The 72,089-nt window shown below is 41.6% G+C and overlaps 1 protein-coding gene across 3 annotated transcripts; it reads left to right on the forward strand.

The window, feature by feature from the left end:
* Positions 1-18,609: 18,609 nt before the first annotated feature.
* IYD (iodotyrosine deiodinase) lies at positions 18,610-54,773 on the forward strand. Of its 3 annotated transcripts, XM_054493054.1 has the most exons (6): positions 18,610-18,811; positions 38,130-38,321; positions 41,123-41,282; positions 42,876-43,032; positions 44,249-44,360; positions 46,853-46,935. In XM_054493054.1, the coding sequence occupies exons 1-6, from the start codon at positions 18,634-18,636 to the stop codon at positions 46,933-46,935; spliced, it is 882 nt and encodes a 293-aa protein (XP_054349029.1). In that variant the 5' UTR covers positions 18,610-18,633. The 3 variants fall into 3 exon arrangements, with proteins under 3 accessions (XP_054349029.1, XP_054349028.1, XP_054349030.1); XM_054493053.1 differs by lacking the exon at positions 44,249-44,360 and having other exon boundaries at positions 46,853-54,773; XM_054493055.1 differs by lacking the exons at positions 44,249-44,360; positions 46,853-46,935 and adding an exon at positions 44,188-44,244.
* Positions 54,774-72,089: the final 17,316 nt, after the last annotated feature.

Here is a 72,089-nt window from a genome sequence, read left to right on the forward strand (position 1 = left end):
TCTTGACCTCGTGATCCGCCTGCTTTGGCCTCCCAGAGTGCTGGGATTACAGGCGTGAGCTACTGCACCCAGCCACAGCCTACTCTTAGTTCCTTCTTCAGTCATCTTTTCCTGGTCTTGGTTACATAATGCAACTTGTACACGCCAGTGTGCCTTCCCAATCAAGACCAGTGTCTTTCAAACTTTTGTTACTAAGATCTACAATAAGAAGTTTGCTTTTATTTTATTACTATTTTTTTGAGATGGAGTCTCCCTCTGTTGCCCAGGCTGGAGTGCAGTGGTTGATCTTGGCTCACTGCAACCTCCATCTCCAGGTTCAAGGGATTCTTCTTCCTCAGCCTCCCGAGTAGCTGGGACTACAGGCGCACCACCAAGCCTGGCTCATTTTTTTACTTTTAGTAGAGATGAAGTTTCGCCATGTTGGCCAGGCTGGTCTCGAACTCCTGACCTCAGGTGATCCACTCGCCTCAGCCTCCCAAAGTGCTGGGATTACAGGTGTGAACCACTGTGCCCGACCAAGAAGTTTGCTTTTAATCCTGAAGCAGTGCACATACCCAAAAATATTTTTCACTACCTTAAGAATCATGAAATAGTTTTTACCGTTACAGAATGCCATGCACTCAATTTTCTTTTATATTCTGGTCCAGCCTATGCTATTGCATTAATAAATATTTAAGGCCATAAATCATTGAATTTGATTTCCCTACCCATGACTGGGCTGCAGCTTGCCTTCTGAGAAACAGTGACCTAGATGTAGGAAGGAATTTCTTGAACAATCTTCCTGCCTCTACTCTTCTCTCTAATTTATTTGTCTCGGTAGCAAGAATGATCTTTTGCAAACCTAAATTAGATCAGGTCTCTCCAGTACTTAAACCCTTCAGAGTCTTTCATTCACTTAGCATAAAACCCAAACTCTTTATCATAGCCCACAAGCTCCGATCTAGAAAGGCCCTTTTCCAACTTTGTTTTCTACTACACTCAACCTGAACCACCCCACTCCAGCCTCAGCAGCCTTCTCTGTTCTGCCAATGCCTGCTAATCTTGACCATCGACTCTGATGCTTTTTGCCATTCAGTTGTCAGTCCCAAAGTTGTCTCCTCAGAGAGGCCTTCCCTGATCACCCTAGCCATGTCATATCACTGTTTATCAATTTACCCCTTTTCTGTTCCTCTTAGTACTTACTAGCTCCTGAAAGTATTTATTGATTTGCTTGTTTGCTTTCCAGCTGTCCCACTAGGATATAAGCTCCACAGGAGGGGACTATCCTAGACTCTGAGGGGAAGATTATCAACTGCACAGGACTTTATCAGGGAGAATTCTTGGGGTCAACACTGCAGGAGGGGGACGGAGAAGCAGGACTGGGCAGAGGGAGACATTGGGCTGGGATGTCATCACCACAGATGCCACAGCTCAGCCTACAGGGAGTTCTGAAGACGGGATCACCCTTCAGAACTGTCTAGATTTAGCTAGAGAGCCAGGCCTTTGGATCTCTTGGCAACCAATAATTGGATGTAGAAAGAGGGAGTGATGCTGAGCAAGACCCAGTGTATCTTCAACTAGGTAAGACCTAGCGGGGATGACAGCTGGACTAGTGAGTGGTGGCAGCACTTCCTGGCTGGAGATGGAGACCCAATCACACCATCAGCCATGAGTTCCAAACCAGCCTTTTCACAACCATCACCCCAGCAAGGCGGACAGTACCAGTGCTCAGTAGTTGCCTCTGTTTTGGTGTCTGTTGTTCTCCTGAAACTGCCTTTGCAAAGATTATGACAGTGAGATAATCTAGCGTGGCTGAGTCCACCTTACTTCTAGCCTCACAGGCTGGCTGTCCTCATTCATTCCTGGGTGTGGGCCAAGCTAACCTTGGGAAGCATTTAATTTATAGTTTAACTTTGAAGCAAGCCTGATAATAGTCCCTCCCTAAAACTGACACCTTCCTTCTTCAGGGGCTCAAACCCTGACTAATGAAAGGCCACAAGATTAGGATTATGAGAGGGGCCTGCATTCTGCTAGAATGTAGGCATAGTTTCTGTAATCTCTTACTGCTCAGGAGTCATATGGCCAGAGGACACAGAATTTGTGACTTCCTTAATTGCTCTTGGAGATAATATCACTATTGTAGAACCTAAGATTGGTCTTTTGAGATGTTTTTAAAACTTTTGCATTCTGGCAACTCACCAACCCCATCCAGACCCATGACTCATGTCTCAGCCAGTCCTGTGACCCCACCAAGAGGCAGACTCAGCATGTGAGGACCATTTCCCACACCCATATGATTTTACCCCCAACTCATCAGCAGCACCCGTTTCCTAGCATCCTGCCTGCCTGCCAAATTATTCATAAAAACCCTAGCTTCCGAGTGCCTGGGAAGGATGTTGTGGGTAATAAACTCTATCTTCCGCGTGGCTAAACTCATGTTAATTTAACTTTCTTTACTGCAACACTGCCATCTCAGTGAATCGCTTTTCTCGGTGCAGTGGGTAGGAAGAACCTGTTGGGCAATTACACTCTGTCCTCCCCTCTCCCTTCAGCTTCCTACTTAGGTCCCCATTACCAACCTCGAAGTCACTCTGCTCAGATAACTTGATTCTCTCCTGATGTCCACATCTTCCCTTGAATGGCATCCCTTTCCGCTACTGCTCGCCAACTTCTAAAATCAAGATCAGACTCTCCCACCACCTTCTTTGGGCCACATTCTAGGATTCCTTGCCCCTTACCCAAAGGCCAATAGCTCTTCATTCTCAACAGCCACAGGAGGCCCTCGACCACCCAGTTCCTTGTGCTGCCAGAAGGTGTTGTTGTTGCTCTAAGGGCAAAAGTTGTATAGAGCATTTTGATAAAAGTCCAAGTGGCTACTTGAGATTTGCTTTCATTAACATCTCATTGCCTATGATGTTCAGTAATGATACTGTGCTTTGGTAATATGATGATGACAATTTTGATGATAGAGCCATATTTTCACAGTCTGTCCATGCTGGGCAGGTCTCTTCTGACATTTGTAATACTGAAGTAAAATGAATAACAGGAATGGCCAAGAAGGGGCTGGACTCTTATTTTATAGGCAAGCAACATCACTATTGGCCCAGCACTACTTTTGAGTTTTTTGGGGGGAAGGTGGTAATAAAGATATAAAAGATATAAAAGAACTAAGAAAAATGGGCCTTGTTTTTAAGAAATGTGCAATCTGGTTGATAACTCTTTCTTTTTATATATAATAATAACATTGCTTTCATAAAACTTGTTCTATGCACTTTACATATATTAATTCAGTTACATCTTATGGGCTGGGTACTGTTATTATTCCATTTTACAGAGGAGAAAACTGAGGCACAAAGGAGTTAAGTAACCTGCTTAAGTTCACACCACTGGCACGTGGCAAATTCAGGACTGAAACACAGGCAGCTTGACCCAGAGCTTGCACTAAATTACATGATATTATGTTTCTTCACTAATGATTCTAGACCCTTGAACACCAGTAAGGGAGTTTTAATATATTAAATAATATATATTTTTAACTTTTAAAATTTATAGAAATATTATATATTGATTGTTGAAACTATGAAAAGTGTCGAACAATATAAATAGGAAAATTGAAAATCAAGTATGACTCAGAGATCACCAGTATTAATATTTTGATACATGCCCTAAGTTGTTCTATGCACATTTCTAATACTCATATAGTCCTTTAAAATTTAATATTGTGTTATAGGTTTTATATAAAATTTTGAAATGTAAAGTTTTATAGCTAATGTTATTTTCAATTTACTTATATAGTTTCCCATTTATTTCTTCGTATTATTAAATATTTCACAAAACAGAATTTTGCTTTTTAATAGTACATCACAATTTATTTAATCACCTTTCTGGTATTGCTGTTTATTGTTGTTTTCAATTTTGTGCTATTATAAGTAGTGCTGAAATGAGCACTTTTATGCAAAAAGCTTCTTTTGCATTTCAGACTCTTTCTTTGAGGTTTATTTCTAAATTATTTTGTTTAAAATTACCTTTCAAATGGTACTTAATGAATATTGGCAATTTTCTTTTCACAAAAGCTGTATCAATTTACATACCCCAGATGTGTATGAAATGAGAAAGACTACTTTATCTCACTCTTGCCAAACTTGACTATTATATTTTAATATAATTCCATGAGTCTAGCTGAGTTGGTATACTGATTAGAATAATTTAACATGGTATTCTGTTGTTAATTTACATTTCTTTACTGTTGAGTTTGAACATTTTTTTTCATTAAAAAATTTTGTTTAAGTTTTTTAAGAATAGTAGAAACATGGTCTCACTATGTTACCCAGGCTGGTCTCAAACTCCTGGGCTCAAGCAATCCTCCCACCTCAGCCTCTCTGAGAGCTGAGATGTGCTACAGCTGCACCTCTTTTGACAAAGACTCTTACTGACAAAGACTCTCTGCTTGACCACACTCGAGTCAGCTCCTCGGGGCCCCCTTTTCAAATAAGTCCTGACCTTGGACTCTGCCCTTGGCCTACTTAGTCCAGTTTTAGCAAGAATCCTGCTGGGTCAGTTTATCTAAGATTCCCCCTACCCTCAATATCTGACCAAATTCCTCAAACTTCACTCTTGGTTTCTGACCATCTTTGATATCTGATCAAATTCCTCTTCCCTACCCTTGATGTCTTATCACCCTGGCCTGCTTTCAGCAGTAATCCCCCTAGCCTTGAGGTATCCTCTTAGTAATTTTCCATCTACTGACCCCTTGCTTGGCTATAAATCTGCACTTGTCCTTGTTGTATTTGGAGTTGAGCCCAATATCTCTCTCCTCTACAGCAAAACCGCCATTGCAATAGTTCCTTGTGTGAGACAAAGTAGCAAACCTAAGAAATCTTGTTTGTTCATTTCTGCTTGCTCACATAATTTCACAAAACCCCTGCCTCTGTGATGATGTGCAGCTTTGAAGACAAAACAAGATAGAGCACACGGCCTCCCACATCTCTTCCCTGACTCACTGTATTCCTTCAAAGATAAATAACCCTAATCCTTGCCTCTTCCTACATAGGAGATAAAGTCTGACAGCGTTAGCGATTGTACCTCTGTAATCTATAACCAGGTATGCTCTTACACCCAGATTTTGATGTAATTCTGTGATAACGTGACTTCTGAGCAAGTCTGATGTGCTTTTGCACACTCTGACACCCTGCCATCTCTATATAAGCAGTGGGTTGAAACACTGTTCTGGGCAGTCTAACAGAAATGCTCCTGGGCTATTGGCCTCAGTTTCTGTCCTCAAGACTTCTGAATAAAACTACTTTAATTCTTTAAAACCTTGATTTTTTTGTTTGTTTAGGTGACACTTGAATAGTCTTCCTTACCATCCAACAAATTTCAGGATGAATTTTTCTGTAACGTTGTAGACTACTGCAGGAGGGCTGCAGATTGATGAACAATTTGGAAGCCTGCTTGGTATTACTTTGTAAGGACGAGTGTTTGCCTACCCTATGACCACACTCTCCCACCTAGGACACTCTTCCCAAGGGGTACCAGGACCACTGCAGCCACCATGTGGGGCAGGAAGTTGTGCACTGTGCAACTTCAGGAAGGTGCCTTTTACATCACAGGTGTCTAGCTGGTATGAGCATGGTGGTGATGCAGGATTTTTCTTGGCCCCTTTGCCGGACTCACAGAAGGGGTGCGCATCTACTCAGCCCACTGCGCTCAGCCCCTTGTGGGCGGGAGCATGTGAGCTAGTGAGTGCAGGATCCAGCCCATGGCTCTGGGCACTGACACAGGAGCAAACTCCGTGCAGGGCTCGTGGCCAGACCAGCTGTGTCGCCTTGAGGGGAATGCAGCAGCAACCAGGTGAGGGTGCCTGCAACCCTGAGGCCCGAGAGGGGGCGTTACAGTGCTCCTTTAATTCTGCCGTCCACAGACAGCAGCATGTTAGTAGATCAATTGGCCCCTTGTATGATTGCATGGGGCAGCTGCCCTCCACCAGTGAGGGCAAAGGGCCAGTAGGACAGCCTTTCTGGGCACTCGCATTTGGTGTGTCCCGAGCTCTTGTCCAGCACCCAAGAAGAATGTGGTCACACAGATAATTGAAGGATGGTGAAGGCAGAGAATTTTACTGAGTGATGAAAACAACTCTTAATGGAGAGGGGAGCTAGAGAGGGGACAGGAAGAGTAGATCATCTTCCCCAAAGTCAGGTTGTCTCTTCCCTGAAGTCAGGTCATCTCCTCCTCTACTGACTGAGTCTGGGGTCTTTATAGCCACAGGATGGGGAGTGTGTGCTGGTTGGTTTGTGAGTATGCAAAAAAGGTTAAAGCAAAGACACTACTCAAAGGTGCACACAACAGCATAGGAAACCAATTAGGAAAGGGTAGGTATATGCGAAATAGGTGAAGTGTGGGGGTCAGTCAGAGGAAGGCATGCCAAACAGGAAGACAAGCTCTCAATCTGGTCCGAGGATTTAACTTGTAGCTTGGCTTTCAGGCTTTAGATTGTCTTTGTTTGGAGCTGGGGTTTCACCAGGGACCCACCCCCCTCTGCCTAGGCATTTGGCTGCCTCCCATCTTTCTCAGGGGCCTGTCTTGGAGACATACCAAGACTGTTCATGTATGTTGCTTAACCCCTCTGATATGGTTTGGATGTGTGTCCCCTCCATATCTCATGTTGAAATGTGATCCCCAGTGTTAGAGGTGGGGCTTAGCGGGAGGTATTGGATCATGGAGACAGATCCCTCATGAATGGCTTAGCACCATCGCCTTGGTGATGAGTGAGTTCTTGCTCAGTTAGTTCACATGAGATCTGGCTGTTTATGAGTCTGGGATTTCGTCCTTCTTTCTCTTGCTCCTGCTCTCGCCACATGATACAGTGGCTCCCTGTCGCCTTCTGCCATGATTGTAAGCTTCCTGAGGCCCTCACCAGAAGCTAAGCAGATGTTGGTGCCATGCTTCTCGTACAGCCTGCAGAACCGTGAGACAATTAAACCTCTTTCATAAATTACCTAGTCTCAGATCTTTCTTTATAGCAACACAAGAACAGCCTAATACACTCTTCAGGCCTCGATTTCTTTAATAAAATAAGGACAGTAAGAGTGCCCGCTGCGGGGCTTGAATGGGATTGTTACCAACTTTCCCTCTGCTCCTAAGAGTTCAGATGTAGACTCAGAAGTTAGACGGATCAACCCAAATCACTAGTTTCATTACTGAGAAAACTCAATTGAAGAATGCAGGTGGATTTGGGGGTAGAATCGGGCTTTCTACTTCTTCCTCCTCACAACTACCACTGTCTTTTTCCATCTCTCTCACCCCTCAATCCCACAACCAATTCTGCTCCAGTAGGCTTACTCCTGGGAGGAACAAATGATTCGTGCATCTGGATGGGCCTCACGGAAATAGAGATGGCAGAGGGATGAGAGTCCTGCAGGAGTCCTCTGTGAAGCAGTGAGCAAGGGGAGGTTGAGAGAGAGGCCTGGGAGCCAGTGGACAACTCTTTCTTTCTAGGTGGGAATGTAAGGAGTGAGGGAGGAAATGCTTCTTGACATCTACCTTGTAGATCTGAAGTGAGTATTAAGTGCTGTCAAGTGAGTGTCACAGTGCCTGACAGAGGAAATGCTTATGAAAACACGAGTTATGATTTTATAATTATCATTACAGTTGGCTAAGCAAAGCCAGCCAGTGTCTCCCTCAGTTGACTTTGCAAATCTCTGTTCTAATCCACTCCAAAATGATTTAAAATTAAGATACAGGCCATCTGATTTTTTAAAATGTTCAGTTCTTATAGTGCATTTCATTATAATAGTGGGTCTATTATATACTTCATTCTTAATTTTTTGACCAGAATTTCAAGAACAAAAATGCTAGAGTGAGATTTTTTCCCTTTCTTTCTTTCCTTCTTTCCTTCTTTTGTATGTTGATTTCTGATTTTAATAAAATTGCCTCTTGTGTTTTATCAGTAACAATGCTGATTGAGTTTAAGATAGATTTTTAAAATTACTGGCTTCTAAAGAAGTTTCTAAAAATCAGAGTGGATGTTAAATATCAGATAACTTCTGGAAATCTTTGGATATTATTATATAATTTAAAAATTTGACCAAGAGTTGTGATTTATACAGATTGAACATCTCTACTGAAATGCCTCTTACCAGAAATGTTCTGGAATTTTTATTTTTGGGGGGTTTGAAAGATTTGTGTTATAGATGAGCACCCTAATTTGAAAGTCTAAACTCTGACATTCTCCAGTGAGCATTCCCTTTGAGTGCCGTGTTGGGTCAAAAAGTTTCAGATTTTGGAGCATTTTGAATTTTGGATTTTCAAATTGGGGATTCTCAACCTGTAACAGGTCTCTTCTTATTTAATTATCCTGTATCCTTTGGGTAAATCTCATTTGACTATGGAAGATATATTTTAAACATGCTAATAAATTTAAATGGCCAATTCTTTTTGTAAAATTTATGAGTAGGATTCATAAATGAGACTAATTTTATTTTCTGGTCTGCTATCTTTGTTAACATTTTAAAATAAGATTATACTAATTTTGCTCAATAAATTGGGAAGCTTTTCATGGTTATATATACTCTGAAACTTTTTATTTAGCCTGAGTAATATCTGTTCTTTGAATCTTTAAAAAGTTTACCATCTGAGCTGGGATACTTTTTTTTGATAATGTTTGTAATTTTTTAAACCATAGTCACTGATTTTTGGTTGGTTTTGGAACTTTGTTTGAGGGAAATTACTCCAGATTATCTGGGTGGCCCCAGTGTAATCAGGAGAGAGCCCTGCCTCTTAGTTGACACCTCGATTTTGGACTTCCAGCCTCCAGAACTGTGAGAGAATAATACATTTCTGTAGTTTTAAACTATTTGGACTCTGATACTTTGTTACAGCAACCCTGGGAAACTAATATAATCAGGCATTTCCTTAAATGCCAAGAAACAAGTGCCTTTATTGAGAGACACCCCGTAGTCTCAGCTACTTGGGAGGCTGAAGTGGGAGGACTGCTTGAGCCCAGGTTTGAGACTGCTGAGCTATGCTTGCACCACTGTACTCCAGCCCGGGTGACAGAATGAGACTCTATCTCTCTCTTAAACTATCTTGTTTTGTAAAAATTAAGTCTCCATAAGAAGCGAATATACTATTGATAATTATTACATAATATTGCTCTGGAACATGACATTTTCCTATTAAAACCATTTGTGACTAATATCACTACAGAGTTTCTATCCTCTTTTCTTGAATGCATGTCATGTTGTTTGTGGTTAAACTTTTTCATATAAAGGCATTGATTTCAAAAAATCATATAATATGGTGGTTGGAGAATTACTATAATTTTTATTTTGTAGGCTCCTACCCAAGACCCAAGCAGCATGTTCAGATATTGTTTGGGTAAGAAAAAGAAACACTTAGAAAACCCCTCAACCTCAAAATTAATGCTTTGATTGGAACAGAGACAGACTCACTTGATGAATTACGTTCCAGAATCAACTTCAACTTTCTGAGACCTATATTTTCTTTTGAGCTTTTATTTCCTGAGAGCTCTTTCTATGAAGAGCTTCTCCCCAAACCCATCATGGCTCCACTTAAATGCTCATCAGGTTGAATAGTACATGAAGCTGGGGAAATCCGAAACCCTTTCCGCAGGGAAAGTAAGGAGTAAGGCAAAGGACGGGAATACGTGATTTGCTTGGAGAAGGTGGGATATAACCTTTAATTCCCACTCCATAGTCCTCCATATCGGGACCACGTCACTTCCACCACCACCAATTTTTTTTTTTTAATTTTATTTTAAGTTCTGGGATACATGTGCAGAACGTGCAGTTCTGTTACATAGGTATACATGTGCCCTGATAGTTTGCTCCACCTATCAACCCATCATCTAGGTTTTAAGCCCCACATGCATTAGGTATTTGTCCTAATGCTCTCCCTCCCCTTGTCCCCCACCCACCGACTGGCCGCAGTGTGTGATGTTCCCCTCCCTGGGTCCATGTGTTCTCATTGGTCAACTCCCACTTATGAGTGAGAACATGCGGTGTTTGGTTTTCTGTTCCTGTGTTATTTTTCTGAGAATGATGGTTTCCACCTTCATCCATGTCCCTGCAAAGGACATGAACTAATTCTTTTTCGTGGCGGCATAGTATTCCATGGCATCACCGCCAAATTTTATGCAAACAGTTCCTCTTCCCAGTGCCATGGTTTTCTTTCCAAATAAGACCCCTGCTAGCTTTCATTTGAACTGCTGCAATGGTTCTTTGACTCACCTTCCTGCCACAGCTTTTATTGGCCTCTGATTTTGTGACCAGATTATTTTGCCTTAAAATAGTTTTAAAAACATCACTTCCATTCTTTACTGAAGCTTTGAATATCTATTTACTGGGAGTTTATTATGTGCAAGACACTGTACATATTTCTCTTGTTTTAAACCATAAGGGTTAAAATACTCTGTCCCAGCAGCTCCAGCAAACTAATGCAATCAGGCATCTTCTTAAATGCCAAGCAGCCAATGCCTTTGTCAAGAGCCATCTTGTTTGCCAAAAATGATGTCCCAGTAATTTATTCTTTGAGGAAAAATGAGTGAGAAATAATTACTAGCTCTGATGATTATTTTTTTAATTTGCAGAAAAGCAAAATGGTGCTTTATTAAGACACCATGTAAGAACAATTTTCAATAATTGTTTTATCTTTAGAATAATTTGCTTTTCTGGATGATATAGGGGCTTGGGTTTGGAGAATCTGAATTTGGAATAAAGTAGGGCATGTGAGAAAGAGCCTTTCCTATAGCCCAGTGGCTCTCAAACTTTAGCCAGCATCAGAATCACTGGAGGGCGGTTGGAACACAGATTACAGGGTCATGGTCCTAGAGTTTCTGATTCAGTAAGCCTGGAGTGAGGCCTGGGAACCTGCATTTTATCAAGTTCCCAGGTGCTGCCAATGCTCTAATCCAGGACCACACTCTGAGGACTCCGGCTCTGACTCACTCACTGCGCCTGGGCTGCGGTAGGTAGTTCTTCACTTGCTTTTCTTTTCAGAGCAGTGGAGTTTCTCATAGGATGCCTCATCCTGAGAATTCATTGGGGTAATGTAGATAAAGGATTAATACAGTGCTGGCACATAGTAGGTAATACATGATATTTGTCAGCATCATAAACCCTCTGAGCAATTAGCTATATGATAAATACCCTTGGTGGGTTGATGTTAGTGAGCGTAAGGCCAATTAAGTTTTAAAGCATTTGTGAATTCCTTAAGTTTTTCCAGCTTCACGTTGGAACAGAGATAAGATCATGGAGTGCAACACAGGCACATCCTATTTCAAGTCTTCAACTTGAACTTGCTAAATGAGCAGTTGATTTAAATGCTTGACACCAGTTTGCTTGTGTGAATGGATAGAACAGTTAACTCACTCAATGCCCCAAGAATTCTCTTTTGTGGGAAGTTTTTCAAACACATTTGGCTTCTTTGGTGAATACACATGTAGGATATTCGAAAAGCAAAACGGAAAATGAACACGGGGATCATTAGATTTAACGTCAGCGTCGAGAGTTAAAAAATAACCTGTGTGTCTTGGGGAAATGTGTCTTCTAGAATAGTACTATTCAAAATGTGGTCTGCAGATGGGCTTCTGAATGTGACTTTTGGTTACCAGTCCCCAAATGAGATAAGAAACATGTACTAGAATGTAAATTCAGGGACACCAACCACATCTCTACACACACTGTTTAGTTCCACTGGCCTTTTTGTAGGGGAGAGGGGACAAGGCTTTCCTGAGGAAGGAAGCTGCATTGATGACATTCTAGCACAAGCTCCTTTCTGGACCGGAACCTTGAGCAGCACTGTCCCAGAAGACAATGAGTTCAAGACTACATAAAAGCTTTGACTCCTCCGTGGGTCCTGTCCCCTCTTAGCCTAAATCAGGGACTCTGTGTGTGTGCGATTCTATTGTCAGCCCACAGTTTAACAAACAAAGAGAGGCTCTCTAAAAAAAATAATTTTTACTTAAGGATTAGGAAATTGCAAGGTAATACGCATGCCATAATAAACTATGTTCGTATTCAGGGAGGTAAGGGAAAATCATTTCTTTCTTTTATTGTTAGTATTTTTAATTTTTAATTTTAATTTTATTATTATTTTCCCTTACCTCCCCAAATATGAACATAGCTTATTAGTGGCACGCATATTTTATTTTGATATAAAATAACTATCTCAAAATTTTGAGATAATTATCCTTGGCTACAAGGACCAATAATAAGAATGACGCCAATTCGAGATTGGATAGGTGGTTGCTGGGCAGATGTCTTCCCAGAAGTATTTTTTGTGTGTGTTAGGTTGTGATGACCTTTGTGTGAGATTACGGTTTTTGCAATCTTTTGGGAGAGTTCTGATGCCTGCTACAACATGGATGAACCTTGAGGACATTATGGTAAGTGAAATAAGCTGGTGACAAAAGGACCAATGCTGTGTAGTTTCACATGGTATGAGGTGCCTAGAGTCATCAAATTCACAGACACAGAAAGCAGTCTGGAGGTTACCTGGGGCTGGGGGAGGGTGAATGGGGCTATTTATTTAATGGGTCTCGAGTTTCTGTTGGCCTCGTGAAGAAGGTTTGGAAATACTGGTGATGGTTGCACAACATTGTGAATGTAACTGTAATGCCACCAACTGTACCCTTACAAGTGGTTAAGATGATCAGTTTTATGCTATATATAGTTTACCACAATAAAAAATACAAAAAGTGCATGTTAATATATACATCTACTAGGAACCCCCCAAAATTTTCAAAATATTTTTTAAAAAAATTTAAGTGCATGCTAGTTGAAAAAAAAATCGAATTATATATATATATATGTATATGCATATATGTATATATATGTATGTGTGTGTATATATACATATATGTATATATATACACATATATATAAATGGCAAAAGTGAGAGAGGCCTGAGATAGGCAACAACCCTCCTCCCCTTCCCCTAGTCTCCAAAAATGCAAGGGAAAAAAAATCCCAAGAGACTTGGAAACTACTCCCAAGGGGCATGGAGATTGGTTGATGATGGACCAGCCAGAAGGGCCCTGTGATCTGGGTTTGGAGGTGGTGGGAGGCAGACTATGTCTGGGTGTAGGTGCAGCCTGCACACTGCCTGTTGCCTAAGACCACCAGGACTAGACCCTTCCGTGGGACCCACCAAGATGGGACCACACCAAGACCTGCTTCTCTCTCTATCTCAGTACCAGGACACTCTGTGAGCACCCAGGGAAGTGGAAGGGCAAGAGAGAGAATGCTATTTGTCTCTGTACTAAAATAGAAGGGGTAAAATGGTCATTTATTTATTTGTTTATTTGTTACTTATTTGAGACAGTGTCTTAGTTCATTCTCACACTGCTATAAAGATACTACCTGAGACTGGGTAATTTATGGGGGTAAGTGCAATACTTTCAAACCATCAGATCTCACGAGAGCTCACTCACTATGATGAGAACAGCCTGGGGAAACCGCCCCCATGATCCAGTCACCTCCCACCACGTCCCTCCCTGACACATGAGGATTACAATTCGAGATAAGATTTGGGTGAGCGCACAGAGCCAAACCATATCAGACAGGATCTTGCTCTGTCACTCAGGCTGGAGTGCAGTGGTGCCATCATAGCTCACTGAAGCCTCAAACACTTGAGCTCCAGTGATCCCCACTTAGCTTCCCGAGTAGCTATGGGCCACCATGCATGACTAATTTTTTAATTTTTTTTTTTTTTTTTGGTAGAGATGAGGTCTTGCTATGTTGACAGGCTGGTCTCAAACTCCTGGCCTCAAGTGATCCTCCTGCCTCAGCCTCCCAAATTACTGGGATTACAGGCATGAGGCCCCGTCCCCAGCCAAAATTGTCTTGATAGCAAAATTAAATTTTCTGTCATCAGTGGAGATGAAATGATTAAACCAGACAACCAATCTGAAGTGAGTAATGAAACACGACCAGTGTGAAAGTGTCTCATACCATCTTCCAACGCATCCATCCTCAGCACTCACTCCCTTTTCCTCACTTGATGAGGAAAATGTGTTGCGAAAACAAGTTGACCAGGACGCTTTAGAGCTACTCAGAGTAGAGAGATAGTTGGGCCTTCCACAAGTCAGCAGTGTGGCAGCTCACTATGCCCCCAACCACTGCTCTGCTTCAAAAGTAAAACCAAATGGAAACCCTGATATTAGCAGAGGCCTTTCCCATCAAGCTTGGTGGGGACCGTGAGGCATTTGCTGTCTTGACTTGACCGTGAAAGAGAGGCCTGGCCATGGAGATGGGGTTGGATATGGAGAACTGGGGGTCTAGCTCAGGTGAGCATTGTGGGAATCCACATCAAGAAGGAGACAGGGATGGCATCGTGGAAATCCAAGAGCGAGAGTCCTGGGAAGGAAGCACTTCACTGGCCCTGCAGGTGCTTTGGAATATAAAGCAGTGTGGACACCAGAGCTCTGGGGCTGTGTGCCTCCCCTCCTGGCATCACCGTGACCTGCCCTGCCCCTCTCCACTACCTGTTCCTGCCACTCTTTGCTCCCTGGTAGCAGCTGCCAATTCTTTTCCTCTATGCTATATGCATCCTTAAACCTATTTTCTGTATTTCTCCTAAGCTAAGCTGGAGCCACGTGATGCCAAGTACCTGTACCTCTTGCATCTGTGCAAGAAACCTGCACCTCCCCCTTTCCATTCTCCAACGAGGCCGGTGTGGCACTGACGAGCTCTGGCCAAGGACTCTGGCTTGCTATGAAGAAGTGAACAACGGGGGAGCCATTTCAGGGGGGGATACACACAGGGGCTATTTCTGCCCATTTATCTGACACTGACCCTAGGCCTATTTGTACTTCATTTTCTTCATTTGAAAAAATGAGGATACTAATGGGATCTATTGCACAGGGTTGTTGTGAGGCACATATGAAATAATATGTATAAGTGCTAAGAAGAGAACCTGGTACCACATGGTGTGTGCTCGATGTGTCCCCAGTTCTTAACCTGTCCCTGTTCCCTCCCCACATTCCATTTAGGGTGAAGAAAAAATTTACCAGCATGACCTACAGAGACCTGCTTCATCTGGCATTTTGCTACCTTTCTGGCTCCCTGCATCCCCTGTTTATGCCCTCCTGAAACGCTCAGCTCATGTCAGTCCTCTCCACAAGTACCTGTTCCTTCCAAGGCATAGGCCTTTGCCCACACCTGGAACAGGAATTAAAAGAAATTTAAAAATGTGTAAGCAAAAGCTCAGTTGTATGTAAGAAAAACCAATTCCCCCTGAGGAAGAGAAAGAGCTGAAGTCCTTTAAAAATTGACTGCCTGTTTTTCTGAGGCTAGTGAGCCTTATCTCCCCGTTTCCCAGGCATTGTGAAGACGTTTCTCTAGCTGTGCAGCTGCAAGGTCACTAGACAGATAATCTCAAGTCCTAAAACATGTTGTTCCTTGAAAAGTAAGAAATAATGTAATGCATGTCTTAATTGAATAACTGTCTTGGTTTCTCGCTTCCATAATACGCCTCCCCCTGCACAAATCTTCCCCCACCCCACAAAATGCTTAAAAGGTAGCATGACTCTTTGTTCGGGGCTCAGTCCTTTGGATGTTAATCTGACTGGGTCAGTGCACTTAAATAATTAAATAATTCCTCCTCAACCCTTCAGTCTCTCTGATGCCTTAATTATCCTGCTGCACAGCATGACCTCTGCCTGGAAGGCTCTCTCCTCCCCCATGACTGATTCCCACTCACAGCTCCAACCTCAACTCAGTCATTCCTTCCTCTGGGAAGCCTGTGATTTCACCAACTCGGCCCAGTCCCACTCCAGTCAGCTCCCTAGCAGCTCTTAGGGAAGTTGGAATGCGGCATTAGTATGTGAGATTCGATCCGCGTGTCTCTCTGGGGCTCCGGGCTCCATGAGGCACTTGCAGCCCCTACTGCCCTCCGTTCTATGTCTGGCCCCAAATGCAATGCCTTTTGCATGGATCCCAAAAAATATATGTTGAATGAATGAGTGAATGAATGAATGAAGGAATGCATGATCATTTTGCTTTTCTTCTCTATCTTGAACCAAGCAATTGAGAGCAAGAATCTTTTATTTCCCATTGCAAGTCACCAAATATGATAGAAAGCTGCCTTCTGGCATGGTTGTCCTTATGTTTCTGCTCCTCCGGGGCTCTCAGTGGCTTCAGAATCCCCTACAGACTCATTCTGCTGGGCACATGGTCTGAAACCCAAGAGACTCAGGCAATACTCTAATTAGCCAGCCAGCTGCTGCACGCCACAGCTGTTAGCATTCCCTTCTGAGACAGGGGTGCCTCCCACACTTCACCCACCAGTGCACTATAACCAATTCCCACCACCCCATTTTTCCTGGGCTTAATCCTGTTCCTGACACTGATGTGAATTGTGCTTTTGTAGTTACAGGCACAGAGGATCTTTCTGATTCTTCGAAGGTAAGGAGACACATGGTCTGAAACTGAGGCAGGCCTGGGACCTCCTAGGAGCAGAGGCAGTTGCCACCTGTGGCCCCTCACCTTGTCTTTCCCCTGGGCTGTGAGGCATTGCTGCCTCACAGGCCTTGCTTCTCTCTGCACATTTGTCCTACTCTTCTCTTGTTATGGAGTGGTTTCTTTATTCTGGGTTTTTAGTGGGATGTAAAGAGAAGCTGGGCCCCAACACAGGCTCTGCCATTTTCAGCTGCCTGTGTGGGGTTGGATCACATTGACTGGACATGTCCCCTCTGACACCCTTTCAGCAGGCACAGGAAGGGCACTTTCCTGTACAAAAGCTGTCAGCATGGCAGGCAGCACCACCAAATTCAGTGGTCTGTGGAGGCCAATGCTTCCATAATAAACTTTGTTTATTATCTTTTACAGAGTTCTCTGGAGTTCGAGAACCAGTATGACATACATTTTAAAAAACAACTGTCTATCACAAAAAGGAGTACAATATATGATACAATAAAACCATCAAAATGACTATGGAAATAAATAACATATATTCAATTTTTTAAATAGATAACATGTTTACAACAGCTCAAAATTTTGAAATCATGGAATAGTATTCAGTAGAAATTCTCTCACTCTTGTCCCCCATCTATCCAGTTTCCACACACCCTCCAAAACAAGTAACCACTGTTTTTTCACTGTCTATTTTGAAATAATATAGACTCACAAGAAATTGCAAAATTAATAAAGAGAATTCCTGATATAACCACTCTTTAAAGTTTAGAGTGTACTCTTCCAGGAAATACATATATAAGCTTGTATAAATGTATCATATTTTCCACTCTGTTTTATTCAAATGGCATCATGTTATACATACGTTTGCACCTTGATGCTGAAGACTGAATATGTCTTGGCAAAATTCATATGTTGGAGCTCTAAGCTCCAGTACAATGGTATTTGGAGGTTGGGCCTTTGGGAGGTGAACAGGTGATGAGAGTGGAGCCCTCGTGAATGAGATTAGTGGCCTTATAAGAAAAAAGATGATAGAGATGATCTGTTTCCACCATCCACCGTGTGAGGTTACAGCAAGAAGGTACCTGTTGGCAAACCAGGAGGGGAGCCCTCACCAGGAGCTGATTTGCCAGCACCTTAATTATGGACTTCTCAACCTCCAGAACAATGATAAATAAATTTCTTTCTTTCTTTCTTTTCTTTTTCTTTTTTTTTTTTTTTTTAGAGGGACTTTTACTCTTGTCGCCCAGGCTGGAGTGCAATGGCACAATTTCGGCTCACTGCAACCTCCACCTCCTGGGTGGAGCTATTTTCCTGCCTCAGCCTCCTGAGTAGCTGTGTTTGCAGGCATGTGCCACCAGGCCCAACTAATTTTTGTATTTTCAGTAGAGATGGGGTTTCATCATGTTGGCCAGGCTGGTCTCGAACTCCTGACCTCAAGTGATCTGCCCCCCTTAGCCTCCCAAAGTGCCAGGATTATAGGCATGAGCCATCACACCTGGCTGAGAAATAAATTTATATTGTTTAAGCCACCCGGTCCATAGTATTTTTTTTATTTCAGCCATAACTGACTAAGGCACTTTCTAAAACAGACAGACAAACTAACATATAAAAAGCCCTACTGAAGTAATTACATAAATAATCAAGTTGTCACTTTAATTTTTTGTGTCACTTTTCCTGGATCAAAGTTTTTCTCTGGTGCAAAACATGATATTCTCTTTACTCCATATATTGGCTCAGGTATCATAAAAAAAAAAATCAAAACCCTAGGTCTGTTTTCACAAACATGCCATTTAAAATGCATGGTGCCAAACCTCTTTCCTGAACATTTTCTTCCAGCAGATCTGAGTTGGTGTGTGGAAATCTATTTTAAAAACAAAACAAAACAAAACAAGTTCTTCAGGTGATCTAGCTAGATCTAGCACATGCAAGTTCTTACTCAGATTCTGGCAATTGTTGTCTAAGAATATATCGACAGAATACATGCTTTTAAAAAGTTAATGGACTGGTGTATAACCAAAGCCACAACACCCCACACATGTGACTGTGATCTTTGCTCCTATGCAAAGTCCTCATAGAGTTGAAGAGTTCTGCACTTTGTTCCTTCCCTGGCACACCTGTGTCTGCATTCCTTCCATCTCCCGGCATTCTCCACTCCTGTCTCTCTGTGTGTTTAAAAACCGGTGTGGGAAGTGTGCATGCCTGTGACACCAGACTCCAGACCATGTATTTCCTGACTCCCATCTTGGTAGCCATTCTCTGCATTTTGGTTGTGTGGATCTTTAAAAATGCTGACAGAAGCATGGAGAAAAAGAAGGGGGAGGCTAGAACCAGGGCCGAGGCTCGCCCCTGGGTGGATGAAGACTTAAAAGATAGCAGTGACCTGCACCAAGCAGAAGAAGGTAAAGACACCAGCTATGCTGCTTAGCTTCACTGTCGTGTTGTGTTGATGATGAGCGTGAGTCAATGGCAGGGCTTATGGAGAGGAAGAAACACACACAGGCCAGCTTCAACATCAACCTCTATTGTGCTAATGAATCAGTGCCTGGCACAGACAGGTCATCTCTCTCCAGTGATGAGCTTGTCACCTGCTAGGACCAACCCTTTTTTATTTTGGATGCTCAGTGAAAAAGCTGTTGAGAGGCTGAAGTTTTCCCTGGCTCCAATTCTGTTCTGCTTGTTAAAATCTTTTTGCAGGAATTCATCCCAGGCTGGCAGTGGGCAGGGACTAAGTGGCCAGGTTTTGATCAGGAATTTTGAAATCTACCAAGTGGCATCACCTAGGAGGCTGCTACCTTTCCCTGTGCCAGGCCCTGGAAGCAAAAGGCTGGGATGGCCTCTGTCCTCAACAAACTGAATGTCCAATTCAGCTGCCAAGATGATACACGAGAATCAGAGAGAGTAACAAAGAGACAGACCCAGTGGAACTGATTCTAAGGTGTTTAGAGCAGGCCTGGGAGTTTGACGGTGCAGTCAGGGAAAGGACAAACTGGGCTGGGAGGATGAATAGGGTACGAATAGCAAGTGCTGGGAGGCCTGTCAGGCAACAAGGGGCAAAAGGAGCAGAATCACCGGGAGGCCTGGGGCAGGGGTAAGAGAGGAGTGGAGAATTGAGGGCGGAGGGAGGAGAGAAGAATGGAAGTAGAGAATTGAGGGCGGGAAGGTTATGGCCACCTTGAGAAGAAAAGGTGATGAAGGAGGCAGATAGGAAGGGAGAGACTGTGGAGGAGGCTTGAGCCATCTGTGTTTGAGAAGCTTTGTCTGGGATGGGTTCGATTTGGAAGAGGTTCTGTGATCTTCAGCTGGGCTAATGATGCCCCCATCCCCAAACAGAGGCCACCTGGACATGTGAGTGTGTGTGAGTGTGTGTGTGAGAGTGTGTGAGTGTTTATGAATGTGTGTGTGTGCGCGTGTGTGTGTGTGCATGTGCGTGTGAGTGTGCGTGTGAGTGTTCATTAATGTGCATGTGTGAGTGTGTTTGCACAAGTGTGTGTATCTGTGAGTGTGCATGTGAGTGTGTGAGTGTGCATGTGTGTGTGCGTGCATGAGTGTGTGTGAGCATGCATGAGTGTATGTGTGCACACGTGCATGAGTGTGTTTGTGAGAGTGTGTGTGCGTGAGTGTGTGTCCTAATCTCAGGACCGGGTCACAGGGTATCCAGCTGGCTCTCAGTGCTAAGAGCCTGTAGTGCTGACTGTACCGCGCAAGAGTCTAGCCTCTCAGCAGGGCTGCCCCTTGCTCTCCTACATTGAAAGCTCTTCACTCAGAACGTCAATTCTACCCAGTGGAGAAGCACTTCCCTTAATCCAGGGAACATCTGCAGTGAAGCTGGGTAAGGGTTTGTGCTGGTAAGGATGGCCTGGATGGTGGGGGCAGGTGGGAATGCAGTGGAAGGGGTGGATCAGAGTAAAGTTAATGGAAGAGCAACAGGGTTTGCTAGTAAATTGGATATTGGGAAAAGGAGGGAGAGAGGGAGAGTTGGAGACTGGAAGCTATCATAAGTGGGTGAGGGAATGAGGATCCAGCTTAAAGGGGAAGATGTTGAGTTCCATCGAGGACATGTTTGATTTCAGACGACAGTGACACACCTGAGCAGAAAAGGGAGAGAGCAGTCTAGGTTAGGGGCCCAGGTCACAGATACTGACTGGAGAGTTGCCAGTATGGGGAAGATACTTGGAACCTGGAGAAATAATGAATCCACAAAGTGGGCATTGCTAGAGAGAAGACTGAGGATAGAACTTGGGGGACACATGCGGTTAAGAGGAACTGTGGAAGAAAAATGTACTAGAGAAAGGGAGGAGCTGTGGGAAAGGGGGCTCTGGGATCATAACAGTAACAAGCCCTTATATATTAATAGCTCTTAGTGTATGCAATCACAGCCACATATTACGTGTAGTAAATCATTTCATCTTCATGACAGTACAATGAGGTAGGCACTATTAGAATCCCCATATTACAGATAAGGAAATTGAGGCCCCAATAGGGTAAGCTCAGGAAGGTGATTGCAGAGACAGGACCCAAGCCAGCTGTTTGCTGGGCTGCCTCTCCCCTGGGAGAATGACCTAGAATGGAGGAGGCAGGAGGTAGCCAGCAGGGACCAACATTCTCTGAGAGATCAGAAAGAGTGTGTATCAAGGAAAGGCCACTGGATTTGAAGACCCAAGAGGTTTGAGGACACAGGAGAGCTCGGGCAGGCTGTTGAGGGTCAGGTCCTGGGGCTGGGCCTGGAGGCTGGGAACATAGAGCAGAACTGGAGGGTCTTTCTCTGGCTCTCTGCCTTATCACTTACTTTTGCAAAATGCTTTGCCTCTTCATTCTCTGTTCCCTTCCATCCTTGTCCTTCTCTTATCTTTATACAGAGGAATGAATGGGACAGCCTTAGTGTCCTCCTTAGCAACTGGGACAAAGTCTTCCCTGAGTGTGGTGTCCACAGATCTCTTGTATGGGGATTCTAATAGTGCCTACGTCGTTGTATTGTCATGAAGATGAAATGATTTACTCCACATCTCTTATGTTGTTTACATAAGTGGTGCATGCTAAGGTCATACAGGTGACCAGTGAGAACCAATGCTTAAACTCAGGCTTCTCAGCCCCCCGAGTCCCTGCTCTCAGTCACAGGGTGGGTGGACATGATCTATGTGGGGATATTACTCTAGGTCCAGAAGGGATTGAGCAGGAACCAACTGGAGAAGAGAACGGACTCCTTTACTGAAGACACATGGAGATGGTGTTGTTGACTGCAAACAGATACCAGATTGAAACCATTTTTAATATTAACAAGGCACTGAATGGTAAAATAAGTATTGTAGGCCATTCTAGCATGAGTTAAGGAAAATATGGGTACCCATCCAACCTCCTGCAGCTCTGATTCACAAAGAATTCCTACCGCATGTTCACAGGTCAGAGAATCGGCGTGTGTGTGTGTGTGGGTGGGGTGGGGGGTGGTGAGGGGTCATTGTGTGACCATGCTTATTAGACATGTGTGTGTGTGGGTGAGGTGGGGGGTGGTGAGGGAACATTGTGTGTCCATGCTTATTAGACATGTGTGTGTGTGGGTGAAGTGGGGGGTGGTGAGGGAACATTGTGTGTCCATGCTTATTAGACGTGTGTGTGTGTGTGTGTGGGTGGGGTGGGGTTGGTGAGGGAACATTGTGTGTCCATGCTTATTAGACATGTGTGTGTGTGGGTGAGGTGGGGGGTGGTGAGGGAACATTGTGTGTCCATGCTTATTAGACATGTGTGTGTGTGGGTGAGGTGGGGGGTGGTGAGGGAACATTGTGTGTCCATGCTTATTAGACACGTGTGTGTGTGTGGGTGGGGTGGGGGTGGTGAGGGAACATTGTGTGTCCATGCTTATTAGACATGTGTGTGTGTGGGTGAGGTGGGGGGTGGTGAGGGAACATTGTGTGACCATGCTTGTTAGACAGGTGTGTGTGTGGGGGTGGGGTGGGGGTAGTGCGGCAACATTGTGTGACCATGCTTATTAGATGTAGGGTACAGTCTCCCTTTGCAAACCAGCCAAGATTGGTGTCCTGTTAATACCTTGTTTGTCTACATTTAGGGTCCAAGAAAGAGGAGCTGCTGAAGTTTATCTCAAAGAAATAAGTCTCAGATTGTCCCAATAAAGTGAACTGAAAATCCTACCCACAAATCCTCTAGTTAGGCTCAGATTCATAGAAGTCCATAGAAATGGGAAAAGAAGAAAAAGATAGGAAACACATCTCATCAAGATGAATCTGTTTTAATGTTAGTGGGGGATTCTTCTGCACTTAGCTTCATTGGCCATCCAAAAGCTATTATTCTAACTGAAGTCACTAACTGAATAATAAGTGACCCAACTTGTCTAGTCTTTTCAAAGAAAGGCCTGAGTTAAAATTTTTTATCCAGTGTGAGTAACATCTGAGAACAAAAATGTTCCTATAAACTTGAGAAACAGATTGTTATGTGCCCATAATAACAAGTAGCTTTCAGAACTGGTTCCAAGCCTGAGCAGTGAATCAATGACAACTCATTTCAGAATAAACTTGGCAAGCTAACCAATCAGTGTCAGCCTCGTGCTTCTGAAAGCCAGCCAACCAGGGGTGGATTTACTCCAGGGCCAGCTCCTCTGAGTGTCAGAGTCTCAACCAAATGACACTGATCCTACAAATGATGTGTGCCACTTGCAGCTCTGAAAGTCCACCAGTGCCTGAACTTCATGCTTCCCAACCAAGTAGCGAGTCTCTGGGGATTAGCAAGAGCCAATTGTTAAATATTTAGGAGTTCTTTGTTAAATCATTAGTGGCTTGAAGTCAGGCCATGGTGTGATTATTTACATCACGGATACTGGCAAGTGCTATGAATCAGTGCTTTCTCCCTTCCACCCCACAAAGAGTTGGCTTACCAGCACACCACTGCCAAAAATTCTATATTAAGTCAGCATTCTACTCTGCTCAGAGAGTCGAGCTTGATCAACATAGTTGTCTTTTACTATGGGAAGCAATGCAATCAGCTTTGTCTTAGACACACCCAGACATTAATACTTTCACATGGCTAATTTAAGAGGTTGGTTTGCTAGACTCCTGTGAGACCTTAAGCTTTTAGAACAAGAGACAGGCAAGTTTAGATGAGAGAAGAGTAGGAAAGGAAAAGGACTTGAATGAAGACATTGTTCTTGAGATCAAGTCTCGGTGGGTTCCTACTAGGGGAAAGTTAGGGTCAGCACAGGACACTGGGGTACCAAAAGAGATAAAGGGTCTCAGAAGACAAATCCTGTCTTCACTCCACTGCTTTGGAGAGGAGGATAAAAATACCTTTTCCTCTACCTAATCTAGGTTCATGGCTGAGGCCCCTATAACAAAAGACAGAATAACAGAAAAGTATACATGTTTATTTAGCATAAGTTTCATGTGACACAGGAGCCTTCATAGGGAAACGAAGACCCAAAGGAACAGTTAAACCTGTGTGTTTTCATGCTAGGTTTGGTGAAAAGTGAACAGTCGTGGAGACATACAAGAGGACAGAGGGGCTGTGGTCTAACATGGTCTAATGGCAATAAACTGGGGAAGATTAGTGTATTAGTCTGTTTTCACACTGCTGATAAAGACATACCTGAGACTCGGTAATTTATAAAGAAAAAGATTTAATGGACTCACAGTTCCATGTGGCTAGAGATGCCTCACAATCATGGTAGAAGGTGAAAGGCATAGCCTACATGGTGGCAGGCAAAGAGGGAATGAGAATCAAGTGAAAGAGGCTTCCCCTTATAAAACCATCAGATCTCCTCAGACTTATTAACTACCACAAGAACAGTACAGGGGAAACTGCCCCCGGATTCAATTATCTCCCACTAGGTCCCTCCCACAACACATGGGAATTATGGGAGCTACAATTCAAGATGAGATTTGGGTGGGGACACAGCCAAACCATATCACTTTGCAATATCTATTTGTTCAGATTCTTCTCTGTGTCCCTAACGTCCTCAGAGATGAGAATGCTCCTTTCCTCTGGGTGGACACCCCTTACATGGGTGCCATATGACCTGCCTCAGGGGAGGGTCAGAAAATTCTTCCTAGGTTTTATGACCTGCTTCTGGAAAGAAGGGCAGTGGAAGGTCAGAAAGCCCTTTTTGCTCTGAAGTTGGCATGCCTTGGGGTAATATGTTCTGAACCCCATTGGCTTTAGGATAGCACTGCCCTATTCAAGGTTTCTCTGTCTGGGCACCCTTCAGCCTTCCCAATCCCTACCCACCTCAGTGCTACTAATGAAATAATCCATCTATGCAGCAGCCAGGTATCACCTTAATAGTTCTGTTGCTCGATGCACCCAGCAAGTCAATACATTGAGACACCAGGTCGCAACAGAGGAAGAGGTTTAATCATAAGGCTACTGAATGAGGAGGCAGGAGGAAACCTTAAATCCATTTCCCTGAGGAGTTTGGAGCTAGGATTTTTTTAGGGTTTTGGAGTGGGCCAAAGTGTGGAGGTCATTGATTGGTCAGAGCGCAGGGTGAAGTCATGGGACAGGGAGATGAAGAAACTGTATTCTCATGCTGATTCCACTGCGTCATGGGAGTCTTCAAACTGGTTGGCATCAGCTATTTCACTGGAATTCGGATCTGAAAGACATTTTAAGTAATTTTTAAATAAAAGCCTTATGATCCTGATGGAGAGATCCTATCTATCTCAAACAAAAGCCTTGTGATTCTAATGTCAGAAATTCTATGTATAGGAACAGCGGGGATGCAAATAGTCAGTATCTACTAGTGCTATGAGACTTTCAGAACAAGGAAGTGGGTCAAAGCAGCCTGATGAATGCTTGATTATAACTGTACTTCTGTCCATAATTCTTGTTAGCTCTATGAGGATGGCCTCACAGGAAGTGGGATGACTGAGAGGCCCAGGTAGGGAGCACAGCAATGGTGAAGCAGCTGGGAAAGAGGCATTGTCGGGGCAGGTGCTGAGCCCTGAAGTGGCTCCCATCCTCACCTTCGAAATCTGCATCACCCTCCTCCTTCGTAACATTACTCCTCAAGGCTCCCAAAATTGCAAGAAGGGAACAAAGATGACATGACACAAATTGTCCTTGGTTTCTTAATTAGAAGATAGTGGCCCATTTGCAAAGACTGTGCAGTAGAACTGTAAAAACACTAAAGCAATGTATTTGGAGATGCAACCAGAAAAACACCTCCATGCTAAATGTGAAAAGACAGAAGTGACCTAGAATTACTTGGCTGGCTAAACCTAATTATGGCACAATTAACGGATTCCTTGGCATTAAAGCGATTGTAGGGACCAACGGATTGATTGCTAGAAAACTGATAGTGTGTATTACCACTCCCCCTTCACATCTACTTCCTTATAACTAAAAGTATACGGTTTGGGCCAAAACTGCTCCTGCTAGTGAAATATGAAAAGAAGTTTCTCCTCTGCCCTCTGAAGTTTCACTGAAAACGAACTGACAAGAGACAGATTAATAGAAGGAAAGGCACACAAATTTATTTAACATGTATAAGCACTGGGGAATCCCCAATAACCCAGTGGGGTCCAGATGCTTATATATCCTTCTTCATAGGGGATGAAGGGATGGTGGGAGTGTGTAGGAGTAAATGATTTTCAGGCAAAATGAATGGGTCCAAAGAGCGATGCCTTCGGATGAAGTTCCTTGAGCTTATGAGAGGTAGTGGGAAGGTGAGGGGTGGAACTTCACTGTGAACAAAAGTCTTCTCATTATGCAGGTAAAGTTCCCCAGGTTGTCTCTGTCTGCCTGGATTCCTAGGCAGGGGATCTTAAGACAATTACATTTCTTCATCTTCTTTTCTTTTCTTAATAGATAGGATATTGCTTTGTTGCCCAGGCTGGAGTGCAGTGGCTTGATCATAGCTCACTGAAGCCTCAAACTCCTGGACTCAAGCTATCCTCCCACCTCAGCCTCTTGAGTAGCTAGGACTACAGGCACACACCAACGTGCCTAATTTTTAGACTTTTTGTAAAGACAGGGTCTCTCTACGTTGCCCAGGCTGGTCTCGAACTCCTGGGCTCAAGCAATCCTCCCACCTCAGCCTCCCAAAGTGCTGGGATTACAGGCATGAGCCACTGGGCCTGTCCCAGTTACATTTCTTTTGGAAAGAGATGTTCTTAGTCAGACAGGGAAATTCCATAGTCTCTCTCAGTGCTTCAGGAAAAAGGATCAGAGAGACCAGAGACCAGGAAGGTCAGAGGGAGACCTGGAGGTGCTTCTTCAGTTCACTAGGTCAAGTGCCAAGTGTCAGTATTTTAGGATATTGTTTCCAGAGCCCCAGTGCAATGACACAAGGCAAGTTACTGTTGGTATCAATAGCAGGCCCCAAGTGTGGCAGCACAAGATTTACATTCAAAAAGCAGGCCATAATAGTACACATTTGCTTTGCACTTTGTGGACCTTAGAGCTTGAATAATCCCTAGTGGCTTGACTGCTCTAGAGTGAAGGTAGGGAAACAAAGGAGTTTACACAGCCTGCTCTCTTGCCTCTGGGTGAGGGCCACATTCCTCGGGAGCAGTCAGGAGTTCGGGGGAAGGGGAAAAGTGGAAGCTCATTGTGCTCCTAGCCTGGCCCTGCTAGTCTCATTCCCCAGCCATAGTATAGACCTTTTGCCCTGTGAAAGGCTCCAGGAATGGCCGCCTGGCTGTGCACTGCTCCGAGAGTGCACTCAGGACAGTCCCATCAGGAGGTGATGAGGATCATTTGTTTGACCATTCCCTGGTCAGGGATAATGGCTAGCACTGATAATGAGGCAACAGTTTGCTTCCTTCTGCTAATTGGGAGAGTCTGCCTTGGACTCTAGAAGCTGCAGAAACTGCCAAGTCATGCATTTAGACTGCTTTTAGTTTTTACAAGTGCTGAATGGGTCTTAAGAGTTAGTAACTTACCTTTCAAAGAGTTAAGGAAGCATTTAATGCATTTGCTTATATACCACTTATTAACCACAGAGACTGCCAGACTTTATCTTAAGCGGTATCAAAAGTATCATTGGTGTTGAAAGTCTTTATTCACACCTTGATAAAGTTCAGGGTTGTCACTGTGACGTTGATGACATTGGCATTTCATTCAGGACTGATTGTTAGAAAGTCGATAGATGTTTATTACCGCTCCCCCATCACACCTACTTTCTTCTAAATAGGCCCAAACTGTCCCTGCTAGAGAAATATAAAAAGAAGTTTCCTCACTAAGAGCTATAAGCCAACAGTAGCGCCTGCTAACATTGTTATTGGTGTTCCTCAGAAGGTGAATTCTCTACCTGAATTCTACCTGGAGAATGGCCGAGTCCCTCAGGGCGGGTCTTTGACCTTCTTCCACTCTTCCTTTCATTCTTCCTGGTCATGCTTATCACTTCCGGAGGGCTCCAAATGGGATCTCACCTTCAAAGCTCACACATTTCCTTTTGTACTTGACACCTGCACTTGAATGGCTTGCAGCATCTGGAATCAGGCAGACTGTTGACCCCTGTTCCTCCTTCTTGTCCACCCCTAATAGTTCATCTCTTAGTCCTCCTAGCTCAGTGGATTGTTCCACCATCCAACCAGGCACTAAAGCCAGAAACCTGGCATTGATTCCTGGTTCCTCCCTCTCTCTCCCAGCCACTCTCAACCACCCACATTAGCCAGTCTTTCGATTTCTATTTCTAAGGTGTTTCGAGAATCTGCACACCCCTGTCATTCTTTCTGCTTCTCCAAGGGTCCAAGCCATCATCGTCCCCCAGTCAGGCTATGTCTACAGCGTCTGTATGGTTCTGCGTTTTTCACATTGTCTCCTCAATACATTTGAATCCCCAGCCTCTTTCTTATTGCTCAAGTTTCACCTTACATGCCATCCCCTTGGGAATCACTTTGTGTCCTCCCTCTTTGTATCATCCCTTCTTATTCTCTGTCACTTCATAGAGAATTAATTGTCCTCATAGGAGTGATTACAGTTTGTAATTCTATGCATACGTACATTTGCTGCTTTGGTTAAATATATAAGGAGTAAGGTTATTATTCCAAAGAGGAAAACAGTTACCTTCAATCCTTTCCCTAAAATTTTATTAATTGGAGAAGATTAAAATTCATATCATAGAGGAAAAGAGTGAAAATTAAACACCACACCTAGAGCCCAGGCAAACTTTGTCATAAACCATTGTTTGTTCTCAGGTCCCATTCAATTCCCAAAGGGAATTATTGACTATCCATCATCTGATCATTGGGTCCAGTCATTCCCCCTGAAATTCATTACTCCTACACCTCCCATCTCCTCTTCCTCTATAAAGAAGGGTGTATAAGCATTTGGACACCGTTGGGTTATTGAGTGATCACTCTCTTGCTATTGCCCCGTGCTATGCATGCTAGAATAATTTTGTATGGCTTTTTCTCCTATTAATCTGTCTTTTGTGAATTTGTTTTCAGTGAACCTTCAGAGAGTGAAGGAGGAAGCTTTCCCTCTTCACCCCTATAGTATGAAAGTCACATCTATCTTGTTCACTAATATATATATCAAAGGCTCAATAAAAGCCTTGTTGAATGAATTGTATATTTCCATCTTCCAGGAAGATTTTGAGAGCTTTACTAAATGTAATTTGCATTATACATAGTATTTGGTGTTTTGCAAATTACAATTATAACCCGAAAACTTGTTTTTTCCCAACTAATCATACCCACCAGAGATTTTTATTCCACTGTACCACCTTTCTTTCCCTAAAACACCACAACTACCACTAGCACTACCACAAAAACAACCACCGCAAAATCATTGCTATTGGCATTTCCTGAGCAGATGTCTAAAAAAAGAAAGTTGTTTAGTTCCACTAATATAAAACAGATCAACTTTAGGACTTGCATTGCTTCTTCATGCTTTGTTCTTTTAGCTAATGTGTAATACTTACATAACCCAGGGGTCAGCTGAGCTCATCCTATTTAGAAAAAATAAATAAACTAAAAATAAAATTTAAAAAAGGGCTGAATCCTCAATCCTACATGCTTTAAGGAGGCCAATTCCCTCTCAAGGATTTGAGAATCCCCACAGAACCTGTGTCCATGGAGCCACCTCTGGCTCTGAGGTTCATGCCCCATGGACCCCTGATTTCCTTTATGTGTTTTCTTCTTCCACCTCACACCAATTTATCTGTGGAAATCAACTTTTGTTTCTGTTTGTTTCTTTGGTCTCTCACTTCCCAACTCCTCACACAGCATGTTAGCATTTGGGGCAGCCCTTCTTCCTTCTAAAGGTCTTTTGAGCCACTGTCGTAGGCCTCCCTTTGGGCTCCCCTTCCCAAACTCTGTTCCCCTCACTTGATCATGCTCAGCTCCTCTCCCCCAAAGACTCATGCCTATGCTCTGAAAAAGAGTGGTCCATGGAATCCAGGGACATGGCAGCACAGGAAAATTGTCAGAGGTTTACAATTTTACACTGTCTTCTTCCCTCATCAGCCTGGTGAGGGGACGTGAGCAACAGGAGGTTTATTTTCCACAAATGATGCTACTTTGCTCAGAAGGCAAAAATACCTATGGCCAGTTTTGTTTACACTTTTAAGTTCTCACTCATTGTTTTAAACTCTAAATCTTTCTTGAAAGTATTGATATTTTAAACACGAAACAGGAATTTTAAAATATTGGTTTTGCTATTGTACTTACAGAAATGGTAACATGGCAAGAAATTCATCTCTAAGGATCTAAGTTTCCGCTGTATCTAGATTTTACCTACTTTTGCTGAACGTGAACTTTCTCTGCATTGAGAAAATGTCAAGTATCTTTTCTCCTTTTTTAGAAGTTTTGTTTAAAAGTTCTGGACAGTTGACCTATTCCTGATTCTTCTGGTAATTAATCTCTATGGCCTTCTTCTCATTGAAAAAACTTAATTGTGAAATGTACTCACTGAAGAAGTGTGTAAAACACAGATGAACAGCTTAACAAATAAGTATTAAGCAAAACCTTATACAATTATCACTTAGGTTAAGAAATATACACATCCAACATTTCATAAACACCCATATGTCCTTCCCCAGTCACAGCCTCTTCTATTTCCAACGGAAGTAACTTCTATTTTGAATTTTATGAAAATTATTTCTTTGCTTTTCTTCTTAGTTGCATCACTCTTACACAACTAAACATTCCTAAACATTAAAATTATACTGTTTATATTCTTTTGACTTGCTGTTTTATATTTGTAAGAGTCAAATATAATGCCAAGCAGGTTAGGCATGTAACTGAGGCTCATTCATTTTCACTGTTGTATAGTATTCTGTTATATGACTATATCACAATTTATTCTACTGTTGATGAACATTTGGTCTATTTCTAGTTTAGGACTATTATAAACTATTTCTGTAAACATTGTAATACTAGTCTTGTACATATGTGCATGGATTTTTCTGGTGCGTGCATGGAATTGCAGAGTCATGATGTGAAGGGCCTGATGATGTACCACGCAGATCCCCCCTTGAGGAAGGGCTTGCTGTCTCTATTGCTGGGAGTACTGTCGGCCTCTTGCAGGGATGGCCTCTGCTGTAGATAGCTATCTCTCCCGCGATCCCACCCCTCCCAGGATGGCCCACATCTAATGACTGATTGCAGTGGTCGTATAAAGGTCCAGCCATTATGGCCTAATCTGAGACAACTCTGATGGGCAATTTTAGTTTCAAAATAGCCCTTGCTGTGGTTGAGGTCGTCTCTCAGCTTGCATTGCAGCTTGGCTTCTTCTGCCCAATCTTGTTTCTTTCCTCTCTCTTCCATAGGTTTTGATCCCAAAGATACTTCCTATAAACATTCCACACATGACTCAGTCTCAGAGTCAGCTTCTTGGAGAACCTAAGTAGAGACATGTAGGGTATACCTCTATCCAATTTTACTAGACAATACTGAGTTTTAAAATCTCAGATTGCTATTTTTCAATAATTTTGGAAAAATTTCAGCCATTGCCTTTTCAGATATTGACTCTGGCCCATTTCCTCTCTCTCTTCTCCTTTCAGGACTCCAATTAAATGGTTAGACCTTCTCACTGTATCCTCTTATGTCTTTTACACTCTCACCTATGTTTTCTGTCTCTCTCTTTCTATGCTACATTTTGGATAGGTAAGAAGAAACTATCTTCCTATTGATTTCATTTCCTCTTCAGCTGTGCCTACATTGATGTGAATGATTGTTTAATTGAATGTTTAATTTAGTTTGTTTTCATTTTTGTTTCTAGAGGATATTTTTAGTTCTTTTTTTCAAATTTGCTGTCACTTTTTTCTGCCAAAGTCGTGTGTCTTGTATTTCTTTGGACATAGTGAGCATAGTTGTTTCATGATCCGTGGCTGATAACTCCAGTATCATAAGTCATTGTTGATCTGTTTCTGATGCCCATTGTTTTTTAATGGTTGTTATTCATAACTTTGTGTTTTCCTAAATACATTGTTATTTTTCATTGTTTGCTAGTCATTCTTTTGGAAAAGTACTTATAAAAACTTTGTGAGGTCTAGGATATTGGTACTTATTTCCAGGGAAAATTCACTTTTGTGCTTACACGGTGTGACACTAATACTCCGGGATGACTTTTACCTAAGGTTAAATCCTGTGGTTCCCTGGATCACTCAGATGATATTGTCTTAGGCTGCAAGCACATATCAGGGCTGGTTTATTTAAAATTCCCCCTTACTATGAGACTGTAGACCTTCAGGGTCCCAGCTTAAAGTGTAGGGGCTGTCAAGTCTCCCTGGGTAGACCTGGGATTTTGGCTTTTGTCATCATCCTTTACCTCAGATCAACCTCACAGCTGTTTCTTGGTAACTGGAAAATATATAATACTCTGGGCATTTGAATGCTGGTCTACCTCTGTGGTACTAACCTTCAGCTAGATTTTGACTGTCATTTCCTATAGTAACAGATGAGCATTCCAATGCATACAAGAAAATGTTTTAAAATATATTTTACAAAGGATTTCAGTTTGTTTTGTTTTTCTAGCTTACAGCGTTCATAAAAATTCTCTAATTAACCACTACTAAAAATTGAAATCCTTTAATAGATGCCACAACCACAAACTGCAACAACTATAACCACAGCTGCATCAGCTAATCAATGAGATCAAAATGGATTTATGGTTGGGTGCAGTGGCTCATGCCTGTAATCCCAGCACTTTGGGAGGCTGAGGTGGGAGGATTGCTTAAGCCCAGGAGTTTGAGGCCCATGCAACATAGTGAGACCAAGTCTCTAAAAAAAAAAAAAAAAAATTAATATTAAAAAAAACCCTCTTCCCCCCGCCCCAAAAAAAAACCCTTGAAGTGGATTCGTATCTACTAAAAGAAAAAAGTAACAAGTTATTTTATTCCATCACACAGCTCAAGGCATGGGATACACATCATATCAAGCACATATAATTGGGTTTTAGGGAGGTTGTCAATGAGGAAGATATAAAACAACATTATATTCAGTTTCCTAAAGACACAGTTTAGGTAGTACAATAATGATTCAGGTAGGACACAAACACATGCACACACATACATTTCAATGGTTTAAAAGATCTTAAATTTGTTATTTTAGGAAAGTGAGTGCTGAGCATTTTCAGCAATATCGCAGCAGACTGATGATCTGTTCTTATCTAAGTAGGAGTTGCTTTCTGTGTGTTACGGCTTCTCTGCACCCATTCCCATCAGGCTGAAAAATATTAGGGCAGGTTTGTTAAAGACTGAATTATTGTGTAAAAGAACCATCTACTCACTAGATTCCAACAATATTTTCAGTGTTTACTCCATGGGCAGCCTTCTCAGTGAAGCTTTCTTTATGCGATTCAAATTTCACTGAAAAAATTCCAACTCATAGCAATTCATTCTGATTTGATATACTGAGTTTTACTTTCTGTACTGGCCTCATTTTGGTATATTTGCCTCCTACGTTCTAGGAATTGATAAAACTCAGCAACAACCGGAAGCCCAAGACCAGCCTAAGACAAGCAAGGAATATCTATTATTATTATTTTTTTTGCCATCCAAACATTTTCCCCTCAATAATTTTAACTGTTTGAAGACAGCATCTTAGAATTTTTTTCTGTTGAACTCTTTGTAGTTCAGAACTATGTCTTTTCATGAGCTTAAGTGAAATGAAGAAATGGTATTCAGAAAAGCTGTGAAATTTTGGATATATAACGAACAATTTTGAGAATATTGGAATGTAGTATCTGGGAATTTGACAATACAGTCTTCAGAACCCTTGTTTGTAGAGACTATCTTGAACTTCACAATGTTATTTATTGGAAAATCTTCTTCTACAAAAACATAACTGGGTCTGCCCTTGCTGAAGCTTTTAGTGCACTAGACACATCATCCTTCTTATCTTCTGCCATATCTGTGGGCTCATTTTCTTTCTCCTCAGTTTTATCATTTTTAGCTTCAGTGATTGACCCTTCTGTTGCATCTTCATCTTCTCTAAGATCTTGAACTACTGATAATGAGCTTGCAGAACTTTCTGAACAGGAGGGTAATGGGGAAAACAGAAGAAGTGGCAGAAGCAGGCAGACATAATGAGAAATTTTATGTAATTAAATGTAACAGTTCTTTTCTTATGTTTAATTTTTTTGTGTCTTGTTTAAGAAATCCTTCTCCACTCCAAGGTCGTGAAGACATTCTCTTACATTCTCTTCTAAAAGCTTTAAAAATTAATCTTTCATATTTAGAATTGTGGTGAGAACAATCCTATTTGTTCTCAATCTCTGATGGAAGGGTTTCAAAGATTCATCATTACCATAGCTGGATGTGGTGGGGTTTTTCCCCCCATAGTTAGACTATCAGATTAAGAAAGTTCCTTTCTCCAAATTTACCAAGAGATAAATGTCAAGTTTTATTAAACACCTTTTCTGCATTGTAATGATTTTTGTGGTTTACGTTCTTCAGCTTTTTAATGTGACAAAAAAAAGATTGTTTTTCTAATGTTAAATTAACCTCGTATTCCTGGGACAATTCCAACTTGGCCAAGATGTATTTTTTTTATAAATTGCCGAATTCTGTTATTAATATTTTGTTTAGGATTTTTGTACCATGTTTGTAAGGAAGTTGAGCCTGTAGTTTTTTGTTCTCTTAATGCCCTACTTATGTTTGGTATCAAGGTTGTGGTCATTCCATAAAATGAGTTGGAGGGTGTTTACTCTTTTTCTATTGTATCTGGACCTAGAGTTGCTTTCTCTTTTAGGAAAATCTTTGCTTACTAATTCAGCTTATTGAATAGTCAGCAGACTTTTCAGTTTTTCTATTTTGAAGTTAGTTTTGGCAGGTTATATTTTTAAGAAATTTGTCTATTTTATATAAATTTTCTAACATATTGGTATAATAAATATTCTCATACTATTCGTTAAATGACGGTAACATCTGTAGTGATGCCTCGTTTTTCATTCCTGATTTTGTTACTTGTACTTTCTCTTTTTCTTGATCAATCTTGCCAGAGGATTGCCAATTTAATCAGTTTCTGCAGAGAACTAGCTTTGGTTTTGATGTTTCTCCCTATTGGATGTTTGTTGTTGTTTTCCTTAATATGTCATATTTAATATTTACTTTTTCTACTATCTTTAGTTTTATTTGGTTATTTTTTCTAACTTCTTGAAATTGATTTTTAATTCATTAATTTTTAGAGTTTGTTCCTATCTAATGTATGTATGTAAGGCTTGGAATCTCCCTCTAAATATAATATGTTAATGTTATTGCATAGACTTTTCAATATGTAATAATTTCATATTTTAATTTTGAAATATTTTCTAATTTTCATTAAGGTATTTTGTTTGTTTTTTTTAGTTATCTTTTTGTTACTAGTTTAATTGCATTACAGTCAGAGATCATTATCTATTGGGCCATTAAAATATGTTGAGAGTTATTTTTTGGTCCAATAAGTCTGCTTAAAAAAAATGTGTTCTGTAGTTGTTTGGTGCAGTGTCCTATGTAAGCCTATTTGGTTATCTTTGTCAATTACCTTGTGAAAATCTTCTGTATCCTTACTGATTTTTTTCTTCTGCTTATTCTATCATTACCAAGAGAGATGCATTAAGATCTTTCACTGTGTTGTGGATTTTTACATTTCTTCTTAAAAGTCTGTCTTGAGGTCATGTAATATAATTGCATACATATTTAAAATTATGTTTTCCCAGTAAATTAAATTGTATTATTATAAACTGACCCTTTTTATTATCAATAATGCTTTTGGCCTTAATTTTTTTTTCAACTAGTGTAGTTATGTGATACATGGTATGACTTTCAATGTTTCTATATGCTTATGTTTTAGGTGTATCACTTATAAACAACATACTTGGACTTAAAATAATCATTGGCCTTTATCAGGAACATTTAGTTCATTTCTATTCAATGCAACTATTCTTGCCATGGTTAGAAATTCAGTTATTTCTGTGTTCTTCCCGAGGTAACTTTTTTTCTCTCTAGTTGCTTTCAATATTTTTATATTTTATTGGAAAAACTATAGTTTTTAAAAATAACTCTTTGAATTTACTAGGCCTCAGAGTAAAAATGTGCCATTTACATAGCTTACCTGTAGGCAAGCAGCCTGAAATAACTTGTAGTTTTGCATCTAACGCAGCCCCTGATTTACTTTTATTGTTGTCAGGATCAATTATGAAACTGAAGTTTGGCACCTTCTTTATAATCACATTTTTCCCATTGTAGCAGCTGTGTTTAATGTCATTAAAAATAGTCAAGTGCAATGGTGTACACCTGTACTCCCAGCTACTCAGGAGGCTGAAGCTGGAGGATCCCTTGAGGCCAGCAGTTTGAGTCCAGCCTGGGCAACATAGCAAGACCCCATTTCTAATTTTAAAAGAAGAGAAAGGAAAAAGTTCTTGTAAAAAAAAATAAATAAATAAAAGAATTTACCAGCCCTCTTGAATCTGTAGATCTGGTACTTTTCATGAGTTCTGCAAAAATCTCAGATGCTATCTTTTCAAATATTGCCTCCACCAGATACTCTTTGAATCAAATGATCAAATGTATATTAGACATTCTCACTCTTCACTCTGCTCTATTTTTTCTTGCCCTTTCCTCTATATTTTCTATCTTTTTGTCTCTCCTTGCCCCATTCTAAATGTTTTCTTCTGACTTATCTCCCAGTTCATTAATTTTTCTGTAGCTAGTCTAACCTGCTAGTCAACCATCCTTTTAAGTTCTTAATTCTATTATTTTTCAATTCCAGAAGTTCTCTATTTTTTCAGATTGTTTACATTAGCTTTTATTCTATGTTTTTCTGTTGTTTTTATTTTTTCTTCTTTTTAATTTTTTTCCTTTTATTCTTTCCTGTACCCTACAGATTTATATAAGCTTGTCTTTTTTCTCTAAATACAGTAATCATAGTATTAGAGAATTAGAGCATTAATCTGGGTCTGATAATTCCAATATTTGGAGTCTTTGGGCATCTGACTTTTTTTTTTTTCTTAAATTGATTCTGCTGTTCTTGTCCAAGATGTTTTCTTCTTTATGTGCCTGATTGCATTTGGTGGGTTGCTGATGATTATATTTAAAATTATTTGTATATTGGCATTTGCTTCTGCTAGACAACTGGGGTACTTTCAGGCAAGACAAGTTTATTCCAAGTTCAAGTTTGAGGTAAGACTCATCAAACTGATATAAACCGTTGAGGAATAATTTATTTATGACTGATACTTACCCTAAGGATGTAGTTTTGGGGTCCTAGCTTATTAGACTTCACATTCCGTGTGGGCCTGGGCTTTGATATCTGTCACCCTTAATCCCTGAAGGTATAAAAATGGAATTCAAATGTGTAGGGATTGGCAAATACAGTAGGGAAAAAAATGTACCTTCTGCACTTATTTACCTGTGTGAGTTCATATTTTCTCTTCACTTTGGCCTGCAAATTTCTTGCTACGTTGCAGGCTCAATGATTTTTAAAAAAGACTTTGAAAAATACTTATTTAGAGATCTGAGTGGTTTTCAGCTGATGGGAGATTGTTTCAAATAACCTAGTCCATCATTAACAGAAATTTGAATTCCTCATCTTTTTTTGGTAAAATTTTTCTTTTTCTTGATTTATAATTAGTCTGGAGTTTTTGCTTCTTTCTCTTTCTTTCTTTCTTCCCTTCCTTCCTTCCTTCCTTCCTTCCTTCCTTCCACCTTCTTTTTTTTTTGACGGAGTCTCACTCTGTTACCCAGGCTGGAGTACAGTGGTGCAGTCTCGACTCACTGCAACCTCTGCCTCCCAGGTTCAAGCGATTCTCATGCCTCAGCCTCCCAAGTAGTTAGGATTACAGGTGTGCACTACAACACCTGGCTAATTTTTGCATTTTTAGTAGAGATGGGGTTTCACCATGTTGACCAGGCTGGTCTTGAACTCCCAACCTCAAGTGATCCTCCCGCCTTGGCCTCCCAAAGTGCTGGGATTACAGGCATAAGCCACCATGCCTGGACTTTTCTTCCTTTTTTAAAAAAGAGATTGGGTCTCTCTTCGTTGCCCAGGCTAGAGTGCAGTGGTGTGATGATAGCTCACCACAGCCTTGAACTCCTGGGCTCAAGTGATCCTCTCACCTCAGTCTCCAGAGCAGCTGGGAATACACGTGTGGGCCATTGCACCCAGCTGGAGTTTTAAGGATAGTCAAGATCAATGGTAAGGATTCTGTAAATCTATTCTTTTTTTATTTTATAGTATTTTTTTGAGTTCATAACTTTACACATTTGAGCACTTTATCTTCTTCTCTCCAGTGGTCACCTTATGACCAAGAGATCATTTAGTTTGTTACCTTTCTTGTTCTTATTTGCAGATGCTGATGAATGGCAAGAATCAGAAGAAAACGTTGAACACATCCCCTTCTCTCATACCCACTATCCTGAGAAGGAAATGGTTAAGAGGTCTCGGGAATTTTATGAGCTTCTCAATAAGAGACGGTCAGTCAGGTTCATAAGTAATGAGCAAGTCCCAATGGAAGTCATTGATAATGTCATCAGAACAGCAGGTTTGTAATTGCAGATGGCGTCTTTGGAAATGTTAGTCACCTTACCGGTGTGACTCCAACAATGGAAAAATGTCAAAGTTTAAACATAGCAAATAAAGCCTAGAGTGATATGTTTATCTATAAAGTCTTACCCAAATGCTGAGTGACTGCCAGAAACACGATGACTTCTACTTTCCACATTTTGACTATTACAAGCTTCTTGGAAGCAGATGTGACAATAGTTCGAAACTTCTGAAATTATTCAGCTCATGATCTTTTAATTAAAAACCAAGATTTCTGATCACATCATTATATTAATATATTGGAGGAGATACAGCTTCTTTCTTTCCCCCCCACTTAAAACACACCAGACATACACACACTCACATACTCACAGTTATATTTGTTTTTTTTTGGAAGCAAATTTCTTATATTACACACCGTGATGCTGTAGTACAGTATTCTCATTAACTAACAAAGTTTACTTATGTAAGTTTGCAAAGTAAACCAAAGCAAGAAAAAACCCATTTTTAATGTAAATTAATATTTCCACTGAGGAAAAAAAAATGAGAGCTACAGAAAATGGGGAGGAGAAATAAGAGAAATCTCCCTACTTGAGAATCTCCTGTGATTGGAGTCTTATTCTTACATAAACCATATTTAAGTTTATTTGCAAAAATTATCACATGCCCATTATTAATCTATTGTCCAATGTGAAAGGAAGCAAGAATAAAATACTTTACTTCAGTTAGGAATACAAATACATTAGATTGTTGAGTCCTTAGCCTAACTAACAGCAGTTACTAAATTTAGCCTTTATCTGTATCTGTATTTGTATATGTGTATGTACACATATGCTGTTAAGGTAAATTTGACACAACTAAAAACATTAGGGAAAAAATTTATTTCTTATGTTTAGAGACATAAATATTTAGTAAACAAATAAAATGGGTACAAAGTTAACTGGAATCACTCTGTGCAGAAATTTGGGCCTCATGTTTAGCTTTTGACTTGCATTTCCCAAGCCAGCTGTGACTTTTAGTGTTGGGAGTGGTGTGTGGCAAGCAAGAACCCCACCAAGAGTCTGCAGCCCTTCCTCCCTCCATAGGTGGAGCTTATTCCATTAAACTATCCAATGGGAAGGAAGGAACAGTTGCTTCTGAAATATCCCACCCGTGAGTCACGGTGGTCACCCATTGGGAACAGTGGACCATCTCTAGGGCTGAGGGACGACACCCAGATCAGAAGCTGGCTCCTATTCTCACCGGAATCCCACAGGAATTGAGGCTCCTTGGACAAAGGTGGTGCACTGTGAAGCTTTGCCCTGGGACACTAGAACTGATCAAGGTGTGGGCTGAGAGTTCCCGAAGTCCCCCCCGGGAGTAGAATGACACATGGCCGTGCGTATTGAGTACCCATGTCTAAGAGTTCTCCAACTGGGCCTGGCGTGGTGGTTCACACCTGTAATCTCAGCACCTTGGGAGGCCGAGGCAAGCAGATCACGAGGTCAAGAGATCAAAACCATCCTGGCCAAAATGGTGAAACCCTGTCTCTACTAAAAATACAAAAATTAGCTGGATGTGGTGGTGGGTGCCTGTAGTCCCAGCTACTCGGGAGGCTGAGGCAGGAGAATCGCTTGAACCCGGGAGGCAGAAGTTGCACTGAGCCGAGATTGTGACACTGCACTCCAGCCTGGTGACAGAGTGAGACACCATCAAAAAAAAAAGAATTCCCCAACTGTTGTGTGTCCCCAAGGACAAACCTCACAGTGCCACACTCATAGCTTTGATACAGGGACCAAACACTGTATAGCTAAGTTGCCATTTGAAAAGTGTTTTTAAAACCATCTTACCATGTACATTTTGCCTTCTTCAATAACCTTCACAACTTCATTCTTTTTCAAGAATACCAAAACAAATGACAGTCTAGAGAATTTTGGCTGTCAAAATTTCCCCTGAGTTTCTTTCCTTAGTAGGCATGGTGCAGTTACTTGGAGACATTTTCTCCCACGTAATTAGAGAAGCAGAGGTGTGTTCCCACAACCCTGAAACTACACAGCTTGATCATTGATCAGTTGGCCTGACGCTGAACAAAACAAACTTGGCAGCAGCATGACAGGGTTCACTGCCAGGCATTTGTTTTTCAGATTATCTAACTTCATTTTGAGCAAGTATGAATTATTTTTATTTTTATTTTTTTTTGAGACAGAGTTTCATTCTTGTCACCCAGGCTGGAGTGCAGTGGCACCATCTTAGCTCACTGCAACCTCCGCCTGCAAGGTTCAAACGATTCTCCTGTCTCAGCCTCCCAAGAAGCTGGGATTACAGGTGCCCACCACCACACCTGGCTAATTTTTCTATTTTTAGTAGAGACAGGGTTTCACCATGTTGGCCAGGCTGGTTTTGAACTCCTGACCTCAGGTGATCCACCCACCTCCGCCTCCCAAAGTGCTGGGATTACAGGCATGGGCCACTGCCCCTGGTCAAGTATGAATTACTACATTTATCCTTAAAAAAAAATGTTTTTTTAAGAGACAGGATGTCACTCTGTTGCCAGGCTAGAGTGCAGTGGTGCAATCATGGCTCACTGCCTCCCGAACTCAAGCAAGCCTCCCACCTCTACCTCCCAAGCAGCTGGGACTACAGGCACACACCAGCACACCCTGCTAGTTTAAAAAAAAAAAAAAAATCTGCAAAATTTTGTTTGATCCTCCAGCTCCAGCTTCCCAAAGTGCTTGGACTACAGGGATGAGCCTCTCCTTAATTAGCAGTCTCACACTTTCCTGCAGTTTTAATTTCTGATTTTAATGGAATGGGTGACAGGAACAGCCCCAAGTGGGGCTCATACAGAGCCCTGGACCTTCGTGGTTGTGAAGGACCCAGACGTGAAGCACAAGATTCGAAAGATCATTGAGGAGGAAGAGGAGATCAACTACATGAAAAGGATGGGACATCGCTGGGTCACAGACCTCAAGAAACTGAGGTACAAACAGTGGTGGAACTAGGGATGTTTGCCTTGGCCTCTTAAAATAAAATCACCACCACCACCATGTCCTGGCTTTGTTGTAAGCGTGAACAAGCTTGATTCTATTCTGCCTCTTGGAGGAATTACGGAAGTTAAGTCAGGGCTCACTCCTGTATTGCCATGTGACCGTTTGGTAAATAGGCTCTGACACAATTATTTGCTTAGTAAATAACTGAGGAATTACTTCACTTTTCACTCATCTGGAACATAAAATGGTGAAATTCTTCTCAAGATCTTGCATGAAGCAAATTACATTTTGCTAAAGTGATCAGGTATTCCAAATGATTTTACTAAGCAGGTTTTAGTTTTAGGACAGGTTTAACACAAGTGTAGTTATCTGTGAGGCCTCAGTAACTTTTTGGCTGCCTCAACTCCAGGAAAGAAGTGGAGGGGAATTCAGTGTAAGTAGTTTCTCTGTGGTCCCTCAACAAATGCAGCCCTCGGGGTCTGCTCCAGGCACTGAAGGCACAGTCCGCGTGCTCTATGGAGGAAATGGAGAGTGTTGGTTCATCGAGTGAGTCAGGAAAGTGGGTTACAAGTGGCTCCTCTGTGTTGATATTTCCATGATTTAAAATTCTGATGCTTGGCTTTAAGCCACTTTATGTATTTTAACTATTTTCACCCTTGCAATAACCATAGGGGGTGGGTACACAAGATTATATTTTATAGAGGACGTAACAGCTCCAGGGGAGGCCAAGTAGCTTGCCCAGTGGCCAAGACAGTCCAGCTCCAGTGCAGATCTTCTAAAGCATTACCATTTTCCCTCTTTGTAGGGAGAAAAGAAATGATAATGGTCAAATGTGACTAAGCTGGTTGAAGTATGGTTAAGTAGCTTTGAAAGTGTAAGATACAGATGTTCACAGAGTAAGAGGAACCATGGAGAAATACACAAGTGAGTTTTGTGTGCTTTGGAACAAGGAAGCATAACCAGGCTAGAAATGAAATGAATGGTGATTGTCTCTTGCTAATGAATGATATAAGATATCCTAAGGTAAAATCCCAATATGGGATTATATGACTCTCTGTCCTTTGATTATCTGTGCTAGAATAAAACTTCTGCCAAAATGTGTGGGCCAGGGTAATGAAATCAAGAAAGATATTCTGAGCTGGAGAACAAAAATTCAGCTCTGCATTTATACCTCACATGAATGATCTCCCTCTCCCACAGAAGTTCCCTTCTTTTTTCCTATCACTGGGTGAACAGCATTGCCATCTGCCCACCTGTGATTTTGGCTAAACCTCACTGCCATCCTTGCCTTCTCCCTTGCTGAATTTTGACCCAGTGCATGCTGGGTAATAGGACCTGCCCTTGTATCTTTCAGCATTTCATATGTCTTGCCATACTAGGCACTTATTAAGACATGTTTATGAAATTGAATGATCCTGGTCAGAAAAAGTGGAATGAGACAAAAACAAAAATTCTGCAGCTTTTCAATTTAAATATAAAAGATGAGTAAATATGTTTTTATTTTTATCATAAAGAAGCTAAGGTAGTAAAAGAGAACAAAAAATATGGGCAAATATTATCCTGAATCTCTTTTCTCTTCACAGAACCAATTGGATTAAAGAGTACTTGGATACTGCACCTATTTTGATTCTTATTTTCAAACAAGTACATGGTTTTGCTGCAAATGGCAAGAAAAAAGTCCACTACTACAATGAGATCAGTGTTTCCATCGCTTGTGGCATCCTGCTAGCTGCCCTGCAGGTATGTTGAGACATCAAGGTTACAGGGTGGCCTTATTAGAACATTTCAGCTGAGTTTTCAATTCAGGGACATTTGGAAATTTTTTTTTTATCTAAAGTAGAATTCCTAAGTGAGGTTAACTCTGATGTGAAAACTGACTCTGGAAACCTGGATTGGTGAGTGTGATGGTTCAACAAGCTGGGAATTCACTTATAACATCATTTCAAGGTTAGAAAAATTGGTGTTGTGTTTGCAGTCATCTGTAACAACATGAAGTTTCAAGGGTTTTGGCAGACACACATGAAGAACTTTGGAGCCTAAAAGTCACAGAGGCTAACTCCCTGGATACGTTCACTGTTGCTCTCAGAGATGATGGAATGACTAAAAAGCCATGAGAAGGGCTCTTCATAGAGCCCCTTTTCTGAGAAGTTTGCATTGCGTGGCGTTAGGAAGATGGTCATGTGCTTTTCAAGAATTCCATCTGCATAGGAACCAGAGCAATGCTAACATGAAATGGAGCAGGATTGCTGTATAGTTTTCAAACTATTCATGCATTCACTCAACAATGCATTCACTCCACAAATATTTTCTGAGCTCCTTTTTGTTTTGTTTTGAGACAGGGTCTCATTCTGTCACTCAGGCTGGAGTGCAGTGGCACCATCACAGCTCACCGCAGCCTTGACCCCCTGGGCTTAAGTGATCCTCCCACCTCAGCCTCCTAAATAGCTGGGACTATAGGCATGCACCACCATGCCTGGCTAATTTTTGCATTTTTTATATAGATGGGGTTTTGCCATATTGCCTAGGCTAGTCTCAACTCCTGAGCTCAAGTGATTCACTCTTCTCAGCCTCCCGAAGTACTGGGATTACAGGCGTAAGCCACCATGCCCGGCCCCTGAGCTCCTTCTATGTGGCAGTTCCTGGGAGCCACTGGGGATAGTTGTCTGATGAACTGTATATTCTAGCAGAGACTGGGGGCTGGGTAGGGGATAGAGAGAGATGGTAAACCCATAAAATAAATGTAGAAAACAACATTATAAGAGCAAGTAACCATGCTTTTGAGAGACAATGGATTCCAAAAAAAAAAAAAAAAAAAAGAGCTTCTTCACTATCTCAAAGAAAAACATGTATGTTGAATAACACCTCCCAAAATGCAGTCATTGAAATGTGTTTTAGGTTATTGGAAAAATTATCCTGAAGGAGCTGGCATTGATTTCCTTCCTGAGTCTGTAAGCAGGTAAATAATGGAATCACCATGCGGCATCAGACTGCAGGGCACCGCCACTTGATTGAGGGTCCTGGAAGAAGCAGTGAAGCCTGCAGCAAGCTCAGCTCACAAGGCCGCCCAGGCACCTCTGCAGCAGGCAGTCTTTTTCACTTTGCCATTGAGTTTGCTGCCCCCTAGCTTTCATAAGGCATAATCCCGAGAGTAGGTTATGATTAGTGATGCAGGAAAGAAAAATCTCCATGAAGCCCCCATCTCCAGTATGGTGACTGGGTCCAATAAGTGCGCCATGCATGTCTTGTAGAGGCAGCTTCCAGAACTTCCCGGTCAGGTTTAGAGGTGGGGATCTGATTGCAAAAGCTGGAGAGGGGCAGGGGGGGAAGTGTCTGGAAGCTACTCATTGCTTTTACTTAGATGTTTGTTATTTGGAGGCTTGGAAAGAGGTTGATAGGGTACCCCTTGGCCACTGAGTCCCCTATCAACAGGCATCAGCATTTCACTGGGTGGGGATGCTCTGCTTCCATGGTTGGCTCTATAGTCATAGGAACTTGCCGTGGTGGTTGTTTAGAACAAAATGTACAAAACTTTATTAATATATTAAATACCACGAGCTAGCAGTAGCTCTACAATTTTAAAGTAGTGATGAATGTAATGATATTTTAAAATATCTATAACAACTGTAAAATGATATGAAAATAACTGTGGATTTCATTGGTGATAAAGTCATAGATATTGTTAACACTATTGTGGTTTGCTGCCTACATTTATAAAGGAAGAAACTGCTAAATTTCAGTTAGATGTTAGTGAATATAAAAACTTTTTTTTTTTTTTTCAAATTCAAGTTCATGGACCTGCCAAATTCAATCCTTGGCCCTTTGGGGGTCTGAGAATTCCAGTTAAAAAAATCCTGACCCATAATAAGACCAAAGTACTCACATCGAGAGAGTGAAAGATAAAATAATAATAGAAGTCAACTTAACATTAATAATATTAATAAGAGGAATTGTTTAATATGGTCTGTGTATTTGCGGGTTTCTACTGCTAGAGACATACAAAATTCAGTATGGAGTAAAAGCTGTGTCTTGAAAAGGACCAAAACATAAAATGACACCAAATTAAGGTGTAAATATTTTCTCAAAAAAGTTTAAGACTTGGCCAGGCGCGGTGGCTCACGCCTCTAATCCCAGCACTTTGGGAGGCTGAGGCGGGCAGATCACGAGGTCAGGAGATCGAGACCATCCTGGCTAACATGGGGGAACCCCACCTCTACTAAAAATACAAAAAATGAGCAGGGCGTGGTGGCGGGCGCCTGTAGTCCCAGCTACTTGGGAGGCTGAGGCAGGAGAATGGCGTGAACCTGGGAGGCAGAGCTTGCAGTGAGCGGAGATCGCGCCACTGCACTCCAGCCTGGGCGACAGAGCGAGACTCCGTCTCAAAAAAAAAAAAAAAAAATTAAGATGTATCCATTTCAAGTTCAAATACTATGTGAAGATATGATCAAGGAGAAGAAACACCATGATGAAGTAGAGCTAATGACAGAAAGAAGAAATCAGTTAGGTTTTTTGATGCATGTATTCTTGAGAACAGTCTCTCAGGTATTGTGAAATCTTTGTTAATCAAGGTATATAATGATGTTGTATAAGAGACCTTCAGCAAGAAACTATATTGAGTCACTCTAGATTCATATATGTGCATGTGTGCATGTGTCTATATATGGGTTCATATATATATGGGTTCATAAATATATATGGGTTCAAATGCCAATATTAGAGTTATTGATAACAAATCATAGATTCCAGGCAGATCACTGGAGTTCAGGAAAGAATATTTAGCAGGAAAATTGGCCAGTTATGGTGGCTCACACTTGTAATCCCAGCACTTTGGAAGGCCGAGACGGGCAGATCACTTAAGCTCAGGAGTTTGAGACAAACCTGGGCAATATGGCAAAACCCCATCTCTACAAATAAATACAAAATATAGCCGGGCATGGTGGTGCATGCCTGTAGTCTCAGCTACTTAGCAGGCTGAGGTGGGAGGATGGCTTGAGCCCGGGAGGCAGAGGTTACAGTGAGCCGAGATCATGCCACTGCACTCCAGCCCGGGTGATAGAGCCACACTTTGTCTCAAAAACAAAAAACAAACGAACAAAAAACCAAATATTTATATTTAGTAGGAAAATTATGTTGCATTTGGGCTAGGACACTGCTTTGGTGGACTCTCTTATCATTTGGTTCTTGTACCAGGACACAGACCAACCCCTTAGCTTAAAAGGAACTCCCTGTTGTTTTTGCCTTTCCTCTACTGTAGTTGGATTCCTACAGTATTTTTCTGTAAAATAACCATTCCTATTTCTTAAGCATCAATGAAAAATAACAGTATTTTTCTTCTTCCAGAAGCTTGCCATGGCTTGGTTAAAAGAAGGGAGGGGGTGGGGAGACTGATGGGTGCAGGGAGGTTCACGATACCATTACCTGAGCTGGCTGCCTCTTTGCTGCCCAACTTCAAGGAAATGATAGGAAGAGCGGGTATAATCAGGACAAGAAGGTCCCCAGGTTAGAGGGAGAGCAGTCATTCTGCCTGCTGACTTTTAAATGATTTCTTATCCTCTTATTTTAGAATGCAGGTCTGGTGACTGTCACTACCACTCCTCTCAACTGTGGCCCTCGACTGAGGGTGCTCCTGGGCCGCCCCGCACATGAAAAGCTGCTGATGCTGCTCCCCGTGGGGTACCCTAGCAAGGAGGCCATGGTGCCTGACCTCAAGCGCAAACCTCTGGACCAGATCATGGTGATGGTGTAGGCAGGGCCCCCCAAGGGAGTGGCAGGGAGACAGCGCCCCTGCTTCTCCCTGCGCCTCTCGCCTGCTCCTCTCGGGTCTCTTGGCTGCTGTTTCTCCGGGTGTCAGGTCCCCTCATTGCTCTTCTCGGGTGGCCACACTGTGTCAAGAAGCCTCTCCACACTCTGTGGCACTTCCAGTCCCATAAGTCCTGTTTCTTATCCACTTTGGGAATGCATGAACACTTTACAAAGAACATGCCCTGGTTTTTACATTTTAAAAGTTATTCTAGAAAATCACTATTGGCTTTTTTCTTTTATTTTTAAAAAACTCACATAGAGGAGACAATCAGAAATTTACCACAGTCCCAAGAATTCAGCTACATGATGATTCGAATTTAAATTTAGATTAATCAGATGGTCTCCTGCTGTTTGATTTCTGGTGGCTTTTAGACACTACTTTTTGAGAACTACTTTTTTTTACCGAACTTCAGGGACACTCTGCTAGTTTTGAATAAGTAACCATCAAAGTTACTAAAACATGGCCAGGCACAGTGGCTCATGCCTGTAATCCTAGCACTTTGGGAGGCCGAGGTGGGCAGATTGCCTGAGCTCAAGAGTTCGAGACCAGCCTGGCCAACATGGTGAAACCCCATCTCTACTAAAAATACAAAAAATTAGCTGGGCGTGCACTTGTAATCCCAGCTACTCAGGAGGCTGAGGCAAGAGAATTGCTTGAACCCGGGAGGTAGAGATTGCAGTGAGCCGAGATGCTGAGATGCCATCACTGCACTCCAGCCTGGGCAACAGAGCGAGACCCTGACTCAAAAAAACAAAAACAAAGTTACTAAAATGTCACCTTCACAGAACAGGACAGGGTACCCTTGGGTCACACGGGCCTGGCTGGCATGTAAATGGTCAGTTGCACTGCCTAGTGGTGTGGTAGATCTGACTTGTAGCAATTCATAGAAGCTGCTCAATACTCAAGAATCTTGCAAGACAGTTATTAAACATTCATAGCTTGAAATTGCCCATGGTGGGAGAATTTACATCACAGCCACTACAAATCAGCGCTTGCTTTCTTTTTCTTAAAGAGAGCTGCTTACCATACATAGCACCCCCAGTGTCTCCCTTCTCTTCTACCCCACCCCCCGAAACACACTGACCCCTATTCTCCAGATGATGGCACAGCTGTTTGGGACTGATAGGGTCAGTCACAGGTGCCAGGTTGGGAATGCCAGATGTAGTCTTCACCCATCACCTTCTGTCGTCCTTCCAGGGGTGTCATATACAGATGCAAACTCTTACAGCTTGGATGATTTCTCATCAAGCGACTCTACTCACCTCTTTATCCCCTTCCACTGTGCGTTTCTTCTTCTTGTCCTCATTTTCCTTGAGAAAACCCTCTCTATAAAAAATTTCCATAGAGTACGTGGCTGATAAACAACAAAAATTAGTTTCTCACAGTTCTGGAGGCTGGAAGTCCAAGGTCGGGGTGCCCGCATGGTCAGGTGCTGGTGAGGACCCTGATCTGGGTTGCACACTGCTGACTTCTCATTGTGCCCTCATGCGGTAGAAAGAGGGTTAGAGCCTCTGGCATGCCTTTTATAAGGGCACTAATCCCATCATGAGGCCCCACCCTTATGACCTCATCACCTCCCAAAGGCCCCCCTCCTAATACCGTCACATTGGGGGTTAGGGTTTCAACATATGAATTGTGGGGTACACAAACATTCCGTCCATGGCACTTACTTTATAGGGTTTGGCATGCTGCTCGGTACATGGTTAACATTCATAAATGGTGTGGGCCCTTACTGTGGTAGACACCATTGTCATCGCAAGGCAGCCCTGCTTGGGATTCAGGTGAGCAAATGTAACATGGGTGGGTGAGGGACTCCCCACCCATCAGAGAAGCCCTCTTGTGGCTCAGGGGCAGCTGCAGGGCCAGATGGAGTTTGCCTGCAGGGAGTCAGCCTTACGCCATCATAGACCAACTTGAAAGATTTTTTTTCTCTGTGTAGTTGATGTTCTCAATCTGATATGCAGCCAGGTTATTTACTTCTGAAGCATCAGAGTTATTGATTGTCATTGCCCTGTGGTTCTCACTCTTTGCAGACACTCTTTAAATTTTTATTTTAAAAATTATAATGCAAACATCTGGCCATCACCTTAACCAAGTGACAAACTCCTAGCACACCATTAATGGTAGGATAACTGACATTAAGTGTTCCTGTTGGGATGCATTATGAAGTATTCCTTCCAAAGATGTCAATGGAAACTAATCAGTCTTACACATAACTTTCAGTTTACAGTAAATACAGAGGATAAAGAAGTTAATGGCATGGTGGAATAACCAAAATGTGTATCGTTCTACAAGAAATAGGCCTGGACTATTTAAGGAGCGAGTGTCACTGTGGGAAGAATAAGAGGGGGACTGTCCTGTCCTTGCTAGTCAAAGAGTGGTCCTGGGCCCATATAATCATTGGGACCACCTGGGCACTTGTTAGAATCAAAGACTCTCAGGCCTCACTTAGACATCCAGGATCAAAATCTGCATTTTAACGAGATCCCCAGGTGATCTGCATGCCTGTTAAATTCTGAGCTCTGTTCCAGATAACCAGAGACCCAACAACCAAAGGCAAAGCGTAAGCCTTGATTGGATTTTGGTTTAGGAAAAATCTCATAGGTATAAAAGACAACTGGGAATGTTGAATGTGGATCTGGTGGTAGGTGATATTGTTAGGGATGTGAGTGATGCCTGCTGAAGTACTGAGAGATGAAGCATCATATTGACAACTTAGTCCAGGAAAAAAGAAGGTGTGTGTATATGTGTGTGTTCGGAGAGTGTGAGCGAGAACTAACATGGTAAAATGTTAGGTGGAGCGTGTACAGTTCTCATTATACTCTTATTTTAAATTTATGTTTGAACATAGTCAAATCTGAATGGAAATACATGAAAATAAGCATTTCTTTCAGTCATATGAATAATTTGCCTAAAAATGCCCTCTAAGTCCATCATTAGGTTAAGCGATTTACTGAAGGTGCAGATATCATGCTTATTTCATTGGGTTGTTTTGGAATGTCCCCCAGTTGGATAGTTTGAGGAATGGAAATGAGAATCGGAGGAGAAATAAGGCCAGAGGCTCACATTGCTTGCAGGGAACCGACTGAGTAATCAAGAAGAGGAAGGAAGCCCTTGGAAGGAACGTAAAATCCATTTCAGCCTGCCTGCCCCTTGGAATGGAGGGTCTTCTAGGGACCAGAAACACCAGACACTTCTTCTGCCCTAAGCACACCCCACACTAATTTCTGCTGCAGCATCATGATCCGGGCAAATCAGCACAGCCCCCCAGCCATCAGTGGTGTCTAGAAAAGTAAAGATAATTTTCTTCCTTCTCTCTGCAGCCCCAAGCTCTTATTAACCTTCTTTTATGTGTTCATTAAATGCAGTCATGTGACAACTGTGTTCAAAGTTAGAAATAGTGGTCTGGGAGGCTTATAGATCCTCTTGCTGTTTTGAGGCCATAAAACCAAAAAAATAATGGAATGATTGCATCGCTGCGAGGAAGTATACTTAATTAAGAAAGTTGAAAACGGTTTGTGTCTTACTAATAGGACTCACCTGAAGACTCCACTTTGCCAAGAGGGAATTTTTAACTGAAAGTTGTGTCAGCCAGCACAGGGTAGAGCCATGGTCCTCATACTTGCTGGCATCACTCATCTGGTGGTCTGTTAAAGCACAGATTGCTGGGCCGCACCCTCAAGGTGTGTGATTCAGTAGGGCTGGGTGGTGCCCAAATGCGCCAGTTCTAATATATTCCCAGGTGTTGCTGATGCTGGTGATTAAGTACCACATTTTGAGAACCACGGGGCATTGGCAATCAACAAATGCAATGCTTGTGACTTGACATGATAAAAGTTCATTTATTGGGCAGGCAAAGTCCTCTGCAGGCCTGGTAACCCTCCGAGACAATTACTTGCATGGGGTAACCCAGTAATCCTGTGGGATACACCTTCTAGGTCATGGCTGCCTCCTTCCTAGAGGCAGCAGGGGGGGAGGAAACACTGGAAGAGCTCACCCCAACAATTCCATCCTACCTTGGTCAAGGAGTGACCTCCTCAGTCTCATAGCCCTTTGGCTAGAACTAGTCATGTGACCTCACAGGAGGTGGAGCAGTGTCATCAATGTTATCATCCCCCTGCACCTGCAAGGAAGGAGGCCCGGATGTGTGTAGGTGCTGGACGTCTCTTCCCCAAAACACACAACTCTGACTTTGGGAAATAAAACTGGATATAACAAAAAAGAAAAGGAGCGGAGAAGGAAAGTTGAAGAAACTGGTGAAATCAGAATAGGACAGTGAAAGGCATAAAGATTTTCTTCTGAAACACTAAGATCGGTTGACATTTGTCTGATACAGCTTTAAATAGAGTATCACTTTGGGCCAAAGAAAATTGATACAAACATACATAAAGTGGAACTAAGATTGACTTCTTCCTAGACATCCCTGCCTCTGTCCACAAAATGGAAACTTCCATCAAGAAGTACTGGAGGACAGTTCAGTATTTCTTCTTATTTGCTCCTCCCTATGAAAGGAAGAGTGACTTCTCTGATGCATGAAATTGGGGGTAAATAGTTATTGCAGATTTGCTCAAACCCCAGCAAAGTGCACCCCATTTTAAGCCAAATTTACAAACTGGGGGTGATTCACCTTACAAAGATGATCCACCAATTGGTTTCTCTATTTACTTTATTCTTGCTGTGTCACCCAGGCTAGAATGCGGTGGTGTGATTATAGCTCACTGCAGCCTCCATCTTCTGGTCTCAAATGATCCTGCCACCTTAGCCTCCCAGGTAGCTGGGATACAGGTGCACACCACCACACCCAGGCTAGTTTTTCTAAATATTGGAGTTCCCAAAGAGTATTCAAACTGATGTGATATTTTAAAAAACATTTTGTAAGCATCTTTTAGGAATATCAGTAAGTGGAAGAAAAACACATAGTTATCAGTGGATATTATGCCAGAGAGGCATGAGAACTATAATTTTATTTTGCTAGGTATCAGCAGAGTACCCTGTTATAATTTGTGTGAAATGGAAACAAAGGTAACATCGTGTTTTCAATTCACACATATATACAAGTAATGAGCGGTCCAGAAGAAATGTGGCTCCAGCTCTGCTGCTACTGTGCCTCCATTCTCCTGCCCCACTCAGCCCACAAAAAAAGGCTGGACACTCAAAAAACGCTGCGTTTATCTACCTTTTAGAGAGGGTGAATAGCAGAGAACTGGAGGTGGGAGTGGTAAGGAACTCCCAGCAGGGTAGTGGAGGGAATGGGCTGACGCATCTAAGGCTGATGCCAGGTCTGCTCCCTATCTGGGTGGCCTCAGCGAATGACGTCCAGGACATCCAGGGGCAGGCTCGAGGGAGAACAGCCCCCAAAGCTGAGATCCTGCCAAGCTAAATACAGTAGTTCTAATGAAATGTGAGAGGCTATAATCCCATTTGGGAAATTCCTAAAAAGTCACGAGGCAGGGGAATGGTTTATGTTATTATCATGACCTGAGAGTCATGGCTCAGAGTCAAATGTTCAGGATTAAATTCAATGGCATTTAAATATCTTTAGAGCGGGATGGAAATATGTTAGCAATGCCTGCAGAGTGCCAAGTAAACGCAAAAGCCAATGAGATCATAGAGGAAGTTGTTAGCTAACCTAGGTGGAGTCGCCAACTTCCTTCTACTCTAATAATTAAAAATAAAAATAATATTTAGGAGGTAATTGGAATAAAGGTTCTAAAATCAAACCCCTCTGAAGGGTGAAAACTGGGAGCCTCCTGTTCCCATAGTAACCACGGCACTCAGGGCACTGTCTCCCAGCGCTGGAGTACTGTCTTATGACCCGAGATCCTAAGCAACCTCTGCTCATCTAAGTTGTCCACCATATTGTGGGCAGGAGTCCTTGACAATAGTAAATAGTACATCTGTTCCCTTGTTGGGTAAATGATTTTCCAAGTCTGGGAATGTATAGAATTCATTATGGAAATAATGCAATAATTCAAATCCATAATATTGATACTTTCATGTTAAGTTTAGGAATAATCTTGTGTATGCTCCTTAAGTGATTTGAATCTTTAAAAACTTATGATTCCAATTTGAAATGTGAAATTGATTTTAAGTTTGTGATTTGAAGTTGAAAGGTATAAGAATATTTAACTTAGCTCATTAACAGTATTAGACTAGATTTACTATGTTTAATGTATTAGATTTACAAGAGATGCTTAAATATATGAGAATGTTTTGTCTTAATTGGTTACAATCTTGTCATATCAATGATTTGAAGTGCTAAAATAGAAAATTAAATATGATAAATTACACAAGAAGTTTAGAATGTTTAAAAGATTTTAATAAACAAAGCCTATAACTGAGACTGATGGTTTAAGGGAGTTTGGCTTATTCAGCTTCCGTTAATCAAACATTAATTAAAGCCCCCTTTCCCCAAAGAGATTTGTTTTATTTCTTTGTTTACTAGTTTTATAAATAGAATAATAAAATGTGTGTATGAGGTCAGAATGCTTTTGACAGAAGTAATACAAACAAAAAAACCTCACTATAACCCAAACAAATAAGGGATTATTTCTCCCTCCTAGTGAGAAGTCTGGAGGTAGATATTAGATGCTGGTCTATTGGATCAATGGCGTTAGTGCCAAAGTCTCAGTGGTTCTCTTGGTCTTTCTTCATAACCACAGGATGCTGTTATAGCTTCACCAATCACAACAAGCACAGTGCTTGAAACATAATAGGTGCTCAATAAATATTCAGTACATATTGAATGTGTGCAGAAATATATCTCAATCTAGTCATAAAATTTTAGAATGCAAGATCTGAAAGGGACATGGGAATCTGTGTTTTTAACATGTTCCAGGTGATTCTGCTGACCAGGTGAGTATGGTAAACATGGCAAGTGTTCTCAAGTGAGCTCATCAGTCCCAGGGCTGTTAGCACCTTCCATCTGCCAGGCCCTTCCTGGTCTAGACCTCCAGCCTTGACCTTTCCCTGAAACTCCAAACTCTTACTCCCAGCTGCTTTCTCTGTCCCTCCACTTAGATGTCAGTAGGCACCACAACCTTTTAATGCTCAAAACACTACTTTTGAGTCCTTTCCACCCCTTACTTGGCCCCTCAATTCATACTTTTTGGGATGGAGCCTCAAATCTAGAAATCTTCTGTATTAGTCCATTCTCACACTGCTAATAAAGAATACCTGAGACTGGGTAATTTATAAAGGAAAGAGGTTTAATTGATTCACAGTTCAGCATGGCTGGGGAGGCCTCAGGAAACTTACAACCATGTCAGAAAGAAAAGCAAACATGCCCTTCTTCACATGGTGACAGGAAGCAGAAGAATGACAGCTGAGTGAATGGGGAAACCCCTTATAAAGGCATCAGATCTCATGAGAACTCACACTCTCATGAGAATAACATGGGGGAAACTGCCCCCATTATTCAATTATCCCCCATCAGTTCTCTCCCATGACATGTGGGGATTATGGGAACTACAATTCAAGATGAGATTTGGGTGAGGACATAGCCAAACCATATCATCATCTTAAATTTCTGTGATTCTCTTATCCTGCACATCCAAATCCATGAGGAAGCTGTACTGACTTTATCTCTGAATATTGACCATGGGAGGGGAACAAGGAGAAGCAGTGTGAACAGGAAGAGCATGCTGCCTGCTGCTGTGAATAATAAAATATCTTGCTCTGACCCAGTAGTCTCGTGTCTTCTGTCAGCATCCACACTACTAAGTCAGGCTACCTTGCTATCTTGTGAGGAGGGTAAAATCGTAGGTCCTTTACAATTCACGACCCTTGGCATTAGATGTTCTCTCCACCTGCAATGCTCCTCCCCTAGATACTGTTATGGCTGCTCCCTTCATGTCAGTCATGATTCAGCTCAACCCAGTACCTCTGCTGAGAAACTTTCCTTGACCACCCAATCTCCAGTACCCCCAACCAAACCCCAGTCACTCTCGATCACTTCAGATGTTTATTTTCTTCAGAGCACTTATCATTATTTAATAAATTTTAAAATTTTTATAGGGCAACATTTAAAATATAGACACAAAGTCCTAAGAATATTATAATGAAAACTATGTAACCACAACGTAGGTTAAGATACAAAACATTATCAATACAGTTAATACCGCCTATGTATTACTCCCCAATTCCATCCTCTTTCCTCCCTCCGCAGAAGAAAGCACTAATCTAATTTGGTCTTATTAATGCCCATGCATGTAAAAAATACTCTTGCCACTAAATAGTATCTAATATTTGTCCATTTTAACTCTACACAGATGGCATTAAACTTTACATATTTTTTCTGCAACATTTTTCAGTTATGCTTGTGAGATAGTCCATGTTGATATGTGCAGCTCTAGGTCATTCATTTTCACTGCTCTATACCGTTGTACGAACATATCGCACATTTTTCATTTTCTTATGAGTTGTCATTTAAATTATTTTACATTCATTCTTTGTCCTGTGGGAATGTTTAAGAATTTCTCTAGGGTATATACCTAAGAGTAGACTTACTGGGTCAAAAAGAAGTCAAATTTTAGCTTTCCCAGATCTTGCCAAATTGTTCTTCAAAGGTTTTCCCCCTCCCTCTGATTTTTAAAAACTCATTTACTGAGTAACTCCCATAATGCAATCGTAAATTCTAAGATGACTTATCAATCATGTTCCCCTCTCTATTCCTGGTGCCGGTAGCTGCTATGTGAATATTTGTTGAATGGATGAAGAAATGTAGGCTGAGAGGGGTGCTGTGACTTATCTAGAGTCACAAAACTATCTTAGTGACCAAGCAGGATTTGAGCCCAGGCTGCTGACTCCCTAAGAGGAAGTGGTTATTGTAAAGACAATTCCCCAAGCTGTGATTGCAAAGGTCCTGTCTCCAGGAGAAAGTCTTACACAATTTCACGCTGAATGACTGGAGCTCCTCACACAGTGCCTGAGCTGATGTGGGCCAGACGTGATCCCAGTGCAGATGGGAGTTGCAGTTCTGGAAGATTCTTCAGCAGATGCAGATTTGAACCTCAGAGTGCAGGAATTGAGCCTCTGTGGTGATGGAGTTGAAGTAGCAGGAGGACCTCAGCAGGGTGGGGACTGGCAGGGTAAGTGGGTCACTCAACTGACCCTCAGAGGTTTTCTGTACAAAGCCCTGAGATCACATCCACCTTAAATTTAAAAAGCAAAGAAGGAAGCACAAAGAGATCCTCTCTCTAACTTACCCATTGTCCTTAGAGGACAACCCTGGAGATTGCTTTGAGCAGAGTTGGAGGGCCCCATGGGGGCAGCGCAGATACATGCAGAAGCTTGGACACTGTTGGTTTGGGGTCTTCAGTTTGTGTTTATTCCGGTCCTTCCTTCTAGCCAATTTGCATTTGGTTTTCATTCCACACTGTCTTGGATCCAGCCTGGAATGTATAAATCACTTAACTAGCAAGCAAACAGCAGGGCCACCAGAGGATGGAAAAGAAAACCCCTAAAGTGGGTTTAAGGAAGGGCAACTGGATAAAGGCGAAGAGAGAGAGAATGGGCGGGCAGGAGGCAGAGAGAAGCTGAGGACGTGAGCTGTGATTGTGCCTCCTCATCTCCTGAGGATCAGCTCAGCCAACTGGGATACCTGGAGAGAGAGAGAGAGAGAGAGAGAGAGAGAGAGAGAGGAGAACCTATACGGAGCATGTGTGCAGAAGGAGTATAAAATAGAACAAGCCCATAAACCCAGCTTCAGGGAGCCTGACTATCACTCAGAGTGTCTGCTTCCCACCAGGGGGTTCCACTGAATCAACCTGAACTTTCTGTATGCCCGTTGGGCCCCCAGCTTGCCCTTCTTGTTCAGATCAAGAATCCCCTTCCATGTCCTTCTCCCAGATTTACATTCCCATCCTTGAAGGCCAAGCCTTATGTCACTTTGTCAAAGCTTCCCTGGATTCTCCCATCAGACTTCAGCAGGGAAAGAGGAAGGCTGAGCTCATCTCTTTCCTCTGAGCATCTTGGGCTCCCTGCCTGTGATGCTGGTTGCCGTCCTCCTTGGGCCAAGCCTTCTGCCAGACTCTCAGCTCTCAGAGAGCAGTGACCAGTCTACCTCAACTCTGTGTTCTGGGGCTCCTGGGGGCCATGATAGGTATCGGCTGGTAAGGTTGTCATTGCAGAGGATCCTTGCAATTTGAATGACAACACTGGATGGTTACAAGACTTCAAAAGCTTTTCTGCATTTTTGCTGGAGAACTCTTGGGAAAAAAGAGTGCCTGAGTCTCTCTGATTTAGTAGCTAGATGAACCAGTTACAACACAACCCACGTAATTACGGGGAGTGTTGGGGGGGGGACGTGAGGAGTGTGGGGCAGCAGGAAGGGGTTACGCTTAGTGTGACCTCTTTACTCTTTGGTGCCCTGCGTTCTTAACATAGTTTTGGTCACAGACTGGTAGCATTGAGCTGACTAAACATTATGCTTTGTGAAATTCTGGACTGGAAAAGGAATTGAAAGGCTATTTCTAAGCCCATCTTCTACTCTTGGAAGAAATAAATGCACCCCACGCTCCTGCACTCTAAGAGATTACAGGGCTGCTCAGACAGATCTGGCCAGGTAGAGAAATACCATGCTAATTATTTCCAGAAGGGGAATTTAAAACAAGGAATTGATTGCACTGTGGGGAGAGAGAGGCAACAGTGATTAGCCCTGACCCCTCCTACCCAGCACTAGAGGGACTGGGGTGGAGGGGTCTCACTAGAGCCCAAGGTCTGGGAGCACTTGGAGGAAGCTGGAACCATAGAGAGCTTGCCAAGAAGGGCTGGTGCCAGGGCAATGCAGCCACAGCCAACGAAGCCGCCCGAGGCTGAGAGGCGGAGGAGGCATACCTTGAGTTTTCTCTTCCTCCCACCAATGCTTCCCATTGACTGAATTAGCCCCGCTCCCTCCTTTCCGCCTTCCTCCTTCTTTCTTCCTCTATCTTTGTTTTAAGAAAAACTTTTTTTTAAGAGAAGGGAACATTTTTCTAGAGCTCACCAGTATCTCTAGAAAAGAGAGTAGCACGTTTACCATAAAGAAGTAAAAAAGATAGTGCCCTTGTAGCCCTGACTGCAACGAGGAATGATGCCTTTTCCTCCTGGATTTCAAAGCACCCATGTGAACTGCAGACGAATGAACCCATCTCACTGGAGGTGCGGTGGGACACTGGGACACAGTGACTAGTGGGTAGGAGCATGGGCCCTGAAGCCAGACAACTTGGCCCTACTCCTAAATGGTGATCTTGGGCAAGTGTTTCAACACCTCCATTGAAGATCTACATCTACAAGTAGAAAGGGGAAAGTGATCACAGTAGTCCCTACTTCATGGAATCAGTGTAAGGATTATGAAGTTAATACATTTAAGGATCTTAGAACAGCACTTGGCAAACAATATGAGTACTGTGACTTTGAAAAGATTCCTAAACGATCCTGTGTACTCAGCCATCTTCCAGCAAGGCTCCTCAGGATAGAAAACCTGCTTTGGCATGCCTCCATGGGGCAGTATTTGGACTTAGGGATCAAATATCATCAATTTTTAGCTTTTAATCAAACACACACTATTTCTAGCAGTAAGAGTCAAGTGCTGGCTTGGCATCCTTCCAAGTGTCATCTGGCAAGGACTCAATTAAACTAGAAGGAGGAAATAGGAAAGACAAAATAAGCCCCCCACTTTTGTCTCAAAATGTCATTTCAAAGACTGCCAGGCTCAGCTGCTGCCCCAGCACAAATCAGGGTTAATGTCCTGCACCTGCAGAATGAGGGCCCTGCCACCAGCTTGTGACGTGGCCACCAGCACCAGGCCAGGGGAGCTTGAAGGGATTTGAGTTCATTGGCCCAATCATTTGCTTGGCAGGTCGGGCCAGCTCCTCCAAAGCCCATGACACCACAAATTGGTTTCTCAAGTAACTTTTTCCCAGGTTCATGTGTGGTCTCTTCTTTACCTTTCAAAGTTATAGTATTAATTTCTGAAAGAATGAAAATTGGGCTAGTAATCCCATAACAACGTATATTAACGATCAAAACAAAAAACGACTCTATGAAATATATGAGACCCCCAAAGTATCAAGCAAGGATTCAGTTCATAAAATTGAAATGGGGCCTTATGAAACTTTTATCACACACTCTTTGTGAACTTAGAAGTTAGGGGACTTCTGAGAATCAGTTAGGTGTTTAAATGTAATTAAATGAACACTTCTGCAATTCCCTTAATTAAGGACTAAGGGAATTAAGGGATTTAACTTATGCCAGTTTTCATCCATGCATGATTTTTTTCCATGTTGAAAGCAAAACTCAGAGTTTCCTAGCTTAGAGGCAGAAACTCAACCAGAGCCAGCGTGAACTCTGGCAGTGACCTTAGAAGCGGGAAATTGTGGGGGAGGAGCTGGAGAGAAAATACAGCTTAAAAGAGACAGGATGTCCACTAATTAAAACTAATACAGACATTAAAATCAAAGTTAATGGTGGTACTTTTAATTCTCTAAGACTTCATTCATATCTAAACATGTGTTTTAATGGCCAAGTCCATACTTGAGGTACTATGAGTATTTGTTAATTGCATGAATATTCCTTATTTTAAGAAATATGTCTACTTTCAATAAAGACCTAAGGGAGGTGGCACTATTAAAACTTGTTTAAAAAACAAAAAACAGGAGAGTTAAAGACAATAAGGAAGGCAAGTTCTAATAAGCTATTTCCCTTTTTCTCGCACTCTTGTGTGTAAATATATAAACCTTAATTCAAGAGGATCACATTTCATTTAGTTGTCTAAACATAAGCTCACTTGAAAATAGCCTGAGTGTGGAAAGGCTTTTCTAAAGAATATTCCAGTGTTTGTTCTTCATCACTTAAAGCTGCAATCTTAATTTTAATATGACATGTGGCATTCCAGACATAGAAGAAGCCATAGATCATAGCCATGGAGATAAATGACTCACTTCAAAATGAAAATTATATTGTAGCATTAAAACTTCTCCAAGTCTTACATACAAATAGATATGATTTAAAAATGCCATTTTCCTTTTTATGAACCATATTTCAATGATTGATTACAAAAAGAAAGCTGGAATATTTAGCCAATTTTCAGATCTATCTTTTTCAAAGTCAAGTTTAGAATGGAGAGATTCTGACAGCTCACTGGCTTTCTTCTATATAGTAAATTATGTGTGCTCTTCACTGTTTCTCATTTGGAATCATTAATTCATAAAATGAAAACTTGAAGTGAGACTTCTTTATCAAAACTAAAAATTAGGAAGCAAATACAGATAAAAACTGCTAAGTCAACATTGGCCAAGATTCTTTAATGAGGGAAAAACCAGCCATTTCAAAGACTAATGCTGTCAGCCACTCAGAGTGGTGAGAAGCCTCCTCTGCAGGAGTCAGAAGAAAACCTTTGTGTTCCTTCTCTTTGGGTAACATCGGCCATGCCTGCTTTCTTCATTTAAGTACCAGATGAGATCAGGTATATTTTGAAGCCATAAAGCACTATTTACATATTAGATGTTATAGTCACAGTGGGAACAGAAATACTGGAGATTCAATTCAAACTATTCTTATTCCTAAAAAATAACCCAAAGTATGTTTCTATAAAATGGAGTCAGTGTCAACTCTCTCTAATTCAAGGACAGCAAGGGAAATAAATAGCCATTCTAAAAATGGAATTGAAACAATTCAATAATCTCTGAAAATAAAAAAAAGCTTTTCCCAATGATCTTCAGTCTCAAAACAACATAGATCTGATTACAGGCTTCTTGGGAGACAATATTAACATAAGCAATCATATAACATGTGTCTTAAGAACCCAACAACTACAATTATAATATATTAGTTGTACTTTGTAAAACAGAGCACTCTTCAAAAATCAGTCCATAAGGTTGAATCCAAATGACTTAACCATGGGACACAAACTGTTCTGTGAACTTGCTCTAAAGATAAATTGTTGGACTGAAAAGATCAGAAGATTGACTTTCATCATCTAATAAATTATAGAAATGGAAAAAAATCTATTTTTGTCACAATGGCTCACGTGTCTTAGTTTTGATTTTCAAGGCACTAGTTTCAGCAGCAAGACATAGTTTATTCATAGCCTCTCTAAGGGTAAAACAAATAGTGTGCAGAGTTTGGATCAATATAAGAATGACTCACTTGACAGATATTTGGATCTGTAGAAACCTCAGCCTTCTGGTTCAGATGCTCCAAACCCCCACGTAATTTTTCCCTCTAAGATCCGTAAAATAACTGTCACAAAACCCATCCTAAAGATGCAGAACAATCCTCCACAACAAAACATTCTTCAAACATTTACTTAGAGTTAGATTACTCTATTTTACCATCAATTCTAAAAAGCACACTTATTTAATTTCCCAGTATATAGTACATAGAAACAGGAATTTAGAAGGTGAGAGAAGAAGAAAAAAACAGGAAGAAACAATATTAAGAAAGATGTGAGCCCAAGTGGATGATGGCTCACACCTGTAGCCCCAGCTACTCCAGAGACTGAGATGGGAGGATCTCCTGGGTCCATTTCAAGTCCAGCCTCGGCAACATTAGTAAGACTCCCTCTCTAAAAAGTAAATAAAATAAAGATGTAAAAGCTGACTGTGTACTAGGTAGGCAACGGACAGAAAGATAGAAGCCAAGATGCACTCACTGCAATCAGGTGACAGTAAACTTTCAATTGAATAGTGCCAATTGAAATTGCCAATTGAAACTTTCAATTGAAACTGCCAACTGAATAGTGTTTAAGGCTGTCAATGCATTCAGTAATAAACTTCAAAGTGAATTAAAACATTGAAAGACAAAGGAGGATATATTAAAATAATTTCTTTTCCTGTGGAAAATTTGGAACATGTATGAAAAGTATATGAAAAAAAGCCGTCATGATCTTGTATCTTAGAAATAATCAGTCAACAATTGTTTAATTTCCTCTTGCTGCCAACATGTGCAGTAAATTTGCATACACTAAGATCTCATCATTAGGCCATTCCCTAATGCCCTTGCCTTGCTCTTTAAATAGAAGCTAATCATTGGAGCTACTGAGAGGAATCAGCGGACCTGAAGGGGTTCTGGGTGTTTTCTCCCTAGTGTTGCAAGGTAAATTGATCTTCTAGAAGAAACTATGAAGATTATAACCATTCTAAAGGGATTTCAATTGCATTTTGCTGACATATGTTAAATTTGTTGTGATAAAATGTAAAAATCTGCAGACCTACCTCCTCTAGCTATGTCAAAAGGGCAGCCACATCAGCAACTTCACATGCATCAAAATGTCCACACATCTGCAGATTTGCTTTTAAAAATATTATTTCGGTAACTGGAAAAATGAAGGCAAGTATCTAGAACATAACAACACATAGGAATCCAGCACTTGGAATAAATGCATACTTACATTTTGTAATTTTGCATTCTTTTAAAAATAAAAGTGACAAGACATTACATGTGAATGGGTAATACCTCATTAGTTTCTTCTTGGTTTTGATGCAGGGCAGGTGAACCCCCAAACTGGGGCTTAGCCTGGGAGGGTTTTTGGCTTTGCCCAGGAAAAACCTCAAAGATGAACCAGTGGTGTTAGCAACTTCTATGGAAGCGGCCGTGCACTGCAGCAGCAGAGGGACTGCTCCTTCCAGAGCAGGGCCACCCCATTGGCAGGGTGCCCAGAGTAGCAGGGGCAGTTCTGCAGTCATATTTATACCCACTTTTCATTACATACAAATTAAGGGGCAGGTTTTTCAGACATTTCTAGAAAAAGGGTGGTAAATTCCTGGTCACTGCCATGGAAAGGAGTGGTAACTTCCGGGTGTTGCCATAGCAATGATAAATTGACATGACACTGGTGGACACGTGTGATGGTTAATACTGAGCGTCAACTTGATTACATTGAAGGATACAAAGTATTGATCCTGGGTGTGTCTGTGAGGGTGTTGCCAAAGGAGATTAACATTTGAGTCAGTGAGCTGGGAAAGGCAGACCCACCCTCAATCTGGGTAGGAACCATCTCATCAGCTGCCAGCGTGGCTAGAACATAAGCAGACAGAAATATGTGAAAAGAGAGACTGGCTTAGCCTCCCAGCCTACATCTTTCTCTCGTGCTGGATGCTTCCTGACCTCAAACATTGGACTCCAAGTTCTTCAGTTTTGGAACTTGGATTGGCTCTCCTCGCTCCTCAGCCTGCAGACAGCCTATTGTGGGACCTTGTGATCATGTGAGTTAATACTTAATAAACTCCTCATATATATATATATATATATATATATATATATATATATATTCCATTAGTTCTGTCTCTCTAGACAGATCATGTGAGTTAATACTTAATAAACTCCTATATATATATATTCCACTAGTTCTGTCCCTCTAGAGAACCCTGAGTAACACATGTCTTATGGAAAGGTGTTTTCACCTCCTCCCTGTTTCAGCCAGTCTTCAATCCAGTTTGGAGTAAAGTCTTGCCTCCTACCTCAGTTTCAATTCATTCCCTCCTCTTTCCAAGGCAACCACTCCCCTGTGGGTCACTTTTGAATGAAAGGTGTCAATTACTGGCAGAAATCTTTGGGATGTGGCTAAAAAAGTGTGTGTTGTCAGTAGGATATCACCAATAGGAGTTTCTCTCCTTTTTTAGGGGATGGTCACGACTTCATAAAAGTCTTCCTAGCTCTAGCTTGGAACTGACTTGGGTTCAGATTCTGACTCTGCTAAGCAATTGACCATGTGACCCTGGATGATTTACTTAAATTCCCTGTGCCTCAGTTTTCTCATACCTAGAATGAAAATAAAAATGGAACTTACAGGTTTGATGTAAGGATGAAATGAGTTAATTTACATAAAATGCTTAGCAAAAATCATGGCACATAAAAAAGCTTGAAAAAATGTAAGCGATTTTTATAAGAACTTGAAAGATGAAGGAGGATATATTAGGAAGTGAATTGTTAGCTGTACAGAAAGTGTCATTGATTTTTTCTTTTTTAACCATGGCTTAAGATAGCTAAAGAGTGGGATTTTTATCAAGGGACATCAATAAAGCTCTAGGCTGACATTTGAAAGGGAAATTATTCAATTCAGTTAAACAAATATTTATTAAGTGACTAGTATTTAACATGGACAGTAAGATTTCAATGTAATAGTAGGCAGACAAGTGAACAGCTATTCTGTCATTGCTGCTGGATGGTGCTGCCTCCTAGAATAGATGCTCATCTGGAGAGGAGGCTTTCCACATGGTTCATAATAAGGAATTGGTCAAACATCAATAAAAATATCTTTCTAATTCATAAGTAACATAAAGCTGGCATGGTGAGGTGAATCCAAAGGATTATAACAAGCTGGAATTATAGACTAAAATTTTTAAAATGAGATTTAATATGGAGAAATATAAACTTCAAAAACCAACTAGCCAAGAGCAGCAGGGTAACAGCAGGTCATTTGAAAAAGTCTTGAGGATTTTAGCAGATTTGATGGAAGCCCTATTTGAGCTATCTTACATAGTTGCAAAAAGTCCTGCAGACTCGCACTGTATTATTAAGAGAAACACAGTACCACAACTGATAAAAGTCTCATGGTATTCCCCACTGGCCAGAGTACACTTTGTTCATATTTGAGGATAGCTGCTTAGAAGGATATTGACACATTGTAATATCTAGAGGAAGGTGTCAGAGATGGCACAGGAATGGAAATTATGACTTTATAGAAAAGGTTAATATGTGAATGTGGCTTCATGGAAAGAAGTATTGAGACTGAGGACATGGGAAGTGGCTTGGTATACTTTAAAATTTGTCACTTGGTTTTAAACTTTACAGGAAGTTATAAGATGACAAACTGAAAATGTCAAGAAGGGCATTCTAGAAATTATAAATAAAATGGTAAGAAAAGAGTTTCCTGCCACTGGATAAATTGAATGAAATGATTAACTGTCAGATAAATTGTAGAGAACCTTCTTGCATCAGTGGGATGAACGAAGACAGTTCTGACTCACTCTCTCATCCTACAAACGCCCTAGTAGCAAAGTCTGTACCTGAACAGGCTGTGTAATTATTCTCCTCCGTGCTAAGTGAGGTAGAAGTATGTAGTTGACTTTCTTATAATGGGATCTTTTCAATCTCCAAAGGGCATTGATTTGTTTTCTGGTCTGTATTTGCATTAATTTTTGCTCTTTAAAATAAAACCAATGATCACTTTACATCTACTAAGATGGCTATAGTGGTAATATATTTTTTAAACACAGAAAATAACAAGTGTTGGCAAGAACACAGATAAATTAGAGCCCTCATACATTGCTGGGGGGAATGTAAAATGGTGCAGATGCTGCTGAAAACAACTGGACAGTTTTTCAGAGTTAAAGAATTGTCACGTAGAATTCTCAACATGGAATTACCATGTAAACCAGAAATTCCACTCCTAGATATATATACCCAAGAGCATTTTGAAAATATTCATTACAAAAACTGAAAAAAAATCATGTACAAAAACTTGTGTAAGAATGTTCATAGCGGGATTATTCATAATAGTAAAAGTAGAAAAACATGTGTCCATCAGTTGATGAATGTGTAAAGTTTGGTATACCCATACAATGGAATATCATTCAGCCATAAAAAGAAAGAAAGTACTGTGATGCTACAAGGTGGGTGAGCTTTGAAAACATGCTGAGTGAAAGAAGCCAGACACCAAAGGCCACATATTGTATGATTCCATTTGTGTAAAACATCCAGAATAGGCAAATCCATAGAGATAGAAAGTACATTTGTGATTTCCAAGGGCTGGAGCAGGAAGGGGGCATTGGGAGTGATTGCTGTGCATACGGGTTTATTTTAGGAGTAATGAAAATGTTCTAAAATCAGTTTGAGGTGATGGTTACACAACTTTGTGAATATACTAAAAACTACTCAGCTGCACTCTTTCAATTGGTGAATTTTGTGTTATGTAAATTATATCTCAAAATCATGTCAATGATTTGGAATACTCTAGTTTCAAAAGTAGAATTATGTTTAAAACATTATGACACTTTTCCATTTTTCTAACATTTCCAAAGTTTATAGAGGGTTCTGGCCCCGCCTTGCTCCCCTCTTAGCCTAGCTGTTTTACCACTCTGTACATTGACGTTTTTATAGATCTACATGAAGTGTGCAGTTATTCAAAACAACTTGTAACATAAACTATGACTATTCCTTCCCTGGAGATCTGGAGATTGTTTTCTAATTTTTCTTCCCTGAGTTTCTTGTGGCTCTTGTACTGTGGTTGGCATTGAGGTCTCTGCAGTTGAGAATGTGAGTGGCTTAGCAGGGAACTGCACAGAACTGGGGACATTTGCGAGCTGGGAACAACCTTAGGTGGGCACTGGTGGCCTCCAGAATGCAGATGAGAGAGCGGGGGATTCCAGGTAGAGGAAGACAGATCACAAGCTGGTGTGGCTGGGCTCCAACTTTAAAGCTAAAATGATCAAAGATCCCCAACATTTCAGAGCAAGAAATATGGGGAAGTCAACATTATTGTGTGAAGAACATCAGCCTTTGGTTGTTTGATGGATGGCTATTGAATTTGGGGGTTCTTCTGTATCCTTATTAGTTGCTACAGATATTCTCAGTATCTCTTAGCACCTTGTGAACAGAGGAAAGAGAAGCCTGCAGCTCCTCTCCTCAGCAGATAAACATCTGGGGACAGTGCCAAAGCCCACAGAGCCTGATGGTGTCTTTGATATACAGCCACAAGACGCATTTTGACACCGAGTAGATGCTTTTAGATGATGAAATCAGTGGTTTGAATTTAGGCATTTGTGTGAAGTTCATGAGCTTTCATGCCATGATTGGCTTAAGTAATTCAGAACTAGCTGCATGTGGGTGCTGTGGAAATACTCTTTCAATCTCTTTCTTATTGGGCCAGATTTGTACAAAAGAAATTGCTGTTTTAATGGCAAAAACAGCAATTACTTTTGCACCTACCCAAGAGTTCATGGGATATTCAAAGCAATTTTCCGAACTGTATCCTCCAACTCGAGGCAGTTACTGTGAAACCACTAGATGGCACAGTCATGCTAGATGTAATCAAGACTTCAGCAGAGATGAAAAAGTGTCTTGCTAGATAACTTCATCAGATACTTAAGCTGTAGTTTACTTCCCCTCTCCAAAATTTTTCTACATGTTAGTAATTTATGTTTTCCAGATCATGTAAATACAGATGTGTTAGACTTAGTCATCTAAATCAATTGTTCAGTGACTACAGCCAAACTATAAAAAATGATTACTTCTCTTTGTTTTCAGTTCAAGTATTTTTACTATTCCTTTGCCACACGTTTATTTTTCATACAATTACATCAGCGCCCTGGGTCCCTTTTCTTTTGTATACATACTGATAGAGAGGGAAATTACTCATCTCCAACGTCCTGGAAATTGTTTTACAGCGCATAAATTTCCTCGCCCTCTGAAAGATGTCAATCATTTTCTTTAGCAGGGCATTAGGGAACTCCAGCTTTCCGAAAGATGTTGGAAAACAAATGTCATGTCCCAAGACACAAAGTAAATGATTACTTTCTTTACCCAGCTTTATTTGTCATTTGTCTTAAAAAAAAAAAAAAAATAGGAGAACTGCTTTATTCACAGTCAGAGGCTAAGGCAGCAAGACAAGGCACGTTAGTGAGGCTGTAAATACCACTGTGTCCACGATCACTTAACACAACGCCATCTCCCAGCGCAGCCCCGGCCCCTCTGCACCCCCCGCCCCACTGCACCCCTTAAAGCCAGAAACACTCAGGCCCCCCGAAAGTTTAGTAGGGCTGCATTTGGAACAAGTCCAGAGCCAACAAAGGAAAATAGTGGAAGACACTTAGGAGGGAGAAGAGAGAAATGAAATTTATGTAGCCCGAGGTCCCCACGCCAGGAATGTGGCCAGCAGGGGGCTTCTCGTGCAGATGCTCAAAGCCGGAAAAGCCAGCAGGCACCGAAACCCTCGTGGGAGCCGGGAGTTCCATGGCGAGGCCCCCCGCTGCTGCCCCAAGAAACGCTTGCGTTTGAGATCTCAGGAAACACGGAGAACCCCCACTGCGATGGTGACGGCCCTGGAGTGGGTGGTGGTAAGGAAAGGGCAGCACACCCTTGAGGGCGGGAAGTGAATGGGGTGAGAGTCAGCACTGCTGGCCATGTTTTCCTCCATTTCCTTTTGGGACTCAGTTTTCTCAAAGGAAGAACCAAAACGAATAAAGTCTGATGTGGTTTGGCTGTGTCCCCACCCAAATCTCATCTTGAATTGTAGCTCCCATAATTCCCACATGTAGTGGGAGGGACCCTATAGGAGGTAATTGAATTGGGAGGGTGGGCCTTTTCCGTGCTATTCTCGTGATAGTAAGTCTCACGAGATCTGATGGTTTTATGATGGGCAGTTCCCTCCACATGCTCTCTTGCCTGCCTCCATGTAAGACGTGTCTTGGTTCCCCTTCCTCCTCAGCCATGATTGTGAGGCCTCCCCAGCCATGTGGAACTGTCAGTCGATTAAACTTCTTTCCTTTATAAATTACCCAGTCTTGGGTATGTCTTTATTAGCAGCCTGAGAACAGACTAATACAGAGTCTAGTTTTTTATAGAAAGAGATTGAGAAACAGCCCTTGATTGTGCTGACAAGATTTTAGGAGCTGTTTATAAGTGCCCTACTGAGGACTCTGGAGATGATCCTTCATTCTAGAATTATAAGGTTAAAGTTGTTTGTTTGTTTTTTCTACAGGCCTCGTCCTTGGTGTATATAAAGAATCTTGTGGAACTTTGGTATTTATTAAGAGATAGAGAGTCTTTAATTTTTGAATACATTGGATCAATTTTTATATAGTATTGCATTTTTTATAACCCTTATTTACTTGTTATTTTTAAACCCCACCATCTTCTCTATTCTCTTGACCCAGATGTCATGTAATAAGTTATGACATTATACATTTTCACCTTAGAGCTATGTTCTGGGGCTTGGCACTCTTATTGTTTAAAAAATGGTATCTTCTATGAGAAAACATGAATATTAAAGTCGACAAGAATTTAGTTTTGTAATAATTAAATTGAATCCCAGGATGGCAAAGATTTAAATATGATTTATACTTGGCATTAGTAGCAGCAAGTAATACTTGCTACAGTAACAAAAACCCATTTCAGTGGCTTCGTACAATGAAGGTTTATTTCTCACTCTCATCACCATTCAACATGGATCTCTCAGGAGGCAGAGAGAGAACTCTGCTCCATACATTCATTTAGGGATCCAGGCTCTTTCAAACTGGTTGCTCTGTCATCTTCTAGTACCATGGTTCCCTCTACCAATGCTTTGCATCCTATCAACAGGTGACAAAAGAGAGGGAGAATGGATAAATCACATTCCACTCAAACGCCTCAGTCTGAAGATGACATACATAATTTCTGCTTACATCCCAGTCATAAGAACTAGTCCCAAGGACCTATCTTAAGAAGAAGAGAACATGGATATTGTTGTGAAATATTCTGGTATCTACCATACACACATGTTAAATCAAGTTTAGCCTAAAGCTGCCTCCTTAATATATTTTAAATTTAGCCTAAAAGTTTCTCCCTATATGGTGAACTATAAATTAAATGGAAGTATAAACAGAGTGTAACCTATTTCTGTGCCAGTCATTGAGTTTTGGCCAATCAAAGGGGGCCAACTGTTCAAGCCATGTTCAAATAAGGTAAATGCCAAGATGTAACCAATCCAGCTGTTTCTGCACCTCACTTCTGTTTTCTGTATGTCACTTTCTTTTTTTCTGACCATAACTTTTCCACCAGATGGCTGCGTTGGAGTCTCTGAGCCTACTCTGGCTTGGGAGGCTGCCCAATTTGCAAATCATTCTTTGTTCAACTAAACCGTGTTAAATTTAATTTGTCTAAGGTTTTTATTTTAGCACACATGTGCCAGCAATACAAAGTTTAAGAAGATACTAAACTATTTGTTTCAGGGTGAGAAATGCCATGTCTCATTCCTTGATGTACTCCCCCAGAAGAATCTGCCCACTCATACCATACCCAGTCAGGAATAAGCAAAATATGGCCTTGGGAATTAACTTCCTATTTCCAGCATTTGTTTAAACTAAAGAATCTTGGTGAAGTGTTGACCAAGGGAATTTTAGAGTAAAACAGCATATTTTAAAAGTTGATTTAATCTAGTCCATAAGAAAACAGGCTTTTTAAGTCCCTTGTAAATGTGGTGGCCAGCCTGCAAGATGGCCCCCAGTGATTCTGGTGCTGATATTCCACCCTGTGTCATCTCCTCCCACTTTGAATAAGGCTGACTTGTGCAGCCAATGGGATACTGTGAAATTAGACAGTGGGATTTTTGAGACTGGGTCACTAAAGTCATTGTAGCTTCCCTTGCTTTCTTTTGGATTACCTGCTCTTGGGAAAGCCAGTTGCCACATTGTAAGAACACTCAAGAAGCCCTGCAGAGAGGGCCACATGATGAGGAAATAAGGTCTTCTTCCAACAGCCGGCACCGACTTGCCAGCCATGTGAGTGCACCATCTTGGAATCAAATCTTCCACCTCTAATTAGGCCTTTAGATGGCTGCAGCCCTAGATGACTTTTGACTACAACTTCTTGAGACACCCTGAACCAGAACCACTCAGTTAAGCTGCTCCCAATTTCCTGATCCATAGAAATGGTGTAAGATGATAAATGTTTATCATTGTTTTAAGCCACTAAATTCAGAAGTAATTTATTCCATAGGAACATCTAAAATAAATACAGTATATCCAGACAATCTGTTCTCCTGTTGTGGGTTTTGGAGTGGTGGGTTAACAGTAGACAAAAGGCAAAAGAGGGGACCCCCTGATCTTATCCCACCAATTAGAAATATGTATGATTTAAATAGATTCGCTTTCTGCTTTTTTAAATGTTCATAAAAATACTGGCACTTCAACCAGATTAAGTTCATTACCATATAAATAACCCTAGCTAGATTGCTTTTCTTTTTGAGAAGAAAAGATCAGTAACTTAAATAGAATATCATTTATTTAAATTTTCACAAAAACCATATGCTGGAGGTTATTGCCATGTTTACAGATAAGAAAATGAAGTCTGATAGAGTTTAAGCAGTTTGACCATACTCTAAATGGCAGCATCAGGGTAGTACAATTCTAGAAGCTGAGTTTCCTCCATATTGGTTCCTAAGCCTACCTGAAGTCAATCATTTTTCTCTGTGAAGAGTCGAGACCCCAAGAGGAGGATAGAGTTAGTTTTGGAGCCTGATACACACTGGCCAAGGAGAGACCCAGGTTGCAGCTTGACATAGTTCAGTGCAGTTGAACAACTGTTTGCCAAACACTAATTTGGTAGCATAAATGCTTTTTAGGTCTTACTGGCTGTGGATTCTTGATGGTAATAACAATGACAGCAATGACAGCGTGATGCCAACTGCATCTCAGATACTGTTCTGATATATTCACATGTGTTAACCCATTTTATCCTACAACAAACCATGGGTAGGAACTGTTATTGTCGCTATTTTACTGACGAGGCACTAAGGCAAAGAGAGATGAAATAACCTGTCCAAGGTCACCCACCCAGCTAGTAAGAAGTGGAGCTAGGACTCAAACCAGAGAGGCTGACTGCAGAGTCTATGCGTCTGACTTTTCCAGGTGGCTTGAGTAATGAGTTAGGCCTGTCCTATATCTGCTGGCTTAGTGTCTACCCCACTGCTCACATTCCTACTCCTCACATTCCTCATGTCTTGTTCTCCACCGGTGTCTTGCCACTGCTCTGGCCCTGCCCACCGTTGCTGAGCTCACCTGCATGGATGCACTGTGTTCTACTGCTCTGTGGATGCCCACATGGTGGCCAGTGTTGTCTTGGACCCCGGGAGTCCTTAGGATATCTGTGCCTCCTGCTAGAGCTATATGGATGCTGGACAGGTGATTACCCCAATGTCCCTAACTTTGATGCAGCCTGAATCAATCTTCAGAGACCGCCAAATAGTCTGAACTCAAGCAGGGCAGGGTCATTCTCAAGCTGTGATTTGTAGAAGAATCACCTGGGTACCTACTTAAAATGC

This window comes from Pongo pygmaeus, chromosome 5, assembly GCF_028885625.2.
Source record: "Pongo pygmaeus isolate AG05252 chromosome 5, NHGRI_mPonPyg2-v2.0_pri, whole genome shotgun sequence".
Taxonomy (NCBI): Eukaryota; Metazoa; Chordata; class Mammalia; order Primates; family Hominidae; genus Pongo; species Pongo pygmaeus.

What these genes read in the sequence shown, in the direction of transcription:
- IYD (XM_054493054.1), top strand. Translation starts at nt 18,634, where the DNA reads ATGTATTTCCTGACTCCCATCTTGGTAGCCATTCTCTGCATTTTGGTT. An exon ending in CCTGCACCAAGCAGAAGAAG is followed by an intron (nt 18,812 to 38,129) that starts GTAAAGACACCA and finishes TCTTATTTGCAG; the next exon opens with ATGCTGATGAATGGCAAGAA. An exon ending in TAATGTCATCAGAACAGCAG is followed by an intron (nt 38,322 to 41,122) that starts GTTTGTAATTGC and finishes AATGGGTGACAG; the next exon opens with GAACAGCCCCAAGTGGGGCT.